Source organism: Coloeus monedula, assembly GCF_965178545.1.
Source record: "Coloeus monedula genome assembly, chromosome: 5".
Lineage (NCBI taxonomy): Eukaryota > Metazoa > Chordata > Aves > Passeriformes > Corvidae > Coloeus > Coloeus monedula.
This window is the reverse complement of record NC_138785.1, coordinates 56,956,852-57,028,940: the sequence shown is the minus strand read 5'-3', so window position 1 is coordinate 57,028,940 and position 72,089 is coordinate 56,956,852. Positions and strand designations below refer to the sequence as shown.

Below are 72,089 nucleotides of genomic sequence, written 5' to 3'. Positions count from 1 at the left end.
TTTAAAGACCTATATTTATACCAGACACACTGACCTTCCTCTCAGTGAAACAAGAGAACTTTCCTCGTTGCCCTCATGGATAGGAAAACTGACATTTTCCTTGATGACATTCAACTCATACACAACCTCGGCTATTCTAATTTTTAAATTTAATTTATTTCTTTACAAGGAAAGTAATACCATTCAGGGCCAGAGATTTTCTATGGTTTTAGTGAAATGCCATGGAGTCTTTAACTTCCACCTGAAGACCCACTAGAGACAAACAGAAAGGACCTTGGGTTTAATGTCTCATCTAAAGGATATTCTAATGTGTTTGCCTCATTATTCACAGCAGAAAAGGCCTTTGTCATGGTCAGATGGCTTTAATGTGTTTCGTATGCTACATAAATTCAGACTTGATGGCTCATTTATTTGTTGGATTGCAGCGTTATTCAACCTAAATGAAGCCTTGGTATTTACTAATAATTTGGGCTCTGGCTGCTGTTTACTTAAGCAAGCAGTGTCCACTGTCTCCTCTGTTGTCTGTATTAAGTTTGGACTCTACTAATCCAAAGAATATTATAGAGAGGGCCAAAAATTTGCAGAGGAAATAGCTTTTCATTTGTGGACAATTATTTATCTTAGCCTTGAAAGATTAGTATTCCAATACTGCAGTTTCTGACATCAATTTTCTCAGTGTCAGAAACAACTCAGACTTCATCTAAGCTTCAAAGCACCCCCATAAGGAAGTGACTCATCGTTATCAACATTTTGAAGAAGGGCAAATTAGAGGTAAGAGGAGGCTAGACTCCTTATTCCGTGTCAAGAGAAAGAGACTAAAATGCTTCCAGAACCCAAATCTGTCCTTTAATTTTAGGACCATATTTCCTTTTGTGATGTGACAATATTCTTTGATGAAGCTACATACAGCAATGATCAAACTTTGTAGTCACACCACGCCAGAAGCGTTCAGAACACAGAGATTCTCTTCTACTGTCTGAAAAATGAGACTACAGGGCTATAAGGAGGAACTGTGTAACTATGTGATTACATATAGTGTGCATGCTCTATTCTACCTTGTAGAGAGATTTACTTTTTGATGTGAAGTTTCTTAAAATCTAAATTTCATGGTGGAATTCTACTTGAACTCTCCCAAAGATGATTTTAAAATCCTCACCCAGCTGGATATTGTGAGCAATCTTGAAGTTAAAAATTACCCATTGAATCAAAAGAAAAACTAACTACTGTGCCATCTAAGATCCAGTCCAAAACATGAGTAAATATCCATAGTCAAGGCAAAAGATACTCATCCTTCCTGCAGAAACAGACAACTAATTTTAGTAAATTGAATAACCACACTCAGGTGAGGCCTCATAGCTGTTTAGGTTTAGGTTGGATATCAGGAAAAGGTTCTTCACCCTGAGGATGGTCAGGCACTGGAACAGGCTCCCCAGGGATGTGGTCACAGCACCAAGCCTGACAGGGTTCCAGAAGCGTTTGGACAATGCTCCCAGGCACCTGGTGTGACTCTTGGAGTGTCCTGTGCAGGGCCAGGACTTGGACTTCGATGATCCTTGTGGACCCCTTCCAACACAGGATATTCTATGATTCTATGAAAAACTCAAACTGATGATGGGATTCATGGTGGAACAGGATCTGTATGACTAATTTACATCTAGAAAATACGTAAATATAGTATAAACAGCAAATGTTCATTTATGCCAGTAATTACAATTTCAAATTATATACATGGACCTGAATTTTCCCTTTCCTTGTAGATCCAAGTGGGAAATAGCTTTAAAACTAGAAAAAATATTTTTTCTGGCACTGAACATGGCCAGTTCTCCCAGTTTCTACTGTGAAACAGCTGCTGCTTGCTGGATCTTCAGCCAGTTAATAATTTTCCACTCAACAAAATAACTTTTAGAGTGGTTTATTAAGTAATTAGGAGTCTGCTCATATAAATCAAGTGGACTTTATTATCCCAGCAGCAGTAACTCAGCCCTGTAGCAGAAGGAAAGGTGTACCTGGAAGTACAACACAAATTCCTTATTCAATACTCTTCACTTTTCTCTTGGAATTGCAAACCGCATTAGCTGTGACTCAAACCCGTTTTCTCTTTTCCCTCCCTGTACAGGGCTATGCCAGCATCCAGCCTTGCATGGGTATTGGGTCTGGCTGGGATGGAGCTAATTTTCCTCAAAGTAGCTCGTAGGGTGCTTTGGTTTGGATTTGTGGCCAAAACACTCTTGATAACAGAGATGTTTTAGTCACTGCTCAGCAGGGCTTACAACAGAGTTAGGATCTTTTCGGCCTCATACCACCCCACAAGCAAAAGCAGGCTGAGGATGCATGAGGAGCTGGGAGGGGACACAGCCAGCACAGCTGACCCCAACTGACCCAAGGGATGGATATTCTGTGGCATCGTGTTCAGCAATAAATGGAGGAACCGAAGCGTTTCCAAAGATGCTGTTGCAGGCAGTGCTGGGCGATGGTCTGCTGGTGACCAGTGACTGCTTTTCCATCACAGGCTGTCTTTGCCCCTATTTCCCACCTCTGCTTAAACTATCTTTATCTCATCCCACAGGTTTTCTTGCTTTTGCTCCTCCAAGTATCTCTGCCCTCCTGTTGGAGGGGAGCAAATGGCTGCATGTGTGTGAGCTTCCCACCAGGGTACAAGTTTGTATGCAAAAAGAGTTCATAGCTTCTGGAAATTTCATGACTCACCCTCCTCTTGAAAGAAGAGTAGAAGTTACCTCCTCAGTAGCTGGTGGATGACCTTAGTTAGGCAAGTTCATCACTGTGAGAAAATGCTGTTTCCAGGGTCAGATTAGTTATTTATTCTTCATCAACATTCTACTCTGATTTCTTGCTTTAAGCTCACTAGCTGGAGTTAGGCCCTCACTCACAAACACATGTGTATAGTGACATTTACAGAGTTAGTTACATGTCATCATAATCTCATGCTTTAGGAGCAACAAGTTTGCTTAAGATCTTGGTGTCATATACTAGGAATATTCAAGTTACAAAAAACTACAAAAAGCATTAGATATTTTCACTGTATTTGAAACTAACGTGGAAGCACACACCTTGTATATTGATTTTATTTTGTTGCCTGTAACACGTACCAGCAGTGCAAAAGGATTCTGAAGTCATTGGGATATTTGGGATTTTATGGTGAGATACCTCTGTCACGACCATTACACTTTTCCCAGTGAAACCAGTATGTATCATTTGCAATGATCCAGCTTTACACATCATGAACACAACTGTCCTTGGTGTGGTAAGACACCTGGACCTTGCCAGGGTGCAGCTCTGTATCTGCTTCAGGATCAGATGTTTCATAACAAGCACAACAGAGCTTCCAGTAGAATTACTCAGGCACACTCCTGTTAACAAAATTTGGTAATCCTCTAATAAAAACATCCAATCCGTATCTGGCTTCTACCACGTCCTACACAACCTTATAATCCTCAAATTTAATAACATCTGCAGGTTTTGGGAATAAAGTCTTGCAAGTGACAACACAGATGACAACTCATGCGAGCGAGACCTGGAGGCTGAAGATCGAAAGAAGGTTTGTAGCAAAATCAAGGGACAAAGAAAATGGATTTTTCTCCTTCCCCCCCCCCCCCCCCCCCCGCATCTATTAGAATTTCTGATGCATTCAAAGGATTGCCTTCCCTTCAAGAAGGTTACAGAAAAATATTTCTGTGTTTTTATTCTGTTTTTGCAGGCATGCTAATGCTGAGAGTAGGGACAACAACCAATCCAAGGATTTCTTCCTGTGCCCTGGAAAACAGCTGGTTATCCTATTTAACTGGAACTGAAAGACTCCACATTCATAAAACACCCCAGCAGGAGCCTTATTTTGTACAAATGCGTGCAAACTTCAGGGGGGAAATCTGCACCAGTGTACCTCATTATATCTAATGGGATACTATTAAGAACTCCATGCACTATGAGTTGAAAGCATTTCTGTAAGCAGGTGGCATTTTCAGTCTTGCCTATTAATGCAGACATCGGAGCTGATAAAAACAGAGGGCCTTCATGTGTTTGCCTCCTATCTATCTCAGCTTTTCTAGAGCCAAACCTCCAGTTTCAGAGATGCTCGAATCCTTTGGGCTGCTGGGCTGGGACTAGTGAGATTCACCTGGTTGGAAATCAGAACCCACAGAACCATGCTGCACTTCTGTGGAGATCCTTAAACCTGGCACCATTTGGGGAGATTTTGGTTCCACTGCACAGTTAAAGAAAAAGAAAAAGAAAAAGAAAAAGAAAAAGAAAAAGAAAAAGAAAAAGAAAAAGAAAAAGAAAAAGAAAGAAAGAAAGAAGAATGTAAATATAAACAATACTAAGAGCATCTTCAGCTAGAATTGACTATTCCTACATGCTTTTACTAAGAATGGTCCCTGACTTTAATTATTTATTTATTTTGGAATTAATCTTCCCAAGGGAGGAATTCAGGTGCAAATATTTACCTCGGATAGAACCTTCAGAGTTTTCAAAATATTTGTGTTAACATTCTCAAGGTGAGTAATTTAGCAATTCAAATCTTTTCATGCAATTCAAATCTTTTTATGTAATTTTCCTAAAAATGGCTCACTCATACTGTGGGCCATTTGAGGGTACAAGAAAACAATCTTAATGACTTCCACTAAAACGTCAAAACGATTTTAAACAAGGCACAAACTGGTTGTGCTCTTAATCCTGAACATCTGATCTCCAAAACCATTCACCATGGGAGAATTTAAACATGTGCACAGGCTTACAAAAGCTGCACAAAACTAAGAGGTGTTAAGGTCAGATGAGGACTGGAACCTCTGAAATTTCAGAGTGTAAGTAGGATTTAGGAGTCTGTGTTTTCACTGAGAGAACAAAATTGCATATAATGAACACACATTGTTAAACTTCATCAGTCTCTCAGGGTTTCAGTTATTCTTACAAAAGTCAGCCACTAGGATAAATACGACTAAAAAGGTGGGGAACCGCTTTACCATAAGAGCTATTTTTACTCTGAAAAACGTTGCATTTTTAAAATTTTATAATTTCTGCTGTTCTGAAAGATACAAATTCAAAGGTTTTACAACAAACTGCTTTGAAAAGTACTCAGAGGGTCAGGTCCTGAACTACACACAATTTTCAAAGGAGATGGGTATGCAACACAGATAAGCCATACCTTTTTTTCATTATTTCATTCTATGGTAGCATCTTCTGAGGTGAAATACCTGCTCTGATAATGCCTCCAGGAGTCCAAGGGCTCTCCTGCACCTTGCTGTGTTCAAGGATGAAGATCCTCCTGGATGCTGCTGAGTGTTGACTCCAGCAAGAGCCCAGGGCTGTCTCCATCCAGGGCTGCCTGTGAACAGCCCCTGCCTCCACACACAACACCCTTAGCTGGGCTGTCACCAGAGCAGGAGCTGCTCCTGATGTCAAAGCCAGGTGGGCTTTTGTCCTCCTGGAATATGATTGCCCTCAGCTTCTGCTGAGCTCTAGTGCAGAGCAGAGCCCTGCAGGTGCCACCAAGGATTTAAGCACTAAAAGGGCCTCTGATATGGGGCATGGGAGCATCAAGATCCTCATGAATCTATAAATAAACCATCAAGGTATTTCACTTTACTTAGAGACTTGAGAAGCACCTGTGATTCTACATTAAAATGCAAACTTAGGAATGGGTTTAACCTTCCTGGTTTTAGCAAAACTTTCCTAGTTTTGGCAAGGTGTGCCTTCAGTACTGGCAATTGTAATGAAGTGGTGGGGAGCATGGATTAACTGGGAGACTTTCACAAACAGCTGCTGCTTGCGAGAAATAAGAGGATCAGAAATGGGAACCTCTGGAAATTTATTTAGTCTACCTAGCATGAATTAACCTATTCCTTGCTTCCATAGCTGATGTAATATTAAAATCCAATGGGTTCCATTGGCTCTTTTGGCAGAAGGGAGAAAGCAATGTGGGGATGTGCACTTAAATGGTGGTTTTTTGTTAGTTTTTGTATGCTTAAGGTTTCAGACACCACTTAGCGCCAGGCAGCTCTTCAAAGACACTTTACTTCTCCCAGGGTAATAATAGTACTGTAAATACTTTGAGATAGGGCCAGTAAATTATTTTGGTTCCTATGATGTCTGAAAATTCTGTAATGACAGGTGTGGCTTAATCCAGGAGTCACAGCCACAGAAAAACCACTAAAAGAGGCAAACTTCTTGTATTCACCAGAAAGGGAATGGATAGAATGTCAGAAAGGGAAATGGATAAAAGACATCAGGAATTTTTTACTTCCTTTCTACAGCAGAATAATCAGTCTTGCATATAGAAAAGAAGTAGGTGGTTATCTGAACGAACTTTGCTAAATATCTTAACTACTATCTCACATGACATTCTTATGCAGAAGCATGGGAAAAAAAGGGTCTTGATCACACTCTTATAAAGCAGGTATGGGGATGGTGGGAAATCTGTTCCCAGTTTGGAAACCAGTTAGTTCCCAACAGGGAGAGCAACCTGCCTCAAGTGCAGAAGTTTGTCTATTCAGCTTTATTCAGCCCTCCTGTTAATGACGTGAATGATGGAACAAAAAGTAAACTGATTAAATTCACAGCTGACACCAATCTGGAAGGGCTGTAAATACACTGTGGGGAAGGATTAGAATTCAAAATGTTTGTGACAAGCTGGAGAAACAATAAGTGGTGGGAAAATAAAATGAAGGCAGTAACTCTATTAAGACAATGGTAAAATCCAATACATGGCAGAAATAGCAACTACTGTAATATAAAATGGAAATAATTGCATAGGCAGCAGTTCTGCAGGAAAGGATCAGGCAAAGATCACATTATGATGTAGAGAATAAGACAGTCTGCATGACAAGCATGATGGCAGTTCTTGCTGTTTGTCTGGCACACTGGGGTGTTTGTGACTTCTCTTCCAGGAAGAGGTGCACAGTCCATAGGAAAAGGTGGTCTACTCAACACAGGAGCCTACAAAATTTAGGAAGAAAGCTTAAAAGAATTGGAAATGTTTAGCTGAAAGATAGAATATCCATCGGTACAGAGTTAAACCTTCAGGTCTGAATGAGGCTGTTGCAAAGAGGAAAATAATCTGTCCCCCATGTTCAGAGTGGGTACAACCAACACAGTGGTTCCAATCTGCAGTGACAACCACGCTGCAGAGCTGGTAAACCCCTAAGAGAAAGGACAGTCAAGCCACAGTTGATGGCAGATTCTTCAGCAATGGTAAGTTTTAAAAACAGGATAGAGAAGCTTAAGTCTTGATTTACATTGGTAAGGTTTGGTCTGGTGTCCATAAATCCCTTTCAGACCATAGCAGAGACACAAACCAAAGGGGGATGACACGTGCAAGCAGAAGGCAGGGCATGGCCTGTTATCAATGGTTGTGTCTTTATAGTACACTAAGGATAGAAATATCTGAAAACCATGCTCAGTTCACCTGTGATGATCATTACAATATTGAGACAGCTGCTACTAAGTGTCATAAAAAGAGAAATTTATTTGTATCTGGTTATTTGTAGGTAACCACTGCTCATACCCCTGACCTAATGGTCCAGCGTTCCTACGGCTCCCAAGCTGCAACCTGAAGCTCCGCACAGAGCTGAAGTTGTGCAAATATGCACAATGTGTGCAATGTGCACTTCAAAATTGAAAAACCCCAAGATATTCCATTTGTGGCCATTGGGCACTGAGCTTGACAAAAGTCTCTTGTTTATTTCTTGTCTCCTTTCAAACAGCAAACCTCTCATCAGATTAATGCTACACAGAGGAAAGGATAAACTTTTTATAAAAGATCAGGGAATAAATACAAACACAAATAATAACCTAAATTATCTAATAGCTGGGCTCCATCCCTACTTTTTACATTACATATTTGTATTTTATATTCACATGTGAAGATTAAATTCTGTTAAATTAGGTTGACAGAATGAGTTTCTGAATGCAGCTTTTTCTAAAAGCTTACTTACAGATCATCTCTCCCTCACTCTCATGAAATGATTTCTTCACAAGCTATTAAAGAGGAAGAATTTCAAGAATTTTTCAAATTGGCTGATGCAGAGTAGTTTGACAGTTGCATGAGCTTCTATTTTCAAGAGAAATTATTCCCTAGAGAGAACAGTGCTGTTTCCCTTTTGTTTATTTATTTATTTAACTTGAGTTTTGTTATGGGTAATGCTCTGAAAAGTTGGAAATGCTTATAGCTCTTTTGCAAGAATATTATAAATGGATGCTTTTCTCAGGCAGTAAATATTTTTATTTCTTTAAATAGAAATACCAAGTCAAGGAACAGGATTAAACAGGAAGAATAAGTCATGACCAGCAACAGATTTTCCATTTGCTACAGCAAAATGTTTCATTTTATTTTCTTTTTTTTTCTCCATAGGAATTGCAAACCAGCTGCTCCATCATAATTCCTGTGGGATGTGGTGCTGCCCACAGCCCAGTGCCAGCCACATCTTCCCCATGCAGGTGAAAAGGCTAAAACAGCTCAGCCCAGGGCAGAGCTCCCCTCGTAAGCACCAGAGCTCCATGAGACGTTCACAGGCTGTGTTGGACAACACGACGGGCAGTGAATAGCCAAAGCCATTGCGCCTTCATGGACACCCTGACAGCACTGCTGCCTCTGTGTCCTGCCCTCCCTGACAGCACTGCTGCTTTCCGTCTCCTGCCCTCCCTGGCCACACTGCTTGTATCACTACAGCTGAAAGCCAATGCTACAGGCTTGAAATGGCAAGAAGTGCCCAAAACCAAAGGAGCACATCAGGTGGCCAAGGATCTTGACTGTTTCCCTCAGACTTCAAAGGTCCCCTTTCTTTCAGCTGCTCCAGCCTCCGCCATATGTGAAGAAAAGCAGTCAGTTCCATCACTCGCTCCCAAAGACATAAAAGTTTCTTCCCTGGGTGTTGTTTTTATGGAGAACCATTCTATCAAAAAACCACAGAGAGCAGATCAAAGTGCTGGAGACATGAAAAAGGCTACAGCTTGCTACAAATGATTCTCTCCCATGTAGTGTTTTCCTCATTGTATTTAACTCTGTGCTGGACAAATCAAACAACATTAAGTCAAACAGCAGGGTAATGCAATAGGAACGGTGTCATTGCAGAAGAAGCCCACCAAACAACCAACCCTGAAGGTTACGGCATGGATTGGGAGCTTGTGAGCAGAGTCTGGTATAAAGTTCACTGTAAAACAAAATTCTTCCTATGTGGTCTAGAGAGCATTGCAGAAATTGTTTTGACTAATCAGTCTTGTATAGCCCAGGAAACTTTAGGACATTGCTTGAAACTCAGGATACAAGAGATCTTGTAGAACTGGAACAAAAGCAGAGGTCTGTTTTTTTTAGAGCAGCGATTGTAACACAAGTGCATGGTCAGGTCACTGTAGGCTTTCTTCCCAGTAACTGCTGTCTGCTTTAAAGGCTGTCAAGCCCATTATTGGCACCTCTTTGTAACCAGAAAATTAAAACACAGGCAGTGGGTAACAACAGACTTTAATGACACACCTCGTTCGTACTTAGGACCATCTTTCAGACTCAAAATGAATGCCAAATCACCCTGGCAATTGTATTCCTTGTAGTTATCAGCCCTTCTCCTTTTTAAAATACATCTTCCTGACAGCAGCCCACAGCTACTATTTCCTTTTCATTCTCTGAAGTGCAGAGCACTACAAATACATCATTTCACTTTGCTGCAGTCCTTTATGTCCCTTTGATCATCTCCTTTACACCTTCTGCATTTCTGCTTCCCTCCCTCATGTGCAGAACATCAAAAAAGAGCAGCAAGTAGGTTTTTCCAAGGACAGAATCCCAGCTGGTATAGGCAGCACAAAAGCCACTGAAGTCAGAAACATTGCTGTACCTATGCTAGCTAAAATTCTGTTCAAAATACCTTATACTTCAATTAAAGCTTTACAATTCTCTTCTTGCGAGTACTGACTGCTGGCTCAGGAATTTCCTTGTAAAAGTGTTAAACTCAACTGCAGTTCACTACTTTGTGACTCAGAGAGTAAACAATGAATGATGCTCCTTTCTTCCTTCCATTTGTTGTGACCCCATAAAAAATGGCTTATGCTGCTAAGAAATAATTTTTCTAATAGTACCTAGACAGGATGTTTGCTTCCTGTATTTTACAAACTTGAACCAGTCCCCTTTGCCTTTGGCTAGTCTAAGCTCAACATTTTTTGTGTCTATTTATAAATCTTCCAAATGTTTTAAACCCAAGCAATCTCATAATACTACCACACTGCAAGTATGGCTTTTCCCAGCTTAGAGACTGCCAGTGAATGAAGTTGGGAAGACCTGCAAAGGCAGCAGCATTAGGCTGGGTGATGGGCAATCCTGGCGCTTGGCCTCTCTGAGAGTTCAGCTCCCCCTGAACGCTGCACGGCGCCCAGGACCTCAGTGATCCCAGAAATTTGTAAATACCCTGAAGAAATACCAGTTGTCCTGTTTCATAGATTAGGAACTGAAGCCCAGAGCTAAAGTAGCACATTCAATATCCCAATATTCAAAAATGAAGTTAGTTAATTCTGTATTTCCTGTTCCTGGCTAATGATCTGAGTAGCTGATATTCCTTTAGCTCTACTCTCCCTCATACATAAAGAACAAAAATTGTCTCTCTCACATAACTGAGTATCTTGGATCTGATGTAGTATATGACACTGGTAAGATTAACACACACAATTTTACCACTGCAGAAGCTGACAGTCCCATTCCTTACTCAGCTGGCAGAAGACTTGAACAGGGGAAAGGGATTTTCTTGCATTGAGAATTGTTCCAGAGTAATAAGAGCTACTCTTTTCTCTCTACAGAAATCTCACCCCGTTAAATTGATCTTGTGACACACAAATCCACATTTCAGCTACGACAGTGGGAAGTGCTGTAGGGAGGACAATGCCCCTGAGAGGAGAGCATTTCTTAGTTCATGGGATGATGAAACACATGTGAAGTCTCCATGTTCCAAACAGCTTTTGAACAATTCCTCTGCACCTCTGTCTGATGTTGTGCTGCCTCAGTACTGCTTACTGCTCCCTTAGGAAAGAAATCACTGCTAGTTTCAAAAAAAAAAAAAAAAAGAAAGAAAAAAAAAGAAAAAAGGAAAATAAAAGGAGCAGAAGGGCTGCAGATGAGCAGGTATCTTGGTGAGTAAAGCAGCAGATACTAACTAACCCTAAAACTTCAGAGCAGCATCATTGACACATACCTCAACATCTACAGTTTAAACTCAGTTTCTAAATCCACAAATCCACTTTTGTATGCATCCATGTAGAACAGTTTATGTTGCTCAAGGACCAGTTTCCATTTTGATTAATGCATAAAAATGCAAACCAGCTCCACACAACCAGCACACAAGCGAGCAAACTGCCCAACTGTGCCTTAATAAAGCTTCTTCTTCTCCCCTCCCTGCCTGCTGAAGTTCACTTGTTTTAGATGAGAACACGAAGTCATCAAAAGGCAGATTAATTTCAAAGCTTCACAGCCTTTTCCCTTTCCCCCCCCCCCTTTTTTGAAATGCTCGTAAGGACCGAGAGCCAGACTAACAAACTCACCAATAAAGGATAAAGCGTTCACCCTGCCCCAAACAAAAATGCCTGGAAGCTTTCCCCTCCCTTCCTTCTTCCCTCTGTCCCCGCCTCTCTCCCCTCCCACAGTTCTCCCGCCTCCCCTGAGCTAGCGTTACCTAATTTCTACACAAACACGCAGTTTCTATAAGCATCACCTTGAAGCAGCTCTGGCTTTCTGTCTGATCACATCTTGGTTTAGGGGAGCAGAGGTGAAGAGCTACTACTGAGGGGTTCTGCAAGGTAATCAACTTGTTGGATTTTTACTTTTTGTTTGTAATGCCTAACTAGTGGTTAAGTAGATGGACCAAGAAAAAACTCCTGGCAAGCTGTCTTGCTGGAATTTGTTGAAGTAGAAAAGCCTCAGTACAAACTCAGAAATAGATTTAAAAACATTTTGGCTTGCTTGCTTCCTGCGGGGAAACAGAGGCAGTTTTTAAGATCAAGATCTAATTTAAAATATATAATCACTAAAATTTTAGTCATGGGTGCCAGTTGTGTGTGTTTAAATACACACATGCATTCTGATTTAGTTTCAGTTCATACATTAGACAGGTTTAGCATGCAGCAGTCCACTGGGACCATGTCCCAGCTGTTTCACTCAGCTCCCCACCCGTTGTGTGTCTTTCTCTCCAGCCATACTGCTGTAAAATGCCCTGAATTCTTTGTACTTTCCTGTATCTTTTGCAGACTCTAAAATTGCCAAGATGCTTCTGATTCTTTCTCTGGTCACTGGGCTTGCCCTTTCTGCCTCTGGTGTCATGACAGACAAGGAAACTGATCCACGGCAGGAGTCATTGCATGAAATACAGAAACAAGTGAACGACCTCTGGCAGAATTTGCTCTACCCAGTAACACGTGGTAACGACACTGATGGGATGATTTATGCTACTTGTGAAATGAAGCCCAGCTCCAAAATAGATGCTGACAAGCCACAAGTGAGTGGACAAGTCTTATTCAAGCAGCATTACTCATACGGAAGATTGGAAGCCATTTTTTACTTGGATGGGTTTCCATTGGATAACAATCAATCTAGTAGAGCTATACACATCCACGAGCTTGGAGACCTCAGCAATGGCTGTGATTCTACAGGAGGACACTATAACCCTTTCAGAGTGAACCACCCCCGTCACCCAGGAGATTTTGGCAACTTTCTTCCTAAAGAAGGCAAAATCAGAAAATACAAAACAAACCTGTTTGCCACAATCTTTGGTCCATATTCCATCATGGGCAGATCTGTTGTGATCCATGAGCAGGAAGATGACATGGGCAAGGGCAATAATAAGGCCAGTTTGGAAAATGGAAATGCTGGGAAACGTCTGGCTTGCTGTGTGATTGGGATAAGCAACAAGAACTTGTGGGAAGAGAAACTGCCTGAGGTTATGGACAAGAAGAAGAGAGGGCTCAACAAAAGAACATACAGCCAGGCTTAGGTGAAGTCCAAAACACCAGCTACAGCCTGCACAGCCCAACGTAACTCAGGCTGTGTCGTTGCCCACTAAGATATATGGCCATTTGCTTGCTCCTGTATGAAATCCATATCACTTTTGTAGAGCTTTCTTTCTGTAAGCCCATCAATAAAACCAGCATCAACTCAACATTATGAGTGTTTTCTTGAAGAAAAAAGATTCCCTTTTATGCAGTTTGGGAGTTGAATGCATGTAAGAGTGTGGATGGATAGGGTACATGGGCTAAAGAATCTGTGTGCTGCAAGGGCCTCTTAAGGGATCGTTAGATACTAAAGGAAAAAAAGTAAGAATTTGCCTCTCATTAGACCCTATTCTGTAGTTAGGCACCAACTTGAAAAGCAGAAAGGTCTCTATGCTGTTAACAGTGTTGGGTGTGGTGTTGCAAGATCTTGGTAGTGGACTTCCCCTAGAAATAAGGGAAAGTACAGAAATTCCTGTGTTGAACTTCAGATCCATTATGTTATTCTACTTGTGTAAGTCTCCAGTTTGTGCTTGTCAGTAACAAAGTTATATACAACAGTTATAATGCTGCTTAGACAATGATGATAAAGTTAGCAGATCAGAGAGAAATATTTTCAAAGCAAAAAAATACTGGGTGTGTTATTTCATACAAAACTGTAGGAAGTAAATCAGTCAGCTTAGGCTGGGAAAAGTGACAGTGAAAAGATTTAAATAAGATTATTTTCAGACTTAAAATTCTCACTTAATAAGGCTTTACTTTTTAAATTTAACACATCTCAGTGGGAATATTAAAACACCACCCCATGGCTATCATTCATCTGATACTAAGAAGAGAAAAGGAAACAAGCAGGTAGAATAAGTATATCAGGAAATGTTTTTATTAAAGATGACAAAATTTATTAATATAGTTTAACCATGTTGTGCTGTTGTGCTGTTAATCCAGGCAGCAACAAAAAAGTGGTTTGCAAATAAATTAAACTGCATAATTTAGAAAGCAAACTACAAAACAGAAGCTGGTAAACAAAATGCTATCTTTTAGAAATGTAGCAGATTTTCAATTTAATCTCAGTTAAGATTTTGAAATACATTCCTGAGCTCATAGGGATTAAAGAACTTCCACTGTCTTTCCTACACAAATTCCCATATGCTTAAAAATAGTCTCACTTAGAAAAGAAGCAGCATTCTAAAAGATGCTTCTTAATCTGTCATTTTCACACACTTATTTTACAAATTCAGTGAACATCGTTTTTCCAATAACCACAACATCATACTTTCAAATGAAGTCCTTCTCACAGATAATGCATGACTTCACTTTTATGTAAGACAACCTCCTTAAAATCAGTTTGTGAAATGTAGCTTCTCCATACTCCTGCCACAAAATTCCCTTCCCAGTTTGCTTCCCTAAAGCCCAACACCAACATGGCTTACATGTCTGGTTGTGATTTCTGCACTGGTAAAGTAGTAGTAAAAGGGAACACAGGTCTTTAAAAAAAACAAAACAAAACACAAGACAAAAAACACCACCCCTCCAAATCTAAGTTTGTGTCGAATCCACAAAAATCCACTAGTTAAATTTACTGGGAAAAAAATAATCATTGCTATAATAGCTCAACAATTCCAATTAAAGCAATATCCGAGGAAGATACTAACAACAATATTTAATTACTTATTACCTAGTGCAGCAACAATGTCTTACTTTTACAAGTCTCCTTGCTTTGAAGTCTTGTGTTCCTGGGAGAAGGCTAAAAATGTAGCTAGGATACACATTTGCTAGAGCAGAAAGGAGAGGGACAGTATTGCAGCAGTGGCATCACGCTGGAAATGAGGTTTTCTGAGATCTGTGTATCTTACTGGACTTTAGCGATTGCAAAGATTTAAGAATGGCATCTAAGAGGGAGAATGGTGTGAGTACAATTACCAAGATGCCCTAATTGTTGGACTGTACATCAGTATGCTCTCACAGAAAAGATATACTGAACAATCAGCAAATGAGGCACTAAAAAGCTGTTGATCCAGCAATGCTTCAACCTTACACCATGCTCTTCATTAACTAATAGCATTAACTGGCTGTTAAGGGAGCATGAGAAAAATGCTCATTTGCACATCTCTGGGTCAGGAAAGACAGGGGACAGGGAAATAGTAAAAGACCCTCAACATTTCTGAGCTCAACTATATGAAATCTTGACCTTCTAACTTGCTTGCCTCAGTTCTGACTGCATTGATATTTAGCTCTGTGCAGGATCAGTCTGTGAAAGACGGAAAAAATACATCTCAAATAAAATGCTACTTCATGTGACATTTAGGCATTAGAGGGAAAAAGTCCTGTGCATTCTCCTGGAGATTTTAGTTCCTACAGCTATTTTTCTTCTGACTGTCACAAAAATGAGTCAGTAATGCAGTCAGTTGCAATTACTGGGAACAGCTTAACACTCTTTCAAACACTTAAACTCTTCTTGGTTTTTTTTCAGGTAATGAGGAATTTTAACAGTGATCAGGATAACAAAATAAAAACTTCACTGCTTCATGTCCCTAATATGCTTAAATATTTATAGAACTTTCATTCCTAAGGACTACTGCTTAACATTAGTGGAATGCTGCAATGTCCAATTACCCGTAAACACAAAGTAAACATATTTGAGGAGCACTGTAAGTATGGCTTTATATCCTGCAGACAGACATTAAAAGGGTTACACGAATGCACCTGCTAGGGAAAACACATGAGAACAGAGACAAGCCACACTTTTCACCTTCCAACTATCATTGCTTATATTTATATGTAATAATTTACATACAGCCTTTCTTCTGCTGAATACAAACCCTCCATGGACTCTAACACCTTGATTATGGCAGCACATGCTAGCTCATCTTACACATACAGAAGAGTTTGTCAGTACTGGTAATATAAACTCTCTTTATTCAGTAGCTGACAAGTGGGCTGTAAAAACTTGCAGCTGGCAGTTATTTGTCAAAGAAGTACTCAATCTGGGAGAGATTTTCCTTTTTATTAGTAGTATTTTATTAAATTTGCTTTAATTTTCTCTGATTGGTTTTAAGTTCTAGGAGTGAGAAGTGAACATTTACAATTAGGTCCCAAGCCAGCAGAAAAATTGCCTTGACGGCTGCTGGCCCATAGAAGCTTCACAGCTGCAGAGACTATTCCTTATGCTACAAACAGGAGAGGAAAGACCTGCCTCCTCTTCCCCAACAGCTGCTAACTTCAACATTAAGTATTCCCTCGTTGCTGCCTTCCTAGAAGCAGAGTGGCACAGCTCCAGCATCAGGACCAAGCTAGGGAATGACACAGAAGCTCCCTTTTCCCCAGTTATTATAGGAACATTTTTCTGTGATGAAACCTCTTCAAGCTAAGAAGTTTAACAAAGTGGCAACAATGCAAATAATCCCTCTATCATACCATAGACTGGTGAAATGAGGAGGAAAGGAGGAGTTACGCCTAATTCCAAACAATAAGAAAATAAAAAAGACACAGAATTCCTTTAGAAAGGAGAGCACAGATGGGGTAGGCTAAAATCTATCACCCATTAACTAAGCCCAAGGGCCCGTTTCAACTCCTGTAAGAACAGGAATTCAATTCCAGAAATTGACAGAGCCAAGTAGTTGGTGAGGACATCACTGGTTCTCCTCTTGCTGTTTTCCTTGATTTGGAACAGCATTGCTGTTTCTCACGGTAAGACTTCTGGCTTCTCTGATGGTGTTTCCTTCAGAGCTTCATTAAATTGGGCTCTCAGCATCTGGTGAAATAACTCCCTTCATGAGATGAGCTGGGAGAGGAAAGGAAAAATTTTGTCCAGTTGACAAAATATGAAGGTATAAATGTTTGTAATAAGAGAACTATATACACGCAGGGATGATTTTCAGAAACTTCCTGTAAGGGAATAGTGATCTTATTCTAAGGATATACTTACAGTCACTATATGTAAAGAGAAACAGAACACAGTCTGAGAAAGAAGAAAAAGCTTGCAGCCTTAAGATGCTTCTCAATCTATCACTCCAAATTTTTCACCCTTGAGAGACACTTATTACCAATACAATACAGTCTAGCACTAGGACCATACATGTTACAGGAGCCTAGTGATAACAAGATAAATCATTATCACTGGCCTCTTTACTACACTAATGTAAATTACATCAATCCATATAGAAACTTCAAATCATTACAAAAAACCAACATCACTAAACTGCATCACTAATTCTTTCCCCCAGGTAATTTACAATTTTGGTACACTACAGTCAGAACTAACAAAAACCCATCTTTTTTAAAGAATTATTAACACTTCAGTGTAAAATAATCAACCCTACAGCACACTGTTTCACTGATCATATCTGCAACAGCACAGACACTGCACAAGGATTACAGTGAGATGCTCAAGGGCCTGGATTTCATACCTCAAGCCAAACTGTTATCCAAATATTCACGGTTTTCAGCAGCATCAGATGGTTTCTTGTTTTCAGATTCAGAAAGCTCCTCAAAGCTGTTATTTGTGTCTGCAGTTGTAAGACTGAGTTCTCCGTGCCTTCCAGCGTCCTCAGTACGCACCACATCCATGGTGCTGTTATTTTGATCCCCTCTTTCATTTGGAGTTTCACAATCTCTCTCTGAGGTTTTGTCATTGTCTTTAAGGGCCTCAGTTTCACCTGTTCGTTCATTCTCAGAGTTTGAGGGATCTGTGGGGTCAGATGGATCAGGGCTGGAAAGTGGGAACTCTGCCTCTGATGAATCATTAAGCTCTGCTCCAACTCCCACATTCTGCTCCCTCACAGGAGCGCCTTCTCTTTTCCCTTCCAGTTCTGCAACTGCCAGTTTAATTATCTGACTTCCAAGCTTGTTTATGTCTTCTTCCTCAGAAGGTAGCTGGGGTAATGAAGGGTAAAAATGTTTATTTTGGTTTCTGTTATTTAAGTTTGTTCCCTCTGGAGCCAGGGACTCACTTGCAACAGCATAAGTTTCATCACATTCTCCCTTCTGTTCTGCTGAAAGAGAAATGGAACAGCAAGATACTCGAGTCAGTTGGAGGCATTTGTTAAATATCTGGTCTGAAGAATATTACTACCAGTGCTAGACCACAGAGATGTTTATTTCAGTAAGGAATTTTTAAGAGTGCTTCCCTATCCTTCCCAGGCCTATTTCTTAGACAATAAACAATCAACACTAAGTTTCTTGCTGGATCTGGCCCTGTTTTGGATCCTGTCTTTTCCTAATACCAATAACTTTAAGAGTCAGACAATACCGTACAGTTGCTTGTAGAACAGCAAGGTAGGCAAACTTTTTCAGAGGAATATCAACTCCAAGCAAGGTACTTAGCTATGGAAATTTTTGGCACGGTTTACCATTAATCCCCCCATCACTACCAGTTTCAGGGGTTAACACGAGCTCCACCTATTTGGAGCTTTTCACAGGCTTTCATCCAATAATGAAGTTTTGTTATTGGTCCTGCAACACTTCTCCAAAATAGAAGATTATTTGAATTGAAAATAAGCTTGCGAAGTGAAGTAAGAAAACTTAGGAAATGCCAAAAATAAGTCTGCCTTGAAAGCTTAAAATTACTCTTGTCGTGCAGATGTGTTACCTTTTAGTATATAAGAATTTACTCCATTCTCTCACAGGAATCCTGCCTCACACAAGGATGGGACTGCCTGGCTGCAGAGGACCAGCCTACTGTCTATCAGACCTGCGTAATTTAGAATTTGGAAGGTACTGAGTGAATGAGAGCAGGGTTGCCATGAAGGGAACAGGCACTTTTACTGCTATCAATGAAGCTAGGAATTCAACTCTGAAGAGCTGGAATTTAAGTCTGTGGAAAAGGCAGGGATAAATTAACTTTCAAAAGGTGATCACCCACTGGATCTAAGCCTCATTATCTAAGAAGTCAGCTGGAAAACTAGGAGCTTGATGTGCAGTACTGCTCTGCTTGTGCTGTACATCAAAGTGCTCCAAATGAGCCCAAATGTATGTACCTCAAACTAGCACTCGAAATTAGCAGGGACTCTGTTACTCTTTGCATGCCTCAGTTTCCTCCCTCTTAAAGTAGGATACCTCCAACCTTGCTGCAATGTTCTGAAGATAAATTGTCTCAAAGCACTATATCACCAGAGAAAAGTTCATAGAAGAACAGCACTGTTTTCTTCAGGGAATGCCTGAAACAGCTCCCAGGCAATACAGCAGGGACAAGGCATTCAACAATGGAGCAGAAAAATCCCGAATAGCTGTTCATTAGCAGCTGTGATGCTCAAGCACAATCCATCCCACGACACTATCCACCCTGTGCATCGGATAAAGTGAGATTTGGTGGCACAAGATAGGCTTTAATTCCTATGATTGTACTCTGTCATTATGCATGTTCACACAGGAACTGCGCAGCAGATCCTACAAACATCCACCATCCAGCTTAACTGAAACAATGATAACAAGTACAGATTAAAGGAGGCTTTGATGAGACCAAGGTAAGCAGATAGACTGGATAAAAAAAAGCCTGAAAAAGCCCTCTTACTATCTACAGATCTAGATAGAGCAACACTTGATGCATTATAAAAAGTTCTGATGAAGAATAAATGTTCATTTAAAAGCTAAAAAGATTTCTTGGGTCAAACAGGCACCAAATATCAGTACTACTCTTTAAAGGACCATAACTGACCAATGTGACATGAGGCCTAATATATAACAATAAGTAAGAATTTCATTTCTATTCTGATTATCAACTGTTTTCACTCAACTGATCATTCAATTAATAGGAAAATAAGAATGGTTTTGCTTTTATTTCAGTAATACTTTAAACCAAGAGCATACTTGTTTGATGAATGAAGGCAGATGAACACACTCCTATGTTCTTTCCAGTTGCCAAGGTCCCCCAGATTTTGGAGGTACATGGTGTATAGATGAAAAATTGCAGTATGCAGCAAGTTCCTAAAGCTCAACAGCAGTTATTCTCTGTGCAGAGCGGTACAAAAGGCACGAGTTTATCATTCTCATACAGATGCCGACTGCAGAGAAGTTGTATGACTTCAAGCACAGGGATATGCCCCACAGCTGAAAACACACTGCTTCCTTTCCAGGCTTTGAAGGCAAGATGGCAGCCTCAAAGATCCTTCAGAAAAAGCATCTGGAGCAGCAGAACAGGTTATTGTTGCTTCACCTACTGCTAGAACCTATGGTATCCCCTGCACAGCTCGTCATAAATATGTGCTCATCTCTATCACCAAAAAGTTGGCCCAGTTTAATTATCACAGAGGTAACTTTTGTCTCAGTTTTCACTGGAGGTTATCAGATATATTGAGACACAGACAAGGGAAAACCCAAGCTGTTTGTGCAGGCAGAACAGTAATTTCTTTGCCTACTCCAGTTTAACGACAGAATTTCTGTGATTAACCTTGGTTCTCATTATGGTCATGGGACAGAGGAGGAAAGGAGGAGATGACCTTCTGAGAGCTGATTCTTCCTATGACTGCCACAAATCTAATCCTTGTCTGTTTTTCCCTATCCAAGGCTGTTCTGCTCTTCTCTTCCCCTGCCTATCTTTCTGCTCCTGCTCTGTATCCCTTTATTTAACCAGTCCCTACACTCACTGTGCCCATTTCTCATCCACCTTTCAATACTTTTAATCACATCTTGCTTTCACTGCCAGCATTCCGATTCCTCACTCCTGTGCTCTGACCTCTGCTCAGCCACATGAAGGTCCCTTCCCACTCAGACTTCCATTGACTCTGTCAATCCCCATCTACTTTAGTGTTCCCACCACTTGAGAGTCCTGATCTTGGCCTTTCTTTCCTCTCTGCTCCACATTTTGTTCCTGCTAAGTTTACTTTATCTCAAAGGAATGGTGCATACAGAGTGCACACAGCACTGGTGGCTGTGAATCATTGGTTTGTTTTTAGTAGATAATTTGTAAGTGAATCACGTAGAATGAGGTGGAAACTCCATACTGTTTCCTCAGGCTGGAAACCTTTTCCCTAGATTTCAAATTCCTATAGAGTAAATGCTTGCATATTTGAAAAAAAACCCCAAAAAATTAAAACATAAAAAAGACAAAAAAAGTCTACCAAGAACCCCACGTGGTCATCAGTATTTAACACAAAAAAGAAGTTATTTGGCTGTCTTAAAAAAAAATTCAGCTGACATAGAAAACACAGCATGGAGAGCTAAGGTTTGGCAGTGTTACAAAGCAACAGCAACAGGGTCTGATGAGATGTGACAGGCAGATCAGAATGCCTGTCTGATGAGCCTGTAATCACAACTGTAATACCAGCCTCACCTAGGACAAATATGGAAACAAAAAAGCATAATGCCACCGAGTAAATACTTTCAGTAACTGCAGATTTAATTAAAAATCAACAATTAAGTAGGAAAAAGAATGAATATTTATGAGTTATTATTACTCACCAGAGAACTATTCATTACAGTTTCACTTATTATTTTTAGCAAAAATATCAGCTGATCAAGATTATAAAAAAGATCAGTCTGGCTGTCACATATTATCAGAAAATTACATGGACTATAAAGTCAAAATTAAGCCACAATCTATTTAGTTTCAGGACTAAAAAATAAATTGTTTATGATGCTTCATGGTTAGCTGAGAAAGATCTAGGCATATCATAATGTTATGCCCATTAAAACCTTATCCAAATGCCAATAAGCAAATATAATAATCCATCTCCCATCCATTATGAAAAACTAAGGAAAAAAACATCAAGGTTATCAGCAATTGTCAAATAAAGTTAAGCTTGACTTTGAAGAGATGTTAACACTTGCTATTGGAGAAGGATTTTTAACAAAACACATGTAAGACTATAAAAAAACCAGTCAATTTCTCTGGGAAAATGAGTTGGGTATTTCAATTTATCTTGTGCAATCAGGAAGCCATTCATCTAGACATCACCTATAATGCAGGAAAGTGCTAAACCAGTTCCACAGACTGCTTCCTACTGTGCATTTTAACTGAAGGGAAAAGTGCAGGAATCAGTTAACTGTAACACAGATGGCATGAATAACTTCTCAAGAGTATCAAGTTATCTGGCAGGAAAATTCTTTGAGGTGTAAGACCTAGCCCTGTGCAATCTATTCAATAGTAACTTTTCAGTTGTTTCTTTGCTATTTGTACCGGGACCATCTATCTGTTTTACTTGTGGATGATGTATTCAATCTCTGTGACCACTGAAACTTTGCTCTCTGCTATCCCAGCATGAAAATTTATTACATTTTATTTGGAAAGAAATGAATGCTCAGCTCTCATCATGTTCTTACATTCCAGGTGCTCACCTTGTACTTCAGTTCTCTGTGGCTTATCAGCAAACGCTAACAATGGTGACCTGGACCGCTGTATCACAGGCAGGGTTGGGTCACTGAATGTTATCGTATCCTTCCCACCTGGAACAATCACAGTGTTAGAGCTGCTAGTTCACCAGTTACAACCATTGTGCACCAATGATATTCAAACATACCCTACAAATTTTTAACAACAGAAGAACAGGAAAAGCATCATAAATGATCCTTTCAGAGCACAGAAAAAAATACTCTCTACTGGAGCCAGAATATGCAAGGCAAAGGCAGAAAAGGTGTATGTTTTTATCTGCAGTACTGAGTAAAGGCCAGATTTTGAAAGACCAGGTGCTGTATGAAGCAAATTGTATTAGCAATTAGTGTACAATTAAAAATATTAACAATCAGATCATACCAAAGTAATGGATCACTTGCATACTATTACCAGCAAGTGTTCAGCAGTAACTCTTTACTCTCTATTATTCTGTCTCATGTGATACAGGCAGGTTCATCATTATGTAGCTTTACACTTCAGACTTACATATTATCCTGCAATGCTTCCTTAAAAAAACCCTAAAAACTTAGCATACCTAAGAGCTGAGGGAGCAAACAAGTACACATTGCTGGGGAACAGGAGAGATTTTAATCTGAAAATTCCAAAAACATTTCTTAGCATTTTCATTTTAAACCAAATGGAAAAAGGCAATTTTCCAACTCTTTTGCAGACAAAATAGTACAAGAAACCCTTCATCTGAGGACTCTGCTGTAGATGCTTAGTCTTTACATATTTAAGCAATGCAGAAAGCAACACCTGCAGATCCTTTAGGAAGTCCTCCACTATTCAGGATGCTCATGTTTTTAGCGACTGACACTACCTTAAACCTAGAGGGGAAACGGCAGGAAATGTGCAAGATCAGCTAAGCATGGTGTTTGTGTGGCCTCCAGAACAAGTGCCAACTGATAAGTAATGGCTGGGGAGGCGGCAAGATACTGCTCTATTTATCTCCATGAGAACCGACATTTATGTAACAACTGCTTCGCCCCTCTAAATCTGTTTGTATGTTTCACCTTAAGGCAACATCCTAAATCCAATCACCCATCCAAGACAAAGACTTTCAAGAGAGCACCAGGTCAGAAGATACCCGAAATAAATCTGACTCTGAGAAAGTTCTGGTGCAAACTAAGGAATAATGAAAGTCAAGCTGTTCCCATGGAGTCTAACTGGACTACTCCAATCCCTAACTCCTTTTAAAGGCACTGGCTGCAAATATCTTGATCCTGAAGGTAGTAATGATGTATTTATACCCTTGCCATGTTGGGCAATACACTGCAGCAATATGAATGCAATTAATGCTTTTGAAGCATGGATCTTGTCAAACTTTGATCCCCCTGTCAAGTAAGCATCAGAATTCTGCCTTTGCCAGACCGGTAACAAAAACCAGTATTAACTAACAGCAGAGGACAACCCTACCACTATAAGACAAAATTAATTGAAAACATTAAAAAAGGCAAAACAACCAGTATTTCAAAATAAAAAAATCCAACCAGTATTTCAAAATGCAAAAGCTCCTAGATGAATGTACTTTCCTCTAACAGTGAAGGAATTTTGTGTTGGAAGAACCAAATCATACAGGGAACTTGTGGTATGAAAACATCCAACAGATGTTGTCAGAACACACAGTGAGAAGCAGCCACATATCCAAAAAGATTCAAAAGAATCCAACAGAGGAAGTAAAAAGATGATGAATAAAAAAATTGGGTAGAGGTTTTAATATGAAAGTAGAAAGCAGAGGCTTTTTTATTTATTTAATAAAAAAAGTAAAGCCTGAGCTGAAGTCCCTGAAGATTGCAAGACAAGCTTCAAAATAGATACTTCTTGACTTCCAGCCAGCATTTACACGGTAAACACATTTACTTTCACATTTTTCTCTGAAAACCAGCCTGGTTACAGAAAATAAAGCTAAGCTCAGTATCCACACATCTTAACAATAGATGTGGCCCAAAGAGTCTGATGCATATTTATTTATTACCAGTGATTCACATCCATTCATGAAGGAGGCACATAGGGGTACTGCTGCACTACATTATGTGAATCGTGATCTGAAGCTGGATTACACACAATGAACTTCAACTAGCTGCTAAGCTCAATTTCATAACTTACATAGCTTCATGTTCCTCTAATGAATTTTTCAAGGACTATAGTGAAAAGTATACAGATCTCAAAAAACATATAAATTTTCAGTAGTAAATTTTTCATTTTCTTCTCCAGGGTTGGGTATTCTCTTATAACCTCTGCTGCACCCTATGCCACTGTAACTGGCTACAGCCACAGCAGCTGCAGAGCCCATTAATTCTACCTTGCCTCTGCTCCATGCTGATTACTTCAGGGCAAGAGGCAGCACCGAAACTCTCTTATCATCCCACACAGAAAAAGGTTGAATCATGGTTGGCTCTTTCTTGGACTTTTTCAGTGGAAATCTGGAATTTTCAGGAAATGATAGATTTAAAAATAATACAGAATTACTTATCTGAATGTCTAGTGACATAAAATTGCAAAAAGAATAAGATGGCGTTTATTATGTACTATGATTGAATACATTTAACTTATGTGCATATTCCAACCACAATGTAGCCAAAACAAAGCAAAGAATTAAATACTTTTGTGAACATCACATTCCCTGCTTCCTTCTCAAGGGAAGTAGGATCATAAAAAGAAATTCAAAAGTCAAATCTATGCCCAAACTTGCTTTCTTTTCAGCAATGAAAATGAATCTCTCAAGAGATTCATTTAACTAAAGCCCATTTCCTAAGCAGGGCAATATAAAATCTGGTAGGCAGAACTTCCACAGAAAATGAACTATGTTACTGATTTCACCTTTTCAAAATCTAAATATGCACTTCCTCTTAATTAGTTCATTCCTGGCTTTCTCAAAAAGCAGATGACAAATATGTCACCTAGCAAAAAACCACAGGCATTCAAGATCTTTCTTCAATAGGATCAAGTATATTAACAGCATTTGGAAGATATTATTATCATGGTGACAGTGGATGTTATAAATGTTATATAAACAATGATGACTAAGTAGGAACATTAACTTCAGATTAAAACCCTGCAATTTATAATGTGCATTTCCTTCACTGCTAGAATGAACATCAGCTTTTATCTGCATTTTTTTTTCCAATGACAAAAAATTCCACTCACAACCAAATAATATATTTTCACTCTGGATTTAAGACTGACTAGATGAGATACTCTCCGTGTTCTGCTCCTCACCCAAGCCAACAATGCAGAATCCATTGTGGTATTCCCACACTGTTTGTTCCACACTGCTGTTTTATGGAGCGGAAGCTTTACACGCTCTGAAAAGAAAACTGGTGACCCACCAGGTGTTGCAATGCTCTTTCTGACCACCTCAGGATTAGAGTGCCCTTGGAAACAAAGTGCACTCTTGATTTAAAAGGCAAGGAAAAAAATCAACAAAACCTCAGGGCTCAACAGGACTCACAATCCAGTGTAAAATTCCTTTAGGAATATTAAAGATCATCCTCTCTTACTACTTCCCTTAATGCAAATGAACTTTCAAGTAGAGCAGCCTCTATTTCTCCTGTGATCATCTAACTCATTCGACTGAACATCTTATTCTGCTGGATATAAAAATGTTCAGATGACATTTTCATTTATTTACATGCAATGATAATATTTAACATACTGCTAAGATGAGTTACTAAAAATAAACATTAAGCAGAACCTACTCCCAAATCCCACTGAGACATTGTAGCTCAGGCCTTCAGGCAGCAAAAGAAAGGAAGGAAAGAGACAGTTGTTATTGTATAAACATTAATTCGATGTTTTACCTACACAGGTCAATACGGTGCAAGAAGTTCCCACTTCCATTTTTTAAAATACATTTTGCAAACATGAGAAATGCTGCATTTTAATGGAACACTAGTTTTGAAAAACAAAACAAAACAAACAAACCCCTACAGTACCTTGAACTGGTGAGTTTGAGAGACATGTTTGTAGTAATGTACTAAACTGGATTAGCAAGGTCTTAGACAAACATTTCACCTTCATCTCTTGGAGACCGTGGGCAGGGACAAATGCACTAAGTACACTACACATTAGGTGACTAACTGTGGAATAATCCATGGAAACAGATTTGGACCTCTGGTTCTGGAAAGAGTCAAGCAGGACTGACAATGCCCAAACAGGCGAGCTGAAGTGGAAACACACCACATCAGCCCAAACAGCTGAACAGCATAGCTTTGTTACAAGGGCTCTTCAGCTCTGTCAATTGTTTTCTTCTACACGTAAAGGTTAGGTGGAAAAAACAGAGCTGAAAAAGTAGAAGCCTAAACCACTCTCTCCCACTCTTACTAGCACTCATAGGAACCTGTAAACAACAAAGCCTAATGATGCAAACGCCACCAACAAAGTAGCATAATTTACAGTGGTTACAGAAGACACTATTAGGTGCAATGGGAAGAAAAAAAGCAAAAAATTAATGTAAATTAAATACTGCACATTTTCCTAACGACGACATCTATTAGGAAGCAGATTAATCTCCCATTACTTGAGTAATTCAAGACCAAATACAATACTTAAGACACTACAGGGAACAAGCCTGTTCTGGACAGATGGACTAAAAAATTTAGGACCCTTTACATTTCCAGTTTCTAGGAGTTTATGATTCTACCGAAAAGCATTTTAAAAACACTAAAAAAAAAAAAAAAAGGAAGTTACAAGAAGTACAAAATTAGTAAATAAAATTGGTTGAAAAACATAATGGCCAATAACCTGTGCATAATTTTATGCAATGTTTAAATAAAATAGTTCACTTTTTTTTTTGCCTGCTGTCTATGGAAATAATTTGATTACTTCAATATTTAAACATTTCTTTTTCAGCACTTATGTTATTTTCAACATATATTTGACTTAAGAGTTTACAAAGTCTAGTGACTTTTGCTTTCCACTTAACATTTATTAGATCTTTCTAATTTTGCAAATGTGCTGAATAGAACATTCACAAAATAACTGTCATTAAAAAAAATTACAGCCAAATTTCTCTTAAATGCAAACATACCCTTGGAAACAAAATAATGCAAGCTATTCTCTTGAATTTTTACTAACCTGGAAGACTCCATAAGCCAGCGATTTCCAAAGTTCTTAATTTCTTTTCTAGTTCGGCCACTCGATTACCTAGAATTCTTTGGAAAAAGAATAGTTGTTATACCAAGGTAACCAAAGCCCAATTGCTTATATGACTGCAGTTGAATTTTTTAATTGTTACTTAACTAGTGCAGTAAAGCTGTGTACAGTCATCTCTTTTCACTAACAGCAATGGACAACCTCCCCCAGAGTTAAAAGAAAATTAAATATATTTGTCTAATCTATCCCATGCTTTTAAAAAAGCAAAAGGCCTAGGATGTACTGGACATTCAACCTTTGCAGTAAAGACAAAGAAAAGCAACTCACAATATTTCTATCTTCTTGCCTGCAAATACCACTTTACTTTCTTCACAGCTAAAACCAGAAAGTAAAAGCTACAAAGACAAAATATGGAAAACTCAAGACAGCATTTAGATTGATTTTGAAGTTCCAAGACACAATTTTTGCTAGTCCTTTATTCAGGGAGTTTTCTCTATCACTAAAATTGCTTAAAATGGGAAAGAATATTTTTTCTACTACACCTTTTCTTTTTAAGTATTGAACTGCTTTCTACTTAACTAAAAAGCTTCAAGGTCTTTAGTGCCTTTATCACCCACTCTTAGTTTTCACTGCATTTCTTCGGTCATCTCTTCTTTTGTATCTGATTTCATACACAAATACTATTTGCAGTTAGCTCTCCTGCAGGATTTAACTTTTGGTCTTAATTCTCTCCCCGGATCAAATGAGAGATTTCTATCTTGCAAAGAAAGCTCTTTTCTCCAATGAATTTTTGTAAGTGTTTCACAGGCACAGCAAGTCTGCTAGAGTCAAAAGTCTTTAAATAAATCCCAAACAATACTCAGTAGAGTGGGAAACCTAGACAAGGCAGCAATTCTAAACATGACAGCAGAGATTATAGACAGCAAGTTTTACTCATCAAATTACAGCAACAGGGTAAGTCAGTTAAATTTGAACTGAATGCTGAGAAGCAGCATATTCCACCCCAGCAGGGCAATAGGATCTTCCCATGCACACCAGAGCTGTGTAATACTGCACTGCGAGCTCTCCAGCAAGGGCTTTATGTGCAGACATTTGAGCACACTGGGAATGTCATTACTGACAAGATGGCAGATTCTGGGAAGGACGTGAAGAATAGCATACCCAGCAAATATCAAAGGGGCTAGAAAAATTGATTAACAAGGACTAAGTATTTTTGAAATCTCTACTGTGAGGGCTTTGCTATGACACAATAAAAGCCTGTAAGTATTTTAAAGATTACAAAAATATCAAGATGAGAGACAGAATGTAAAACAGAAAGAGAAAGCTTATAATAAATATTAAAGAAAGCACTGAATGCTACAGGGGTGTGTGTCAACTAAAAAGAACAGTCCATCACATTCAAAAGCAGAGGAGAAAAGACATTCTAAAGCAGTTATGTTTATTTCCCCATTGAAACTCAGTAACCCAGTAGGTTGAAAAGGTTAAGATGGATCTACTACTGTCTTCTCCAATTAAAAGCAAAATTATTCAAGTCTAGATTTCACTTTCAGAATGTTTCCATCTGGTATGAGAAGCTCAGCCTTAATAACTCTATTTTCATAACCCTGACATCCAGCAATTGCACTCTGCAGTACAACACAACAGCTGACAGCAAAAGGCACAGAGCAGCTTTCAGGAAACTCCACCTTGCACACTGGGAGCCTATTCCCACCTTCCTGCCTAGGGCCTCACCAAGGGTCAGCTAAAGAACATGGAATTCCCCAGGCTTAGAGGGGCAGGGAAAAGAGAGACATGATGTAAGACTTCTTCCACATCATGTTGATTCTGGCAGGGAACTGACAAAACAATATTGATTTGGCTAATGTCACCACAAAGGAGTCAGAAGTTTAGCACTTCCAATCCTTATTTTTCTCGTAAGTAGTTCACCAGTAGTTCCAGGGCAGAAAACAGGGGAAGGATGCTGCCCTCCCTGCCAGCTAGCCATACCACAGAAGAAAACTCAACCCTTTGTATCAAGTTATTGCTACTGCTCCTTTTATTCAGGTAATAAAGCAAAGTCACTTTCCTCTTGCTTCTCTTAAATTTTATAATTTATTTATCAGCTGTCTCACACTATTTCTAAAGGTTTTGGAGGGAATATATCCAGATAATACCTACTGAATCCTCAGAAGAGGCACTGAGTTATTTTTTAACCTTTGTTGCAGGTTCTCATACAGAGGGATCATTTTGCATCTCGGAACAATGGTTGGCAATAGCAGAGAGCAATATTTAACCCCACTCCTTTAATTCAGGAAGAGAGCAAAATATATTCAGTGCTGAGTATGAGTCTAGTTTGCTTAAAAAAACCCATTATTTCAAGACAGGTATGGGAGAAATAAACCCTAAATAAAGCTGCAACTTCTATTAGAAATAATTTTTGCAAGATTAAATGCATAAGCTATTCTGAACACAACGTGGTTTATCACATTTCTTGCCTTCCCCTGAGACCTCCAGATAATTTGCCACCTCCACACGTTGTGGGAAGACTGAGCTGTGGTGGCCTGGGTAGGCCTACCCGGGTAGGTATTTTTAAAGGGGCTGCACATGTTGGTAGCATCCAGCTCCCTAATCTCTTTTTTTATCTCTAGACACAGTGGACCAGATCGTTCAACTAAAATAGAAGGATCATGTCACAGACATAGGTGCTGATAGTTATTCCATTGTTCTCTGGTCCTGTCTAATGCAACAAGGGAGCTAGTATAAACCTCCATCCAGGATAAGGTTTTACAGAAATCTGTTGTTCATGTAACAGCAGCAATGCTCCCACCTGACTTCAGAAGCTTCTTTCTGGCCCTCTCATGCTTTCCAACATACATGGCCATAATCTGAAGGGAGCTGTGGTGATTTACAGCACCTGAGCTCCCTTCGCCTTACTTTAATTTAGATATTGCTACAGAAGACATACACCCTCATACAGATACCATCACCTAAATGCCTGTAAATAGGTCTGTCACAGTCCCATATCTAGCTCTACATGTCACATGGAAATATGTGCTCAAGTTACAGACTGACACAATCATTTTTGTAATTTTGAACATGACTGAACTTGCCCAAGTTAGAAATGTTAAAATTAGTGCAACATGTCTAACCACCAGAGCAGCTTTTATGCTGATCCAACTTGCACAGGTGCTGGCAATTGCAGGAACAAACTGCACTAAAAAGAACACCTAATAAATGGTTTATTGGTGGTAGAATAAAAAAGGGGTGTTTATCCATTTGCTAAGAGAGTTAGGACCATTTGGTTTTGCATTTATGTAACTGTTTAATCTTGCAACACATTACAGCATACAGAATTAATTTGCAACTGCCTTTTCAAATTAAGCTAACAGGCTTGTAAGGAAAACCACAGGACATTACTTGAAGTTAGCATTACTAGCTACCAACCACCTTGGAAAATGATCTGTTTTCTTCCCTAACCGATTCTCTTTTTCTGAAAACTAGGGCTAAAAAAATAAAGGCTGGATTTACCCTACTTGTTCCTGGGCACATACTCCCACAGTTCCTTTTATCATGCCCATCTTTAGAAGAGTAGCAATAATAGTAGTGTGTCTTTTCCAAGAACAAGTGGCAATGGATGTTTTTAACAACAGTGTAACAACAGAAAGTCAACTTCAACAGAATATCCAAATTCTAATCTACATTAAAAAATCCATTGTCTTGTCATTGCTTCAGTTATTCAGAAAGCAAATCCACCATTCTGCTACTGTAAACTTATACACTCAACTCTCAATCTGCAAGCAACCAAAGAGGTCTAGACCTTAGAGTAGGTTAACTGTATGGAGGAAAGTAAGTTCATATGGTCTGAAAAAATCTCATTTACTGATAGTGAGAGAATCACTACTAGGTCATTCACCTATCAAATATCAAATGCAGAATTTCCTCCATGAAATGAAACAATCACCCCAAAATCTCATCTTTATTACCCAATAAATCTCACTTTCTTCAAACAACAATCTGAAAGGGTAAATGTGTCCTCCAAACATGCTCTTTGCACAGGGAAAGACTTCTACCTTGTGATTTATGTAAAACGTTTTGTCACTACAATTTTCTCTAGCCTCACATCCTTCTCAACTTCCTATTTTGAATGGAGAAATGTCTTCAACAAAAGAATGCATCATCTACTAGTAGCAGTTTATGAACCAGTCCATTTAACTTGTGCGCTGACCATACTCTCACATTTAACCATCTCCAACAGGTGGGCAGTTTCTTCCCCATTTTCACAAGTCAGCAGACCTTTTACATGGCAAATAAGTTCCCCTATTTATTTGCATCTCAAATAAAGGATGTTTTCCCTTGATGTCCTACCTGCATTTCCCTTTTTCACTTTAAATTTTTATGTCTTAGTGTTCTACTTGTAGTGGTTCCCATTCCTCCTAGCTCCTTAACAGCTTCTTTAATTCACCTAAAGCCAAAAGTGACAAAAAGAATGAGAATACTACATAGGAATGTTTTTGAGGCTCTTCACTCAACTTGATCAGGATTTATCTTTCTTTTCTTTTCCCCCTGAACCATCCTGAACTGTATACACCTCAGCGCCAACCTAACACAGTACTTGAGCTCGAGGCACGAGCTCTGGCGTGCCCCAGGTCAGAGCGAGTCCAGCTGCGTTACTTCTGTGCGTTGCTGAAGCGACTCCGGCATCAGGAAGGGAGCTGCCGGCTGGGCTGGCTCGCTGGCTTCACTGCAGAGGGAACACGGCAGGAGCCGATGGATCGGCTCACGTTAGCTCGGAGACAAAGGAAGAGAGTAGAAGTTTCGCAACCCAAACAAGCTCGGGAAGGGATGGAATGCGATGGGATGCTTCCCCGAGACTTGTCCTCAGTTTTATACGGAATTTGAAAACCGCGGTGAAAGGGGAAAACAACCAATGAGTTACAAGCCAGGGGGAGGATACAATTAGCAAGAACCACGGGGGGAAACGAGAAGTGGGAGTTACAACAAAGAACCAGTGAACAACCGAGTAACCCAGAATTTTCCCGAACAGGGGGAGGCGGCTTGTACCCGCCCAGGGGGTGCAGCTTAGGCTTCCGAGCCGCCCCTCGACCCACCCTCTGAGTCTACCTCTTCGGGAAACCCGATCCAGGGGATGGGCTGGGATTGATTGGCATCACGCTGACCCAGCCCCACAGTGGGCTGGGTCACAGCAACACACCTCTACAGTTCTGAGAACACTCCTGACCTTTGACTGGTATGGACTGTCATTTCCCTCTAAAACCTGATCTTCTGTTGGCCAAAGAATAGTAGTTTTTGCATATATTTAATCTCTACTCTGATGGCTGTATGTGACCAGTTGGGCATGCAGATGCCATCAGATAAGAATCGTATCTCCTCGTGTGGGTTATCTCAAGACAACCATACTCAGTAGTTGAAAGCAGAAAGTGTAGTATCAGAAAATGAAGCAATCATTGCAATGATATTTGAGAGCTGCAAGAGACTGCATATCACCAAAGAGAAATACAAAATTAAGAAAGAAATTTGCAAAAAAAGAAAGATTATGCAAAACAAAACACTGGGTAGTGATACAGCATCAGGATGTAAACAGCAAAGATTGGTTACACCTGGAACAACAAAAGTTTTTCTCTGGATGTTTTCCTTCTGATGTTACATTAGCAATAAGAAGGAAGTAAGCAGGTGTTAGCCCTTCCTTACCACTGCTCTGTGCAGCAACTCCTCTTGCACCATAGGACAAGAACTGACTGAGCTGCCGTCAGGTTAGATCTGGGCTACATTTTCACCACTTTATTCTCCCTTTAGCTGATTAGGCATTCGTTGTCTCAAGAGTATTAAGAGTGGCTATAAACTGCTCCTCCGCGTCTGTTGCTACATCACTAAGAATTATGCAATGGTGTCTGCCCAGTATCTCAGGTATCAATTTTCAAAATGAATCATCCATTCTAGTGTAATACGGTTTACTTCAGTACTACACCTTTTCAGGAAAGATGTCTGGCTGTTGCTGGCATCTGGTCCTGATGTGTTTTTGAGAAGCCTGAATAACCTCTGATTACCAGTAGTGACTCAGTGTTAAAAAAACCAAAAAAACAAAAAACCCACCAACAAAAAAAGAGAGGGGGTGAAACAGAGCACAAAATCAAGGAACACTTCCTAGCTCTGATTTTTATATACTGTATAAGGACAATAATATCAGAATGTCAGAAAATGTGTCAAAATTTTTTATATTCTGCCATGATAGGAACTGTACAAGCCACAAAGAATTCTACTGATAAGCAGAACAGCTAAGAGTAAACAAATTCGCCTTTAAAGTTCAGTTCAGATTTTATAAAAAAACTATACAGTAGCAATCCAACTGTGTTTATCTCCTTCAACTTTTACCAAAGTAACTACAAAAGCAACAGGTATCACCTGTATGACACAGGCCACTGAGTGTGTGTCAAATGTTACATTAACCCTTTCAGACTCTTTCCTAGGAGCAACACTAACCCCACAAGTGTTCATTAGAATATTCCTACACTGACACCCAATTCTCTCCAGTTCAAGGGTGTCCTTCCTCCCAGCAGCTTTTCTTTAGCTGTCCCTACATATTTCCTGCTAGAAGTCACTCTGTGTTATTAGAGTTTGTCTTAAACCTGAGCAGCAAACCAGTCCTTGCCTAGCAGAGGCAGACAGGTCTCTGTCAACCCCAGAATTGAAGATAAAAGTGTAATTTTTCTCAGATCACATATCTGGTCTTAAAAGCTAAAGAATCCACCACTTAACCATGACAATGAATTTTCTGTGAAAATGAATCTTCCTTTCCATTTTCCTTAAATTTTCTCCAAACTAGCTTTTCCATAGCTTGATATTTTACTTACAAGTCATGCCACCTACTTGTTGGTTTGCCTTTGGTGTTGTATGACCATGTTTTTTTCATGGATGGTTTCCAGTAATGCAGTGGCCAGTGATTTGAGATCTGAAATGGATTGTGGTGTGGCTGGTAGGCTACATCCATGATCCTCCGACAACAACTCTTGGACTATAATGTTAAAAACACAAATGAGTTCTGGCTTCTCATGCACAGAGATGCAACACAAACATTTACTTAGCATTAAGGAAATATTCCAGTTACTTAAATGAATACATATATTTTTTCTTCAATTAACAAACAAATCCAAAATACCAGAACTGTAATCTCTAGCTGGCATAAAGATGGAGGCTTTCCAAGCTGATTGTTATTCCACAGTAATAGCCAGAACAAGTCTAGGCAGATACATCTTATATTAACTTGATTCTTCTTTTGGAAAATTCTTTGTGCTCAGAAGGATACAAAATCATTCTTCTACAGGCCTAAAAATTGGTAAAAACTGGTCATTAAAACCAAAGCCTCCAAGGAATATTTTATATTGATTTTTAGAACCATTATATCCTTCAGGTTATTTAAGACTGATGTGAAAATACAGTCACCCATGAACTCTTCCTCTGCAACTTAGAGTCTGTACCTTTCAGCCAAATTAGGAAGTTCACTAGTATCATTAAAATTTGTAACTAGAACCTGGCTCTGCTTCTTTAAATATATATAGATAGATATGTACATGTATGCAAGTACATGGAGAAGAGGGTAAAAGAGAAATCAAAACCAGAAAAATTAATTTCAACTTACCATGACACTTACTACTGATCTCACGTGCGTGTATGAATATACCTACATTTAAACAGTAGGGTGGCAAGGTATACTGTTTGCTTCAAAGAATTTTCTCATTCCCTTTCTTTCCTAATCTTGATATTTTCTTTGAAATGGGGAAGAGAGATTATTCCATTTTGCTACCCATGAAGAAACATGGGACACAAAGATTTCTTGTAAAACATCTGAATGTAAAAGCTTCCAAGAACAGTAGCAGAAAACCTAGTGCCCCTCCTCCACCACCCAGTCTATTTTTCATTGGAATGTGAATTGTGACTGCCATTGTTAGCAGAGCAAAGAGATGAATAAAGAAGTGATTTGTCAGGGTCTAGAGAGTAAGGAAGTATTTGATAAAACTAATGGGGGAGAGAATGAATGGCAAAGGAATTAACAAAAGAAGAAGCAGTAATCCAGAGGCAACTTTTATATTGTCAAGTCAACTGAGAAGAAGACAGAATTAGTATATAATAATGAACAGGGAAAGAGAAGAGAGCTTTTGGTTTGGTTGGTAAGGAAAGGGTTACTGAAATTAAGATGTTAGATGAAAAGAATTAAATGAGATATGCAACACCATGCTGCATTTGTGCAATACCTTGCTTTGCAGAAAGGACTCCAGTCAGAGCACTGCTACTGGATCTACTATGAGTCTTTGAATTTTTTCGTCTCTCTAGTGCATTCTAGGGAAACAACAAATATCTTATTTAGAAAAACAGTAGCCAACAAATCCTGTCATTAGGAGGAAAGAATCTGGAACATTAGGAGAAAGAATCTGCAGAGCAACTCTGCAGGGCCTGGACCTTACACCCATAGTAAACTACAGGATGTAACTCTCCTAGATTATTATTCTCCAGCCTAAAGTCTTTGCAATGTTACAAAGACTCATCTGTCTCATCGCAATCACCTTACTCCCACCCACTACCCCAAAAGCATATTTAAGACTTGCCTATTTTTTAATAATCTTCTGACTGCCAGTAAAGATACTGCAGTATCCTGCAGACAACATCTGTTGGAAACAAACTTTTCCCAGCATTTCTTTGGATAGGTTTCAGAGGGAAAGTTCCAACTCCTCTATCAGAGTTTCTAGCAGCCCTTTTAGTAACAAATACTGACTTTCAGGAATTAGATGCAGAATGATCCTGCTACAGAAGTTCACCTCTTTCAATTACAGTTCTGTGAAACCCACCAGACCACCAAGATGCTCAGTTCTCACCACTAAACTAACTCACACTCCAAGAGACCCAAGCTGCAAGCAGGAACAGACACTGAAATGAAGTTGGTACTTTGACGAGCTTTGCTCATGCACAAAAAACAATCAGTGCTGTGACTACTTTATAGCGACCTAAATGAAGAAGTCCTATTGACAATCCTAAAATTACTCTCCTCATGGTCTGACAAGCAGCCCTCCCCTCCCACTTCCCAAAATCACTTGCAGAAAGAAATAAGAGTGCACCGTTTCTGGGGAGGGCAAATATCAGTCCTGAAGGTTTCATGTAAAACATAACTCAGGAATACCTTAACTCAGGAATGGAAGAACAATGAAAGCTTAGTGATCATTAAGCTACATGAAGAAATAGCACAGCCTCCAGAGAACAGGGAGACAAGATCTTTTTGTGACAGCAGCACAGCTGCAGTCATTCACCACTGCACGATCTGCTACTTTTCACCTAAAAGCTGTCTGGAAGGCTGATCACCTGCCCCCCATCAGGATGACGGTTCCCCCATAGAACTTAAGAAAGGTATTTCATTAATTTTTCAAAATACTCGTAACAGGTATCCCTCAGCTAAGAAGCCTAGGAAGAATGGGCATGCAATATGTAAACAATCTAATATTGTCAGAATGTCAATGGTGGATTTTTCTTGAAAGAAAAAATTTGTTCTTTAAACACATTTAACATGAAAATGAACAGTAACTTTCATGAACAAAGAAGCACAGTTTAGATGATACACTGAGAGGATCTTACCTTATATTTAGTAATACTAGACTTCAGAAGGTTGACTTCCTCTTGAAGTTGTTTTAATCTCTCTTGAAGATACCTGAAAAAGAAATGTAATCCTTTACTTCATGTTACCTTCAAGTACTGCCTCAAGCGGTCTTCTTTACTATTTGGCATGTCCTCTCTTTGAACTACTGAGAGTTCCTTTCCCTCTGCAGCTCTGTGAGGGATGAAACAACAAAATTTTAACTGCTCTTGACCCCATAAAACTTTAAGTAGGGAAACAAATTGCATCAGAACAGGAGGCTGCCCTCCTGTTAGATTTGTCAAGCATGCTGCACAACTATTTTGTATTGGTCGTCTGGTTTCTGGGGAAGAAAGCTAAAAGGATATATTTATGTCTAGAGGAAATAGGAAGCATTTACGCGTGTCCTCTGTACTTGAAGGTCTGTGAGATGGACACATGAAGATTTGTATATATGTCAACACAAGACTCAACTATGCAGAACTTTTGCATTGCAATATCCATCACTTACTTGGCACTTCTCATTAGCAATCACAAAGTAGAAAATTTAACAGTATAGTTGAAAAATGATATACAGTTAAATGAAACAGTACAGTTCTTCCTAATGGAGTTTATGCACTTGAATGAGGCAGTTATTTCCAAATAGGAAAATACCTTTTTTATGTATAAAGGGTTTATAAAATATCCTTTTTCATGTAGTACAACTGCAGCTGTATTAGGGTTTGTGACAATTTAATTATTTCACAGGAAAAATTCACATCATTGTCGGGGAGCAGGGGCTTAAACTGATACAGAACTCTAAAGGCCCACAAAACACAAAGAAACCCTGAAGTTGCTGGGAAGAAGTAATGCCTTTGGTATTACACTTTCTTGCCTGAAGCATAAGTTTTTGTAAATGGATAGTGTGTTTCAAGTTCTATTTCACTTGAAGGTAATTGTTGACATTAAGGGAGATACCTGCTATGGCCCTATCAGTGACTCCTCTCTGTCATCCTTAGTGGAGACCATAAAACACATTCTTTTTCCAAGAAACCAGCAAGAATATCCACATGGGTGATTTCACCAGCAACTTTAGTTGGCAAATCACGCCATGCTGACAACCTCTCCCTGTGGAGAAAATTATGTCTGAAACTGTTAACTCAGGGTACTCAAAGTCCCTGTTTCCAATTTGAGATTAGTCCAAGACAGCTCTCTGGGAGTTTCTGAATACACACATTTTTAATATTCCTGCTTCTGGTGCCATACAGTGATGGGAATAAAAAGGTCTTCACTTCTCTTCCTTCTCCTTGTTTATCTTGATTTGGGAACATCACTGACATCTCTGTAGCCAAATACAACACTGGTAATTTCCTGCACCCTAGCTTTCTCAATATTATTTAATGCTTAGTTACAGTATAAACAAAACGGACAAAACAAATTACCGAAATCTCTTAGCTTTTATTCTTGGATATATTTCCTTTAAAGTTTTGTTGTGACAGACTTCCTGATACTCCTATTACAACACCACACTGGTTTTTTTTAGGGAAACAGTAATGCACTCACCTGTTCTCCATACACAGAGCATCTATGTCGATGATACGGTTTTCATGCCCTCCTAAGACATGATTCAACTCTTGGTTTAGTCTGTCAGACTTATCTTGGTAAACAGAGCGTTCCTCTTTCACATCCTGTAACTCATCCAGTGCAGCCTGAAGATCATATCTCAGAGTCTCAATCTGAGAAGAAAGGAGAGTTGTATCAGTACAAGTTTAAACAAGAGCTACCATAGCACCCAGCCTGAAAACAGTAACAAGCACATGTTTGAACAGTATTGATTTTGGACAGTTAAAAGTCTTTTCAAAGCTCATAACCGCAGGTATTTTTACTCAATTTTGGTAATATTTCATTAATTTGGAGTTAAGTAACTTTACCAGTTAGATTTGTTTGACAAAATTTCTAGAAAACAACTAAAATGTAACAGCAAAAGAAACCTACTGTAATTCTGCTGCAAACATATTAAGGTGGTTTTATCATACAATTTCTAGGACTCCAAGAATTAAGTCAACTGAATAAGAACTTCTCAAAAAGCCTGTAAGTGGGAATTGATATTAATCATGGAACTTGAGTAATGAAGTTCCACAGAATAAGAACTGAAAAAGTGCAAAATAAGCCAACACAGAAGCAACAGGATGAGCTTTGCTATTAAGCAAAAGAGTGAAGAAGTCCAGTGTGAAAGATACTCAAGGACAAAGAGCTTCAAACTTCCAAGGAGATCAAACTGAGTTTGAGAAAAGTCTGCAGTGACAGACTCCACACACACCCCAGAAAACATGGATAAGGCAGGAAGGGCAACAGACCACCATTTAAAAGAGGCCAGGTGATGAACAGAAAGAACACAAGCTTGGGAACAGAGTTAGCAGAGAGGATCACACTGGAAGAACTCCAACAGCCTTTCTGGTAAAGTACAGTGGTGCTGCAATTGAAGGAAGACTTAAAAACCAGAAATACACACCTCTCATGTATCACAGAATGGTTCATTCAGGTTGGAACTGACACGGGTAGGAATCAGTGTGGGAAAAACTGAGAACACACACCCGCAAAACTGTCCAGAAATTTATGTATCAGTATTAGGGAGAAAGTCTGATGCTTCATGGTAAAGAGCACTTATAACAGACTTGAGGAAGGGGAAATAGGTCTGATGTGAGAATTTTTCAGAAGAGGAGAAGAAATAGCTTGGAGGCAGGAGGAAGAGGACACTAACAATGCTTCTACAGAAAATTTGATTCAGAGGGTATCTTTAGGAGGTACATCAGCCACTGTACACCATGTTGAATACTTGTAACAGCCTTCACTAAAGAGTACCTTTCATTGACATTCACTGATAATATTCAATTGTCACAAGTTGTTGCTGGACATTAAAAAGAAAAGGAGAATCAATAATCTAGAGGAGAAATTCCTGAGATTAGGAATTCATTCTAATCACTACTTCCAATGTCAATCAGCTACCAGCCCTTCAAACAGAACAGAAGTTACTTACTTACTACTACAATAGCTCTGTAAAACATGACACTATATGCCCATTTAATTATTACCTGTTCTCGAGCCTTCTCCAACTGTTGAACAAGGTCCTCCCGTTCATGTGCTGCAAAGTGGCGAGCCCCAACTTCATCATCTCCCAGTCTTTGCTTTGCTATGGTCATTCGAAGGAGCTGCCATGACAAAAACAGAATTCAATAAGCAAGAGAACACAGGCTGTAGCAGCAGAGTACATCTGTATTAGAAAGAGTAAAGCTGTCATAGATTTCAGCTCTTCCAGGCCAGACAGCTGGTATTATTTAAACCAGAGGGAGTCTTCTGAGCTGAGGGTTCAATCCTGTTCTAAGTGAAAAAAACCAGTTGAACAGTCAAAGCATCCACAGCAATTGAATCAGACCCTGCAGCAACAGTCACCAGAGCATACAAATGATGAAAGATCAAGACGACAGACATGGTCAATGTTTTTTAGGAGTGACAGGAACTAATTTCACTCAGACTAAAACTAGAGAATTATCAGAAAACCTTTTTGTCAATATGTAAATATTAAAATTCTCTGCAGCAGAGAACTCTTCCTAGTTAATAAAAAGGAATGAAGTGGCTTGTCCAGCTTAATTTTACTGACACTACTTAAAACCCCCCCATGCTACATCAGTGCAGAATTTGTATTAACAGCTGCTAATACATTTGCTTATGCATTATTTTTTCAGTCTACTCACAAAAGCTAATTCATGTCAAAACCAAAGAAATGGGCCAACAACAGAAATACTCAGCCAAAATGCTCAGGCAGCTAAAGAACTCCTGAGCTTGTGATTGCTGAAAACAGTCTGACTTGAATTAATACACATTTACATTCAATATCCAAAGCAAAAAGCAACAACCTTTCAAGGACCATGGAGTATTAAGTACCAATCTATAATGCATTCAGCATTTACAGTTGTTTATACTCAGTACAACTGGGCCTCATCTTTAGGAGCTCCAGAGACCAGGGAAACCCACCACAATAACCAGCCTGACTTTCCTGTATCTTTGACTGCACCAAGGAATTAATGTACATTATTATACTGCAGAGTTAGGAAAAAAAAAAAAATCAATCTTCTGAAGTAGAAGACTGTACATTAAAATCTATCTTTGGTATTTATGGGATGCCTGTCACCATAGCTACAATGTGCCAGTTAAAATCCTGCTGATGCAAGACAGACTACCAAAATCATCCTCCCCACTTATTTCAGCTCCAGTTCAGTGCAAGTCACTGAAGCTAGTACAATGTGTGCTGATAAGAAGTTCACTTGTTCAGGGGAAGCTGTGGCTGCAAAAGCAACTGGTTTTGGCAAACTACATTTCCCTATCCCCACAGGGAAAGTGCAAACCACTGCACAGTTAGTACGGCTGAGTGGAAACTAAGAGATATAACTCCTATTAATTTCTTTATCAAAACAAGTAAGTCAAAAAGGCAACTAGCAAATCCTAGAATGGCTTCATAGCTATTGGATTTTTTTAAAATGCTAAAGTGCTGATGAACAAAAGATGGTCATGTCATTTAACTCAGATTAATTTAATTTCTAGAATCTCTCTCTAGTGACAAAGACCAAACAAAACAAATGTAATAACATTTTGACGTTTCAATCTTGTTCAAAAAAAACTGGAAATGGAAAGAGGCATCACACTTTATTAATGCTTCCAATGCCTGCAGCAGAGCAAAACTTCTGCATAACGCTTGGCACAAGGCTGGGAACGGGACCAAAGCTGTCACCTGTGCACTATGACCAACTCTCCTCCAGCCCAGGAGGGGGTGAGGCATAAGATATAACTGCAAGCAATTATAACTTGCAAGGTCAAACAGTCTGTCAATAAAAGGAGAACTCTTTATTTACTACTAATTTTGAGGGAAAAAAAACCCCAAAACCCTGAAGAGTCTTATGAAAAGAATGCTTCAGAAATCCAAATTCATCCAGTAAAAGCAGCATTATTAACATACACAAAATACAGTAAAATACCAATCCATAAAACAACAGAGTGCTTCTTCCAGACAGTTGGCCAATCAGAGAGTTGACAGGGCAGAACAGGCCAAGTCGTTTAATTCTGCATTGTGAATGTCTCATGAGGCAGCACCACCTGCTATAAAATTCTTCCCCGAAAATGCTGTGACCCAAAGAGACATTGTTATGCCAGAGGTTTAACGGTTTATCTTACATATTAGTGCTTTGTTATAAACTTTATACACTTGCCCTCTAGATGCTGTATTTTTGTTTCTGTCATTCAGAAATCACTAAGGAAAAGACCACTCAAATTCATTTTGCATCTAGAGAATAGGTTAACACTACTCCTCAGAATTCTGTGGACAGCATTCACAGCTGAATGGATTTAAACTAATGGCACCTCACCAGAGAAAACTCCTGTTTGTCAAGAACCCATAAATTGTTAACCAAAACAATCCAGTGCTGCAAGCACTGTCTTTTTATTTTAATATCACAGCTTTTTCCTGTATCACTTTCAGCTAAGATAATTATTTACAAAGTAGCAACAGTGTATCAGCCCCACAATGCCTAAAAACAGCATCACTGGGATAGCTGCTGTGCAGGCTGGGAGTTCATAGACAATGCCTGCACCAAAGCTGGACACTCCTGATTATCAATAAAACACACAGAAGGAAAAGGGAAACAAGCACAACCAATTCTTCATGGAAGGCAGAAAACATCATATTCAGCCACAGTCACAGCAACTGCCTTCACATATTATCTACAAAATCTTAAAATGTGGACCAGAACTATGCAAATATGCTACCTGAAGTCCCAGCTCTGCCAAAACACACATGCCACATTTAACACTTCTCCCTGTTGCTGCATGAATGATTGTCTGCCTGGCAATAAGGAACCGACAGTAACACTGCAGCCATTGTTCCCCATGCACCTTCCTCTCGCTCAGCACTTCTCTTGGCAGCTTACAAAAGCAATTCTTTGCGTGGGTAGGGGTTCAGGTGAAGGCAACTGAGTCATCTTGTCTTGCAGAAGTCTCCAGTTTGTCTCAAGCTTTCCATTTTTACCCTTTTACATGAGAGAATTAGATTTCTTAACTATATCCTTCTATGTTTTAGTAATTGTTTCCAAGCATTGCTGCCAAAACATTAGGAAGGAAAAAGATTTACAAGTAACTACCATAAACATAGAAGAGTTTTCATGTATCAGAACTTGTGAGACTGTGATCAATCATAAAAATAAATAGCCTTAGATATCTGTTGCTGGAATGCTCCAGTCTAACTACTGCTGTATTTTTCAAACTGCAGCAACAAATCCTTCCAGAGACTGTATGAAGAAGTTTTATTATTTGTGCCAACAAAATTCTACTTGAAATGAGAGGAAAAAATTATTCCAGTTAAACCAAATGCAAGTAATTTGTTATTGCCTAACTGATGATATGTTTAACATGATTTCAACAAGTAAAACATCTCCAGTTCAAGGTCTTCTTGCTAATCCAAGTGACTTTATCCTACTTGTAGCAAACATTAAAATGGTGAAAAACAAGTCAAGCCATCAAAACACTTCTTTATCAATAGAGCTAATGTGTGATATTTAAAGAGATTTTTTTTTTCTTTTTTAGTCCTGCAAAGCTCTTGCCACTCAGTGACAAAGCCTGCATGAGTCACCCCTGCTCAGACACAGGCAGAATTGTTCATCCGTAAGCAGCTTCACTTGCTGCAAAAGCAGCTGTTTGTTCATCTCTTGCCAGAAGTAAGGCTGATGTAGACCAGCTGGGCAGGATGCCCTCCCTCACTTTGGAAAAAGCAGTGAGAAGAATGCAGGGAAAAAATGTAAGAACAAGCAAATTATTTCAGTTTTTTGTTTTGTATATATCATGCATTGTCTGGACTCCAGTGCCTGAGGTAGCCCAGCTGCCAGTACAGGAGAACTGATGAGCAGAAGAGAATGGCTTTGTGAACAAGCCTAGACTTTTATCACTGAAGCTTGTAGGGAGAGAAATCTGACACAGGAAGAGAGTGCTAAATCCCTCAGAGAGATGGCAATGCTTTTTTAGGCACTTTGAAAACCAGCAACCTGACTCTAAAATAAGCTCTATTTCTCATTTACTAGGAAAGTGAAGAATGTGTTCCAAAAATGAAAATCCTAGTCTAAATTAAACCATGTCTGATGCAGCTCTTTCCTCCCACTTTTTACTTAGTGATGCACTATTTTGCACCTTTCGGAGAGAGGCACACTGGGCAGAATAACTCCTTTTGTACTTTTCCGTTCATTTTGAGGAGCACATATTTAAATTCATGCTGAGGTGTCACGAAGATGACCAGTTAATACCAAGTTAACCCACAAAGGTGAACCTGAACAGTGCCAATTCAAGCACAAAGAAGTAGGCTCTGTGTTACCAAGATCATATATTATCATAAGCAACTAGAATAGGTACATGACCTTGATATTTAAATGTGTTGTGGTTTTACTACCCTTGTTTTCTGTTTGTACTTACAAATCCTTGCTATCTGTTCAGGACTGGCTTGGAAAAGGCTGTATGGCATAATATTGGTACTGGAGAACTGCAAGGCACTGACTTCTACACTGTAATATAGCTCAAACAGAAATGCAAATGAAAATGAACAGTGGGAAACCTGGTCTTTGAAGACTTGAGCAAGTTATGCTGAATGCTATGAATACTACAAATTCAGGTTTCACTTGACCCTTTCCCAGCTCTCTGAACACCTTCAAGGGAGGTCTTTGTGACGAACAGTGAAAAAACCTGCATTATCACAATATACTTATGTTTAAAAGAAAATAAATAAAATAAACTTAACTTGAAAGAAACAAACCCCATCCGAATAATTAAAAGCCATGTCATTTTTATTCACATTTTAAAATCCCATCATTTTAAAACTGCAGTTGAGGGAGGGAAGTTATCATTATTTGTTTCAATTTTTTACTTTGTTAACCACCTCGACTCTCCAATTCAACCTCTCACTAGTTTGATCTCTGAATGTACTTTTGCATAAAGCTCCAGCTGTGAATGTTACACACATTTGGCTTGAGTTTAAATATTTCAATTAATGGAGACAACAGGAGTTTGATTAATACCAAATGGCAGATTTTGAGCAATGTTCCATATAACTTGCTAAATTTAGCAATGAAATAAATTGGTTATGTAAGGGTAATGGGATGAGGGTTTAATACAAAGCTCACTATACACATTTCTGATCAACTACTCCATATTTTTTAAGGAAAAATTATGCTCCTCCAACATCTACTAAAGTTTTGCTTTTCAGTGCAAAACCCTAAAAATTATCACATGAAGAAGACATGCTTATCTGTACTTATTTATTTGTAAGAGGAAATACCACTAATAAAATATGGGTTTTTTTTAAAAAAGAAAGGAACATAGAAAGTCTGAGAGCATTAAAGCAAGGCTAAATACAAAATAGATAGTTAAGGACATCAGAGCAAAAGCAGCATACAAAAATATATAATAAGCTGCACTTACTGGTATCCTTTACAGCTTCTGTAGTTCTACTGTTCTATGCATTTATTGCAATTAAAGTATTCTAGAAGTTCTTTAAGCCATTATTTTAGTTGTTTTCTTAAGAAGTAATGCAAAACTCTAGCCCAGTTTACACATTCCATGCAATTTACTGGCAGTCTGTAATACCTTATTGTCCCCTTGTACTTCTCCCAGTCTCTGTTGGAGCTCTCCAATCTCTTCTCCAAGATGTTTATTTCGATCTTGAGCCTCACTCAGCAGTTGAGCAAGATTTGCCTAGAAAAGGAGTAAATATCAGCCAGAAGTCAGTGTCTGTGGAGAGAAATGTAAGTAGTGATTGAAAAGAAACCCTTGAATTACTCCTTATCTGCCAACGATCTTTACTTTTATTGTTGGTGGTACCCAGACTTCATGCTTCATTAGAGAGATAACAAGAAAAGTCACCTGAGTTCCTTTATCTTTCACAGTAGAAAATACATACAGCACGTGTGCATACAGACTCCTAGAAAAGCACACAAACCCCAAACAAGACAAAGTGAAAACATCTACACTAGTTCCAGTATCGTGGCTGGTGGGAAGAATTAAGTTCAGAATACTTTGACAATATTTATAGAAAGCTGCCAAAATAATAGTTTTAAACTTGCATATAACTAGCCAAAAGGCACAGCTGAGAAATAATTATGATACAATTAAAGTCCTTAATAGTGTTTAGAGCAGATTTCCAGCCAGTAAAGAGGTCGTCAGCCAAAGTCCATGTCCCCATATGGAGCTCTACCATGGATATCTACTAGCACAAAACTTCAAACATGACCTGATTTGTGTTGTTAGGTATCACCTAGATTCTGGAAAAATTGAGGTGAAAGCTTGAGTTTAAAACCAAACCACTCCATTCCCCACTCAATAATCCACATCAAAAGTAGTCATTCACATTAACCTGCTAAATTAGCAGGGCAAGTAGTCTGGTCTATAATCTTACAATTAAATTCCATCCGCTTGAACACTAACCAAAAAATAAATGCAATCTCCTCTTTTTCTATATATGCTATCTGAAAATGAGCAAATACTACAGGCAAATTTATTCCATTTTTACCTTAAAAATGTCCCATGAATACACAAACATTGACTCAACACAGGAAAAGCCTACCAGTGTCAGCTTTCCTAAGAGAGTTAGAATCACAGTGACTAAGGTGCAGCCTTTCAAGACATTGCCTGTGGACAGCTCGGTGTGTCATCCATTGTCATAAATCTCAAGAGTATGAAAAGAAATGAAAAAAGAATTTTTGGATCTTCTAAACATGACTTAGTAAAGCCTCATGAGTCAGTATCTCTGAGCCACGCTTACACATACTCCCTGGATTTGAGGCCAATGCATCAACTGACTGTAATTCATCAAGTCACTGTTCCTAGTTCTCTCTTGGTATTTTAGGTTTAGTTTCTCTACTTGCTGTGCTTCTTTTTCAACTCCCCCATTTCTCTATTCTGACATCTCTCTTTTTCAATCTCTTTTACCCAGTGATTCTACTACCACTTGAGTCTCATAGGATGTTTTCATTAATTTTATCTTTACAACTCATACACTATCAAACCAACACGGTATCTGATAGCCATTACTGCAATCTTGCTCCTTGTTCACTAACAACTGCCATTTCTACATGTCCTGCTTTGCATTTAAGAGAACTATTAAGAGAAATATATAAATGTGAATAGTAACATGAACATAGCTATGCATGCATACAACCATTTGCAGCATTAGACTATTAAGCAACCATCAACTAGAACTTTTGTACATTACTATTGAAGAAGGTAACTCCAAATTCCAATTGCTCTTAATTAGCAATAACTTTGAACTTTTAAACAGGAAAAATAACTCGAGAAACTGACAACATCCTACTTGATGAACACAAAGCCTAAGTCACTGCTACGCCTTCTGTATTTCTGATGCTTTGAGACCAAAATTTCAGAAGAAAGCAAGGTATATTTCACACAGTTTTGGAAGAGATTAAAGCATTTTTTAAACTACTGACAAACCTGAAGACTGCAAATAAATAATTTGGGGGAAGAGTGTAATAGCAAAAGAACCCTGTAAGTAGCCAATTACAGGACTAAAATTAAGCTGCTTCTAATTTTATTTTCAAGACAACAACCATTCAAGTAATGCAAAAGACTCCTCATCTATGCTTTGGTGGACTGATTTTTTTTTTCCCTACATCTTAAACAAATAGTGTAATAGTCATTCACATAATGAATGAACCAAGGAGCTTCAGAACACATTCAATCAATGGTTTTGAGAAGTACTTCTAAATGGCTGTTTAAAAGAAGGAAAACAAAGAATCCATGTTTGCAGGAAATTGTATTTAAACTGAAATATCTGTGGCTACTGTTTAGATGCAATTTTAAATTTTGTTTTACAGAAAGTTGACTTTCAATAAAGCCTGCGTTAGTTAAAAGGAACATGATTTGCACAAATCTCTCTGAAGCACCTCTATTTATAAAGTTCCTTTTTATGATGAATTGGAACAACTCCTAACACTGCAATAGCACATGTAATTTCAACACCTGGAAAGAACTCAATTTCACTAATCAGTGTTTACAACCATAACACCAGGATTTCAGCAGTCTGTAGTTAAAACCTGGCTCCCAGTAGTGGCAGGAAAGGCATTATTACCATGCCTATACTAAATCTTCCTGCTCAGATTTATTTCCTTTAAAACCATTTCTCTGGGATTGCAATTCTATGCTGAATTTTATTTGTCAGTCATATAAATGACTTAAAGTGACAAAAACCTTTATACTCATGACAGAGATATTGGAAGAAACTTGAAACAAAGAATTTTAGACACGAAAATAAACCAGCCTTGTTTGACCATGCCAAGAGCATTACAATGAGCTAAGTATAGATTCGCTCCTTACTGCAAGCCTTGTATTATACTTCTGTTAAACTAAAACAACCAAGCTATGTCACAGAAGTAATCTCCAGCAATTACTCATTTCCCTGGCTTAGCCACACAATGTATAATTTAGACTGTTACGAGTTTCAAAGGTCTTGGCAAGACCTTATTAAAGCTCATGGTTAAATGTGGACAGAAGGAGAAATATTTGAGTTTCAAAAGTGCTCTACTAGGCTTAAGGAGAGCCAGCCAAGAGGACACGTTGAATGACACCTGGACTTGCTACCATTTCTTTGGCATATAGAAGAAAACATACCATATGGTTGAAAGATGATAAAACTAACAATGGAGCACTGCCTTCGTGTACCTGCAAGCGTGTATTTTTCGAGGAAAGGGGAGAAATCTATGCAAGGGCAAAGGCAATTCATTTTTACATTTGGCAACTTCTTTTCAATATTCATAGAACAAACACAGAATTCACTCAGAAATCCAAGACAAGTTACTTCAACAGACAATAAAGCTCATATCATTTACCTGTGCAACAGAGAACAATGTGTGTAAATTAGCCAAATTCAGCTTCTCTAGATTCCACTTCTTCGACAGTTTCTTTTGATTTTAGGTGAAGCCTTAAGAAGACTTCTGAAACTGTGAAAGACTTTACTTCTTTCACTCACATTATACAGAACTAACTTTAAAGTACTAATGAAGACAGGTTTCTGAGCCATGAATAAAGAAGGGAGAGACGTAGAGGTCTATACCTTTCTGCTGCCTCATCTTGTCTTCCCTCCACAACAACCTACAGTAGTGGAAACTGTTTCTCCTACCCTCTCTCAATGCAACTGTTTCTAACACTAAATTACAAGTATTGCTTCAGCCCCATCTCTGTAACTGGCCATTATCAGAGAAGCTTCCAGAGCTCTATCCACATTCCGTTTCTGGCGGGTTCTCTGGAGCCTCTGCAGCATGACAAGCTATTTGTTTTATATGCATCTGTTATGGGAAGCCTGCATGTATCATAGACTCACAGAATAGCTGGAAGGGACTCATAAAGATCATCAAGTCCAACTCCGTCCACCTCACAGGACTACCCCAAAACAAAGCCATAGGACTAAGAGTGTTGTCCAGATATTGCCTGAACTCTGGCAGGCTGGGTGCTGCGGCCACTTCCCTGGAAAAGCCTGTTCAAGTGCCCAACCACCTTCTCAGTGGAGCATCATCTGAGCACAGTCTAAACCCCACTGAAGCCAGACATATGACACTGTCCCCATACTCCTTTTTCCTCTGACCAAATGCAAGTGCAACCACAGCCAACAATCCCATCAGAAGCTAAGACGAAAGGAGAAAAAGACAGACCTGAGAGTGCTGAGTGGGAAGTGCCTACCATTATTACATAAAGGAAAAAAAGCATGATCGATCAGAAGAGACCAGAGAGTGAAAGATTCAATGGGATGGGATCACAGTCCTCCTCCTTTTCCACTTAGGCCTTGTTAAAATTTGCAAGAACATTTTTTGGGACAGAAGGTGGAAAAGAACTTCACTTTTAGCTACAGATGAGTGTCAAAAAATACTGACAAAAATATCTATAAATACTTATTAATATAAGCCAGTAAATACCTGGCAGGCAGCAACAGATCTTTGCTCACTAGTGACCAATGGCCTGATGAGTAAAAAAAAAGTAATGTAACTCCAAATAGTCATCCCTGGCATCATGCACTACTCTTGAGTTTGGCTCCTCTAACAATTTTGCAAATGTAGCTACACATACACACTGTGTTATTTTTCTTCACAGCACTTTAAAAATGATGGATAGTAACAGCCTTTAATATAGCTCTCAATTCTCTTGCACATAAATCTTATCCGACACTTAAAAAAAAAAAAGAACTTTTTGCCCTTAGGGTACTACCTGAAAAAGTAATTTGGGAAGGGGGAAGAGAGGGAGACTTCCAACATACTTTTACAGTTTAAAAGTATTTTTAAATACAAACATTCCTATATTGCAATTTACAGTCTTTTATGTTTGTTCCAGCCACACCTTCAAACAGAGAAGAACACTGAATTATAGGGCTGACAGAAAAAAGTTTGATGAAACACTAAGCACACTTGATGGGTGTGACTGATCACAAATTTAAGTGCAGTTTCTCCTTCAACGCATTCACATGATTGCAATGGCTGAATTAATACAGAAAAACCTGTTTTACTTACCAACTACCACTGCTCATTCCCAAGATAGAAGAACTGATGATCTCCCTTAATACTAGCTGCTTTGCAATAAAATTCCAAAATTATTGTATTTTTCTCTTTAAGTTGAAAAAACAGAGAAGACTTTCAAAATTAGAGATCCTGGGTATGCAAAACAAAATACACTTAATATGGGTTGTATTTTCATGCAGAAAAACAACAGCAAAAATCAAAGCTTTGCCAAGCAGTCACTTGACATAAAACAGGAGAAGAAAATCCTCTCCTAAATATTCTGAGCTCCTAAAGACATCTTAAACTTTGAGATAATGCACAAAAAAATCAAAATTCCTTAAACATTTTGAGTATTGTAATTAATTGAAGGACTATTTATCGAGAGTACTCAGGTGCAGAGGTGTGCACAAGTGTCTCTCTATTCCATAAGGTAAGACACAGCAACCGGAGAAGAAGTTGTTGTACACAGCAGGCCTGAGGGACTATCACATCTATTATGATGAGCGTTTCTTCTTTCCTAGACTTCAGTGGTGGACTTGGCAGCATTAGGTTAATGGTTGGACTCGATGGTCTTACAGATCTCTTGCAATCTAAATGACTCTATGATTCTTTGTTAGAGCAAAACCTATTTGTTGAAGAAACAACTGTGTCACTTCACAAAGTATGACTCCTAGTGTGGCTAAAAAGTTCTAGGTTTTACATACTACCACCTGCTCTGAGCAATGGAATAGAAGATTTCAGTGTTCAGAAACAAAAATCTGTCTACTGGCTCTGTTCTTGGAGCAGGCACACTTTGAAATCCATGGGAGTATTGCTTTCTATGTGTTGCAAGGGCAAACAACGTCACTGTTTCCCAACTGCTACCTCAGGCTATGGAAGTCAAACACATGCACCTACAAACCAAAGCAAAGTGCACCGGTCTATGTTTGGCACATGCATAATGTTTTTCATCCTCAAACCCTTTGAAGAGAGGAAGAAATCACATTAATCTTCACAGCACCACTGTGAGATAATACAAAATTATTGCTTACCCTGTAGTGTATTTTATCTGCAGATTTTATTTCACAGGACTCTGAATGCAGCTTTTGCACCTTAGCACAAGGCTAGCAAAACTTCCTGAATTCACTCACTAACAAATAATAACCACATTAGTTATTATTTATGATGATGTCAAGAACAGTCATAAGGTAATCCCTGAAATTTGTTTCAGAAGTGAATTGTGATAGCTGAGTACATTGAGCTGGAAGCTGGAAGTGGAAAGGATCAAAATGGGTCCATTTGTGGTATGTCACAGCATAATTCTGTCTGGAACCTCTGGTCCTTCTGATGTTTTGCCTGCTCCAAAAAGTCATGCTCATGGACATATTCATTAGCAGGAGACAAGCTGTCTGTCCAACATCTCAGTGAGTGGGTATCATGCTGCTGCGATACCAATGACCCTCGAAGCAGTCAGAATCTTGGTTTGAATGAATCACCTTGGGATACGTATGGATAACTGTAACAGCATCAAGGGCCGTGACCTTCAGGTTCTCTGGGGGGACTTTTTGGCTGGTAGGAAGGATTAACCATCAAGCTGTTTCTGTACTAGGACTATGCCATCATTACATTATGGGACTCAGTATTGGACGCCTCAAAGATGGTTCTATGATCATGGGATCCTCTCTAAGGCTCAACAGCTGCTTGGAAGACACAAGATCCACTTGACTACATGAGGCAAAAGTATCTTTGCCAGTAGACTGGAGAACTTCAAAAGGAGAGCTTTACTCTTGAAATTATGTGGGAGGGAATGAGGAAGCTTAGGATAGGGTAGGCAAGCCAAGAGGCTGGGATGATGGGAAGAGACAGGACATAGCAATTCACAAAGCAACTGAGCTAAAGAGTAATTCCTTTGACCATAGGCAGGTAGAGAAGGAGGTTCCAATAGAACAGTCTTGAAGGAAAGCTCTCAAGCCTGTATCACAGAACCAGCACACTCGGAATCCACTCCGAGGTCTCTAACGCATGCAGCAGGGGGAATAAACAGGAGGAGTTTGAAGACTGTGCGCAGTTACAGGGTTACAATCTCTTTGGGATCATGGAGAATCAGTGGGATAGCTCACACAACTGGAGCGCTATGATGAAGGGATACTGGCTCCTTAGAAAGGACAGCAAGAAGGTGAGGAAGGGTCTTGCCCCCTCATCCTTTTTTGTGTGAGAGCACTCAAACACTGGAACAGGCTGCCCAGAGAGGCTGCAGACTTGCAGACAATCAACACCATGCTGAAAATTGTCCTGGGCAACCTGCTCTAGGTGGTCATGTTTGAGCAAGAAGACTGGACTAGTTGACCTCAAGAGCTGTGTTCCTACCTCAACTATTCTGTGGTCTTGTGATGTTCAGTTCCATTTAATTTGATTCCTTATACATTTAAGACACAAATCTAAGGCCTCACCAGTGACATATGCATTGCAGCTTTATTCTTGACATACAGCCCCAGTGCAAACCCATTATCTCCAACTGAGTGGTCTCACTGAGATCAAATTAAGCAAAGCATATTTAGGACTGTGGCTCAATACAGTCATTTTCCTAACCATGCATTTTACTTCATCTTTGTTTATTCAAAGGATCTCATTTGAATTAAAAGAACTTCCATTTCATATAGAAGGTCGAAGGATTCACTGATTTGTTATTCTAATAGCAAAGCTTCTCCCAAACTGAAGGTATACTGAAAATTTAAACAGTGTAGATGAAAATAACAGGCAACATATATCAAGTTAGAAATCCCATCTATGTTTTTTTCTTTAAGTTTCCCAGTGCAGCAACACTGGACAACAGATACCTAGTAAGCTTCCATTAAAATGTCCTGTATCACAGTTAATGCATATAAATATATATCATTGCAGAACTGTAGAACGGTAGAATTTCTATTTATATAGGATGCTCAACAGAGGCTATGTAGTCAGAGAAATATTTTAACATGTCTTTCAAAATGGGGAGTGTCTGTTGTTTACCATTGTGCTGGTTTCAGCTAAGGTAGAGTTAATAATATAATATAGCGATGTTTTTGTTATTGCTGAGCAGGGCTCACACAGAGCCAAGGCCTTTTCTGCTTTTTGTACTGCCGTGCTGGCAAGGAACATGGGAAGCTGGGAGGAGACAAAGTCAGGACAGGCGACCCAAACTGACCAAAGGGATATTCCAGACCATGCAACACCATGGTCAGTGTGTAAAGTGGGGGAAGAAGGAGGAAGGGTGGGGCATTTGGAGTGATGGTATTTGTCTTCCCAAGTCACCGTTATGCGTGCTGGGGCCCTGCTCTCCCAGGGGTGGCTGAACACCTGCCTGCCCATGGGAAGCATTGAATCTCTTGCTTTGTTTTGCTTGTGTGAGTCACTTTCGCTTTTCCTATAAAACTGACTTTATCTCAACCCAAAAGTTCCCTAGCTTTTATCCTTCCAATTCACTCTCTGATTGCCCTGGTGAGGCAGTTGAGTGAGTGGCTGCATGGGCCTTGGCTGCTGGCTGGGATTAAACCACTACAACCATGTCTGAATGAATTTTAACATAAAACACACTCTTCCTAATTCCTATTGTCCTGAAACATTTCACTACTCCATTACTTATCCAAAAATTACTCTACACCTGACAGCATAAGACATTATAAAACTACCTTCAATCACACCATTTGAGAGCGTTAGGCATGATGGGCCAGGAAAGCACTGACAGCTCACAAGCTATGATAACAACAGTAGTGGTGAAACACCTACAGTAGAAAAAGAGATTTCAGTAGCACAGTTTCTTATTTCCTGCTTCTGCTGATTGGCAGAAGGCGATACACACAGAACAATCTTTGGATAGAATCATCATAGTATCACAGAATTATAGTTTCGTTTGGAAAAAATCCAAGATGCAAACACAGCTTTGAGAGGGAAAACACTACCACTGCATGTTAAGATACCTTTAAGTACCAGTTTTACAAAAACGGATTTTGAGTTAGCTGACTGCTGACAGAAAATGCCTGGTTACATGACATTTCCATAAAAACCATGAAAATTCTGTGCTACAAAATAGCATGAGAAGGCATGGTGGAAAGCAAGACATTTTAAGCAGTCACAAAACATAATTGATAATAAAGGGGGAAAATGAAGACAAGAAGAAGACAGCAATTCCAACCAACCTATTACATTTAAGGTTCTACATTGAAATTTCAATAATAAGCAATAATTAATCAGTTGTGGCAAACCAATGCAACAGATAGCAAATTGTTGAGCATATCATGTTTTCATCTCATTTCTGACCATGAAAACAGTATGCACTTTTGTGTCATGCAGAATTCATTGGAGGATTGGGGTCTCTTTTTATAAAGTGACTGAGGTCACAAACTTCTCCCAGCAGGCATCTGGGGTTCCAGGAAAAAAGCGAATAGAAGAAGCACAAAAGGGAAAGAGAACTTCACTTTTTCTTAGATGAGAAAATGCTAAAAAATGTATGTAAGGTAATAATGGAAAAATATTCATAACTTTCTTTTATTATTCTCTGATGCATTTTTCAAAGCAAAACTATACTCTTCTTCAGAAAGGTTGCACTAACTGCTGTAGGTTATCCACCTTGTATGTTACAGACACATTTCTCAGGAAAATGAAAACTCAAGAAAGTACACTAACAGTCTATTACTGTACAACGTAAGGTATATATTGTTCTTGGGGGGAACCCATCAACGACCCCATTTGAAGACAAGATTTTCTTTCTTTCACTGCTATCTAGCATGAATACATAGCTTCCTCAGGAAAAAAAAAAAAAGACTCCTAGGTAGATTATTAAAGGTTTTCCAGGCACTTGCCCTGGTAATACAAATTGCCAAACTTAATATCATCACAGCTTCTGAATTTAGACTGAATTTGGCTAGTATTTTAGAAACAAGTGTCAGTTTTATTTGTTTTGAAAGATGAAAGATGAATTAGAATAGCTATGGGATGGGAAATCTCCCTTCCTACTTATCTCTGTAATGATCCATATACTGCCTTGTTTTTTTTTTTCAACTGGATATTCCTCAGCAACACTCAGAATGCACAAACTTGTATCTGGTCATAAACTTCTATTAGAATTCTGTTGAAATAACAGAATTGCAGATAAATTATGCTAAATAACAAGGAAGTTAAATGATTCTACACTGAGACACTGACTTCTTGGCAGCTATTTGTTTAAGTGCCTGAAGGAGTAATTATATTGCCCCTGGAAGTTTAGTTTAAAGCAACCAAAACCCTAAGCCATAAAATTTTAAGCAAATAGCAAGAACTACATGCTAACTCTCAGGGAAAGGGTGATGAGTAAAACTTCTGATCCATTAAGAGAATGTTAATAACCATGTTTTAAACATAGTTAAAAGACTTCCAAAACTAGCAATTACAGCAACGATTTTTGTTCTTTTAGGTTGTCCTCATCTCCCTGCTCCACATATTGTGTTTTGAGTACCATTTTTTCTAAAAATTAAGGTAATTTTAGGATGTGACAACCAACATTCCACAACAGGGACACACTATGTAGATATCTAGGAACAAAAATGCATGCAAGCAGGCAAAAAGTTTTTCAGGGGAACCATAAAATGCAATTATCATTGTTTTACCATTTATAACTCATAGAGTCCAAGTGGCCTGGGAGAATACTTAATGGAAAACAGCACTCACAACAATAAATTAACAATTATGGAATGCAGACAATGCATTCCCAGTTTACTTCTAAGTATGAGAAGTCCTGTCACAAATCCATTTTAAGACTCAATACAGAAGAATAAACAACAAGGAGAACAATCTCAAGTCTCTGTACACTGACCAATTTCAGTCTCAGGTGAACAGGAAAGCAACAGCCATATATTCTAAATAATGATAGTTCAGGTATTTCAGACTGAAATGTGTAGACCAAAGCAGAAGTCACAGTTTAAAGACTGAGCTCTTTAATATTCCGAAATGCTTGCTTTTTTATCAGATTTCTTAATTAATATTTTTATTCTTTTGCAAAGTACTCTTGTAGCAGATAAATAACATAGAATGAAAAATAAATCCTACCTGTTTCCTCTTTTCAGGTGGAAGCGATGGATCCCCATCCTACAAATAAACAGATATACTTTATTGGCAGCTTATTTCTGAAACCAAAAACTGTATTAACTTCTGTGAATCTAATTGTAGAACATGTATTTTAACTGATATAAAATTATTTTTTTAAATAGTAATGATTAATATCAGTAATACTAACTTCAACCTAAAAAAAATTTTGAAGTTGAGGATTTGTTTACATTTCTAGAACAGCAGGTCATTACAAATTTGTGTTGCATTAATTTTCATACTGGTACATTAAGTTGCTGAGGAAAAATAATACCACAGTCAGATTTTAAATGGAATTATCACTGAAACTAATTTCCTCAGAGCATGCACTGTCTTTCTGTGTCCTATATAACAGGCACTGCCTCATCAATGCAGAACAAATGAGTAATAATATGATCAGGGCTGTACAACTGCAGACTCCTGCAAACAAGTACCTAGACATTTTTACAGCAGCCATTATGGACTTCCTTCTAATTTTTTTTTGAGGTTCACCTTTGTCCCCCAGTTAAACAGTCTTCATAAAGAACAACCTACAATCAGCTCCCGATACTTCTTTTTCAGAGACTGGTGTCGTTCCCGCAGCTGGTTGGCCATAAGTTTGTACTGGTCTCTTTCTTGTTGACAAGTGTCCAGCTCTTTGGAAAGGATTAGCAATGCCTCCTTTTTACTTTCGAGCTTCCTTTTGCACACCAGATACTGCAGAAAAGAAAAAACCCATACATGTAACAAGCCATTTCTACCCAAGCCAGTACTGGATACAAGAGTCTCAAGTTCTTCTCTGAAAAGTTGAAGGAAGACTGCACAAGATCAAAGTCTGCCACAAGTCATCTTAGCTTATTAATAACAATCACAGGGAAGACATCTCATATAGAAAGCTTGAAATCCATCCATATGGCCACATGTTCACCTGACCACTGTGACTTAGAAAAATTAGCAATTTGAGTTTCTCATTCTTTTCCGCATATACAATAGCATGAGGAACCTTGCAATTTGCCCAGCACCCCTGGGAAGGCTGCTAGAAGGAAGAAGCATTTGCAAACTCCCTTTTCTACATGTGTTCAAAATATCCAGCTTCCAGGTAGCAACCAATCATTCCTGCTTCGCTTCCCACTGCCATCCTTCTACCAGCAATGTCCTCTGGGCTCAGCCTCCCAACTGGACACTGAAATGGGACCATGCTACAGCAGAAGGCATAGCATGAATGATAACCAAAATTTACCTTGACTCTGAAACAATTAGTGCGATGCCCTTACAGCAGAAGTAAAAGAAACTTAAATTACTCTGTGATACTACAGGCACATTGTAGATACAAAAATGCTGCTAGCAAGGATTTTCTTGCTATTTTCTAAACCCATGAGAGACTTTTCTCTCTCACAGAAGAGGCAGCAGAGTTATGTAAACAACCAAACACCTGCAGCCTTGAAGAGTCTTGTTTATAGTACAGTAGAAAAATATTTTGACAATGGATGTTTTAGGATTTTAGCCAATCACCCCAAGGGGTGGCTGATCCTTTGTCCAATTAGACTATGAAGAAAAAAGTCTATAAAAGAGTTTATAAAATAATTAAATAAATCAATCTTGCTGCACAATTCCTGCCTGCTGGATCTTCTCTCCTCCTCCCTACGGCTGCAGGACACGGTGATAGGGCCTAGGACTGCGGTAATAGCACATGCTCGTTTGAGGCAAAAGAATGGGAAATAATGCAGGAATGCTGTGAACACCTAAAAGGAGAGGGAAGGCAGAGATGAGCCTTCCCCTGCAGCCACCACCTCTCATGTGAAGGGCTCATGCACTAAGCAAAGCAGAACTTGCAAATCTTAGCTGTTCTGCATTGGTCTGATCTGCTTCATTGCCTTTCCCCATTGACAGGAAGAGTAACGTGTATGTCATCCTCAATGTTACCTATCAGAACTTTCAGGTAACTTTTTTCACTTAACATGATATTCAATCAGCAGATTCTTATTACCCATCACTTGACACTGCTCATGCTAAAGTATATATTTCTATTTCTGATGTTACTGGCATAAGACATGGCTCTAAATACTTTCTGAATATGCTCTACAAGAGACCAAATACCACAGCAGTCATGAAAACAATTTATAGTTTCATTATATCCTCTGACAAGAATACTTTGTCATTATGGGCTCTTGCACAAAGCAAGAACATCAGCACTTCCATACTGTTCAAGTCAGTGCTGTTCTTCGGGACAAAAATCATTCTTTGTATGTACTACTTGCTTGGAATTAACTTTGTTAACCTCAATTTCAAGTCAATGAGAAAGGGAAAAATGAGTTCGGTATATTAGTACAGCCAACCTTCTCCAAAAATGGTAAATGCTTAGTTGCAAAAAAGTGGGAAGGGAATGAGAAAAGCAGTTCCAAGAAGGATTTGAACTCTCAAAAAGGACACTTCCACCTTGGATTAATTTTATTTCTGGCAATACTAAAGTTGAAATCCTGCCATAAATTTTCTGGATTATGATGCCTTGGCATCAACAAAGGCAAGTGTACCTATGTACTTATGTCCTTACTGATACCTTACACAAATGTCAAATCCCTTGATAAAGGACTGAAAGGTATGAGAAGCTAAACTTTAATATTGTCAGCAAGTGATTATAATGACATGGTAAACTTCTTCAAACTTGATAAAGTAATTCCTTCCCTTACAGTGAAATGTTTGTCAATCTCTCTTCTTTTTTTCCCTGTTTCATCCCCTAAGTAATTCTAAAATATGCCTTCGCTAAATTGTTTTTAAATATTAACAATCTGATAGAGTAATTGCAAACAAAAATGAGTAAAAGCAAACCTCACAATCACTTAAAAAAAACCTCAACAGCCTAAAGCCCTGAACCAAGTAGCCTGTCCTGTTTCTTTAACAGGAAGAATCCCAGGAAGCATGAAGCTGGCCCATCCAGCCAACACCCGTGTGGAGCAGCGCAGCCTATACCATGCACACAGTGGGAATGGAAAAAAGCCAAACATCTTGCCTTATACACCCACAGCACCTGCAGGTGCCTGCAAGCCTTGCCTCGAGTGCTGCTGGATGGAACAGTGTATGAGAGGCAGAAGTGAACCGGAGCATGTGGATTAGACTGTAAAACCCAGTACTTACCCAGGAGGAAATACAGACCTAGCACCAAACAAACCTTGCGTCTGCTGTGAGTCACAGCCCTCTACAAAGGACACACTCAGCACACGAGCAGGCTTCACCTTTTACAGCAGCACTGGCAGGGGCTGGGGAATTCTCAGCTACCTATTAGCCTGAGGGTAACGAACCATAAACAGATTGTGGGGACGGTAATGTTCAGGGTCTAAATGAAAAGGAATAATGATGGCCTCCTTGTTTAAAATCTGTTTGAACTAGATGAACTATATTCTGATGATGTTGGCATCTCTCCCCAGTGCACTGTTTGGATTTTACTATAAAAATGACCACATAAAAGACTTTTTGGAGTAATTTTTTACACACACTGACTTTCCCAAATAAATGGAATAAACCCAGTAATAACATCATAATTTGTTTCCATGGGCTTATGGTACAAGAAACAATGAAGCCAGAGCATTTCTGTGGAATCTGATTATTCAACAGAGCTCTGTTTGCAGTTCCCATTACCATTACTGAAGGAAAACCAAATTTCACGAAGACAGACCTCAAAGAGGTTATTCAATATATATGTTTCTGAATGTTAAAAGCCAATGTAGCAATAATAGCCATAAACTGACCCAACAACTGTACACCAGAAATGGGTTCTACACAGGGAAATAACTGAGTCCCATCAGTGATTTCCCTTACATGGACAAATAAGTGCAATAAAATTGGTATGCTGTCAAAAAGAACATAGGAGTGTGACAAGTCTTTTTGGAACAATGAAAGCAATAAGGCAAATTTTCTCAAACAGTCTGAAAAAAAGTATTCAATAGATGCTTCTGGCATTCACTCATATAGAGATTTCTTCCCCTGCAACTCAAGGAAAGCCTACATCTCAGGTACTCTCTATCAGTGAGACAAACAAGTGAATTCTATTATGCACTATAGTTACTATGAAATATTCTTGTTGTCTTTTGTTTTTAATTATTGGTACAAAATAATCTATTAATTTAAAAAACAAAGTTAAACGAGAACCAGCTGCTATACATTCAATCTAAAAGCTACAACGTACAACTTTTCATATCCATCTAGTGACTTTTATCTACCAATGTGCTGTTATCTGCAATAAAGCAAATTATAATTGCTACAAGGAAGATCGTAGTAATTAAAGGAATATGACATCCTATATTTCTGCCTGAACTGCTTTACAGCCAGATGACTACTTTAGTGAAATTGAGTAAAAAGAGACTGACATTACAGTAGAGTGTAACTGCTCCAAGGTGACCCTCTACATCAAACACTTACTATTTGTCCATTGCTATTTTTAGTGACAAATCTGGGTAGATCTCATTAATGACGCTGTAGACATGGTCTAATAATCTGATGAAGCTGGGACATGGTCAAGGTCTCAGACTTTCTTTTTTTAAACCAACAAACACACTGAATTCCTATCAGATTTTTTTTTTTTTTAATTTGTACAAATTACTGGCCTGTATTTTGGTATTTAATGGCAATTAATGTCAAGGAAAACATCTAATTTCCTGAGAGTAGAAGCAGAGATACTATCTCCAATCTATGCTTTGGAAACACTGTGGATCATATTCTGTCTCCTCTTGACACTCCAGGGCCTTGTGTCCTCAAATGCTGAAGGGCTACTACATTACATTGGGCCTTGACACCTATCATCTACCATGCTCTCTGAAAAACCATGGACTCTACTCACCATCTTTTAATAAGAGATCCAACCGCTACCGAACTGCCTTTATCAAATTTCTCCCAACTGTACTCTTGGAGACAATTTTGTTGTCGAAACTGAAGGGTCCCAAAATGCATTGCAATCTCACTGTTTGGAATATTTGTTGACTGTGTTTCTATAACGTTGCTCCCCTCGACTTCAGATTAAACTGTTAACTTATCTGAAAGAGTCAAGCACTCAGATCCAGAGAAATACACAATTACTGGCCATTTGCTTGCCATCTCCCTTCCTGATGTGATTTTTCTCTGATAAAACCGGAAACAATGCACCTTGGTTTTGATAAAATCAATGACCTTGGTTTTATTCCACCATATCAACCCTGCTTTTCCTGCTGCCCAGTTCTTGCTTCACTGGCTGCTTCTTGGCTGCTGAAACACAAAGCAGGCTGGTATCATTCAGTGATGACAGAAGTGATAAAAGCAGCTCCTCAGAACATCATGTCTTGTCTTGATGACCATACTACACCACATCCTCTTCATTGGCCATTTAGGAATACCACAATTTAGTAGTTAACACTTCTGTGCAATGTGGCCCAGCCCTTAAAAGTTTTGTATGCTGTGCCTCCAATTACATTATTAATTTCTCTCTGTTTCACAACATCCCTGTGGGTCTCTTAGTCCAACCTGAAACAAGGAAACATGAAAAGCAACACTTGTTTTGTTGCCCAGAAGTCCAGCATGCAGGCCTTCATAGCACTCTCCCACAGCTCCTGAGAATTTTGGAGCACAGTAAATCACAGTGCCAGCTCTTTTAGCATTCTCATTTCATTTTCCAAATGTCAAAGTTGTTACAATGCCAACCCAACCAACCAGGGACCTCAGAGTATCTGCTCCATTTTGTTCTTCCCTACAGCCACTGCATTTGTCCACATTAAGAAAAGCTGTGAAACTAGTGGCTCCAAAGCCTGTTGGCCCCTCATAGAGTTTTGGTGAATTACATTTCACGCTTTGTCTGAAAAGAAAACATGACAGAATGTAATAGAGATATTATGAACATGAAAATCTCACCAGTTTTCCTTTCTCTTCTCTCTTGTCCACATAAAAAATTGTGCAACCAATGGGAAAGGCACGCTCTGCCAATTACAAGCACGCTAGGTATCTCACTCTTCAGAACTCATGTCTTGAAATCATGTTGAAATCTAGCTATTTCAACTAGATTACTCGGCAAGGGAGCTCAAGAGACAAGCATATCACCTCCTTCTTTGCCGCTGAAGACCATACACAGTCCATAACCAAGAAATAGCCTCTTGTGAATGACAATTAAACAGAAACTACATTTCTTCAAACTAACTTTAGGAGGCAGTGCCACATGTGAGTTGCTGCAAATAGCATACACTAAATACTCTAACGTGTGGGAGGTGCAAGCGAAAGAGAAGCATTTTGACATTGGATTTAATTCTACAAGTTGGCAAATCTGAGGGACCTTGAAGATCATCTAGTTCTAACCCTGCTGCCATGGGCAGGGACACCTTCAACTAGACCAAGTTGCTCAGACTCCCATCCAAACTGGCCTTGAACAACTCCAGGGATGCAGAAGAGGAATGGAATGTACTCTTGGGACAGTATTTTAAGATTTATGAAGATCACTGTTTTATGGAGGACTTGGGCCACCAGCAAGAAAGTTCTTGCTACAGCTCAGTCTCTTGTGTCAAATAAGCAGTTATTGATCAGGTCTTCACCTTACAAGTTTACACTGACTTTTAAATACTCTAAACATGGGTCATTGAGTGACATAATCATTAGATAAAAACCAAGAGTCCAGGCAGAAAAATTACATGGTAACCCAAGAGAGTAATTAATCTTATATATATATATATGCATCCATCACCAATACATGAACTTAGCTAGAGAACAGGTAAAATTTGTGTGGATTCTTGCTCCTGAAGTGAGTTCTTCTGCATCCAGTTTGTGAGATTATCAATGGAAATAATGACTCTTTTACACTCCTTCAGTATTTGCTAAGTTGGCTGTGTCCCAGTATTCCTACCTACGTCATCCTATTCATTTAGTTTAAAGAATGCTCAAGGTACAGGTGGTGCAAAGATTGTTCAGAGTACCAGGTGCACACTAGGCCTGAAATGTGTGTGGCTGTAAAATAAGTGGAAATATACATAAACAGGGAGGCAAAAGAACAAGCAAGAAGTTAGTGGTGAGCATAATAAAAGCAGAGAAAGATATGTGAAAGGGTACAGAGCAAACGGCACCAAAATGGAACAAATGTCAAAAGGAAAAGAAGAATATAGAAAAAGACTGAAACTGACAAAAGAATTTCTTCTTCTCTACAGAAAAATGAAAAGACAACCTACAAAAATACACTGTGTGTACAAGTGTTTGTGCATAAGGACCAAATGCGCATCCTACTACTTCACTTAACACCTGTAGTACCACAGTTTTAAAAACTACAGTTGCTTTGACAAGTATTTCAATTACTCCTACCTTTCAAACTTGGAGGATTGGGCTTATGCAAATGAGAAAGTATGTCACCACAGATCTGAACCCACCAGCTTCTGGTCTTTTACACCAAGATTTTTAACCCCATCTTATGTTTTAACTGTCTACCATCAGCAATGGGACAGTGTTTGTTTAGAGCTACCATGTCTTTTCTTGCTTTTGTTACCTTGTATTTTGAAAGCATTTCAAGATGTTTATGAAATGGACAGGGGAAAAAAATTACCTAGCAGACACCGAAGCTAGAAGGCCTTGAGAAAATCTGTACCACTGAGGGATATGATAAATTCAAAAATCTTATTACAAGTTACTTCAGAAGTCTGAGCCACTTTCTCACATACCAATTAGGATGTTGGAGTTAATGAGTAAATCACATGGAGTGAATTACAACAGCCAAAGGAAGAAGAAGGCAAAAGAGGAAAACCTGTATCTTGACAGCACATACTACAGACTTCACCCAGAAAAACAGGCTGTAAGCCTGCTGTAGAAACAGAGAGAAAGGAAGGAAAGGGGAAATATAAGTCACTATGCCTCTAATTTTTCCTGAAAAAAAGAAATTATATGTATATTTAAGTATCTACAAAAATGTAGCTTAGCACAGTCACAAAACTTCAATACAATCAAGAAGCCCCTAAACTGAAGTCAGTGTTCAATTTCAGGACCAAGATTTTAGGTTAAACTATATAAAAAGTAAAAAAGTTACATAGTAATTCTAAATTACTTTTTAAAGCACAGTATAGCAACATTTCCTCTGAACACACCTCATGACTTGTCTCTCATCTCTAACCCTTCCCTTCCATCTGAAACCATCCCCACCCCAAATAAAACTCCAATTGAGAAATGAGATGTCAGATTTAACACTGCATAAACAGGATACTACTGAAAGTGCACTGTTCACTTTCTCCTGGATCATTTTGTGTCATTGCAAACACTGCGTGCATAGATAAGCCCCAATTCTGGATGTACTGTACTAGCAAAGATCTGGGGCTATACAAACTCCCACTGAAATCAACAGGAGCAGTGACAGGTTCAACATCCTAAACTCAAATATCTATTTGACAGGTCAGGGCCTTAGGCCTTACACTCAGTTAACATAATGGAGGCAAAGCCCTCCTGAAAACAGGGGAATTCACCTGTGTGCATCATAGTGGAGGACAGTAGACTCAGCCAGGTTTATCCAGGCCCATGCTGTTTGCAAATAAGTTTTATCTGCTAGCTGTAAGCATAAAAATACCATTTTTTATAGTAATGCAATGTAAAAATCAGCATGCCAGCTTACTTCATGAGTTTGGCTAATAAACAGATTTTACTTCAATAACACTCCTTTAAGTTATACTGACCTCAAGTTGGTGTGAGTTTGGTAACTTACCCTATGTGAAAACGTGTACCTGTAAACACTGGATCTTTTAATGGGGATGCAGTGGACAATTAAGTTTCTATTCATGTAATTGGAAAACCCCCACCTGTTGAGGCTCATGTGCATGGTACTATTACATACTTTTCTCCCATAGTATAAATGTCACCATGGGTCTCAAAGCCCTTTCATGTGTGATTCAAGGGAAGTAAGTACACAAGGCATCCGGCACAGGGGCAGCCCGGTCACCCAGGCCGGTGCCGCAGCTGCGCTGCGCTGCTCCGCTCCCCCGGGCCCGAGGCCTCGGCCATACTCGCGGGTTAGGGAATCCTCGGCGGTTTCAAACCAGCCGCAGCAGCGCCTACAACCCGCTCTCTGCAGCCCCAGGGCGGATAACCCACGGAGAGCTTCGCAGGCCGTTGTCGCCGGTGCTCCGCAGCCGCGCGGCGCTGGGGCGGCAGCCCGAGCAGGGGAGGGCCATCGGCAGACGTGACTGCAAAGCTCAGCCGTGACCGGCACAGCTCGGCGCCCCCCGCCCGCTGCTGCCGCCCGCTCGGCCGCGGGCCGGGTTCCTGCCGGCGGCTGTGCCCCTCTCCCCGGCATTTCCTCGGGGCGCGGGGAGCAGCCGGGCCCGCCCGCCGCTCTGCCTCGGTGCCCGGCGCCCCGGCCCGCGGCCACCCCGCCGCCTCACCTCGCTCAGCAACCCCTGCCAGTCGGTCTCGCTGCGGTGGGAGCTCATGGCTCCGGCGGGCCGCAGCGCGGGTGAGCGGCTCCTCCCGGCCCGGCCTTCGCCGAGCAGCCCGCGGGAGAGGCGGGGACTGCGGCCACCGCTGCCGGCCCGCCCTGCTCCCCGAGCGCCTTCGGGACCGGCCGCACGGGCGAGCTGCCGGCAGGGCTGGGCCGCGGTGCCGGGGCAGGAGGGCCGGGCCGCAGGGCAGAGCGCTGGGGCCCGAGCGGCGCCTGCCGAGGGCTGTGCGGGAGTGTCTGGGGTGCGTGTCCCAGAGAAGGGTCCTCCTCTCCGTACGTGCGCCTCCTGCATAACAGCTTGGCACTGCTGCCATCCCAGGCTCTGGGGAGCAGTATCAGGGAGACTTTGGTATTGTATATATGTGTAACAAAATTATGTACACGCTTGTGTTGTGTGTGTAATGTAAGACGCAGCGGGAGGACAAAGCAACCATTTTCTCTGAACACGGTAGTGGAATACTGCCCACTTTGGGCATTGATCTCCGCTGTTACCCTATTCACGGAGGTGTAAATAACCTAATGACCCAGGACTTGGTCTAGCTTCATTTCCCCCTTGGCACAGACGCTCCTCCATCAGCACTGAAACCCAAGCACGGCACCCACAGAGCGCTGTTCACCTTTCCTTGACACCTCTGCTCCAGCCATACCCTCCGCGGCTCCCATGGGCACACGTCTCCATAGACCAGGTCTATCATGAGGCACATCATGTGCGATCTTTGTTGTACTCCTAACACGGCGAGTGTCCCCAGGACTTACATTTTCCAGGCCGAGTCCAAGCGTAACTACGTGGAGTATTTAAGCATTTTAACCCACAGGTACTCTTTGTTTTAAATAACACCACAAACAGTACAAGACAACATGATAAAATATGCATGCCTCATTCCTTACCACAATTTACCCATTGTTAAGATTTGTTTGTGGTTTGGCATCTAGGCACAATGTCCTTCTGTTCTCTAAAATGGTTAGAGAGCCCCGTTTGACAACTTCACCTCCCTCTGAGCAGGTGATGCCTTGGCCTTGCCACTGACAACATTTCTGTTCCAGGTGCTTAATTAATGGCTTATATGGAAAGAAACATAGGCCATATCTAAACTCAGCAGGAACTCTCTTTGAATGGAAGATTATAAATTTTAATAAAAGCCTGTGGTTATCTCCATGTTAAAAAAAAAAAAAAAAAAAAGTCCAGTAGAGCAGCTAGCTTTAGTGTGGAACTTTAGTTGGATAGTTACAAAGTTCACACATTCCACCTGCAAACTATAAAGCAAACTTAGACATTTTCTCCAATTTTTAATCCATTTTCTCCTATATTAGCTGTTTCTCATCTCTAGGCATTCTGCAACTTTAATGCTGTAGAGGGTACGTTTGTCTTTATTCATATTTTTCTGTGGTTTACATTGTCGTGTACATCCTCCATCTCCTTGCAGGCTTCTCAGCAAACTGTTTCTGAAAACAACCTTATTTGCACAGGCAAATAGCAAATAATGAAAATTAAATTAACAAGAACTATAATTTAAACCACTGCTTAAAAGAATTGTTAATTATATTAGAAACTCAATCATTTTCTTGTGTTGTTAATAGTTAAAGTTATACAACTGCTAGTCCCGATGAACCAAACAGAATCTTTTTCCCAGTTCTGCTTCTCATTTACAGAATTTCTCTCCTTTGTTTTCTTGTGTAGCATGCTGGACTCAGAATATTCTTGCAGAAAGAGCTCTGCTTTAAAAAAGATAACCCTTCAAAAGCCCTCAGTTTTGAAGGATGTCGCTCATTTTAATCCCAAATGTACTCGCACTCCTCACAAACATAAGGTTTTAATTTTTATTGATGATAAGTATTCAAATGAGAAGTAAATATTCATGAAAGAGAGGTTATTAAAACAAAAGGAACTCTCAATGTTTTCAGCTCCCATGATTTTATCAAAAGGCTGATGAGAACTGGTGTTTTTCAGAAAGCCCAAGCTCTTGTATGCGAATAACCACTTTCTTTTGAAGTAAAAGTAAGATTCAAAGGAATAAATAAAAAATAAGCTGAAATTTGCCTTGAGTGCATTTGATAGGATCAGGAAGAAAATAAAAGAACCCAAATATGTATTTTTAAGTAATCACTCTTAGTTCCTCATATCAAGGCTTTTGTCAGTTTCTTTGGCTTTCCTGTTCTTCTCTGCCTTACTTACCCATGGTTACTGCAAAACCCCTATGTAGCTGTCCCAGTCGGAACCAGGCTGCTTTGCCAGCATCTAGGCAGGAAAAGATTGAGATACAGCTCCTGTCATAACTCAGACAACCAAGTAAAGAAGAAGATGGCAGAAGAGAAACACTATCACCCTAGTTTATAAATAGGAAACTGAAGAGAGTAGTGACTACCTTGCCCAAGAAAACTGAAGTTTCAAACATAACCGGGAAGAAAACTGCAGATTTTGTGTTGGCTGTTTTAATTGCAAAACTAACAGGGTGTCTTGGTTCTTTTCCTACCTGCTGCAGTAACTGATTTTGTACCATCGCCTTGCCAGTATCAGAAGAATACAGTGAATGCCTGAGACAAAAAATCATCTCTCAACCTTCCTCTTCAGCTACCATCCTGATGTTTTTGTCTCTAGATCTGTTATCTTCTCTGCTTTCTTCCTCTATACATTCACTAGATAAACTTATCTGCTTCTAGTGTTTCATCTTCTTTCTCTGCAATTCTGCTTTGTGATCAATCTTTCCCTTAGTATCTTGATTTCATCTGTCTTTTTACCAGATTACCCTCCACTTCTCTAAGCATTTTCTACATTTCATTAAGAAAGCTCCAAACTTTCTAAAAAACTTTTCTTTGGGCTGGAAAATTTACACATTCAGAATCAGATCTAAGCTACTGTGGCTCATTGATACAAGTACTCAGGTAAACATGTAGGAGATTTAAACAACAGTTTTCATTTGTAGGAGATTCCATTTAATCAGGGTTTAAATACCTCTGAATGAGGATATAACCTATCAAAGATAAAAACATTCATTTTAGTACTCTTGGTATTCTATACTGGTGTTATTCTATTTCATGTTCTTGCTAATCTGATGATAACCACGTGCTCAAAACCTCATGCACACATTTTGGAGGAAGTATACTGTGTTTGTTGGGGTTACCGTTACCTCTAGCTTTTGTCTGTTCCCATAATTGGTTTTTTTCCTTTACTTTTGCCTTTCCTTTTTTAAAGGCTACTTTTTGTCCATTTATATTCCAGCTGCACCTTCTCGATTTTCTCAGGTTCATTGCTGGTTTCACTATTCTGTATCAGCTCTTCTACTTCACATGCATGATCTGTCAGTAGGACAATATGACCTGCAGATCAGAAGCAGTTTAGCAGTTATTAATTTGTGTTGAATCCTTTCGTGGCCAGTCAAGTCCGTGAAGGACACATCTTAGGCAAACAACAAAGATTGCTAGGTGATGGTGTTTCTCTTTTCCTTTTCAATGGTTTCAGACCTTCAATATGTTGTTTTCCTTTGTGTATTAGATGCTTCCTGTAACATTAAAATTGGAGGCAGTCTTTATTTTCTTCTTATTTTTTGCTTTTTTTGAGCTATCTTATGACTTAGTTGGTGCAACTGAATACTGGAGTTCAGAACAGAGAATCTCTCTCTTCTACAGAGAGTGGAAAAAAGAGAATTTTGGGGAAGAGACAGGAACAGACTACGATCTGCACAAACCAACTCTAGGATGAAGCTTGGTGGTGAGGTCTGGCCAAGAAGGGGGGAAAACCAAGTCAAAGCAGCAGTTAAGAGCAGGGACTGCAGGCAGTGGGTGGGACACTCATGGAAAGAATGGAGGGGAAAGCTGTAAGATGGTGGGGCAGAGGAGAGACTGCAAGCTTGAAAACAAAATGATTTTGGAAATGAACGAACACATATAACCAAGAGAACTGTCCTAACTCTGAGATTTTCTGAGTGAATGAAAATCCAAAGTCAAGAGTGTTCTGTTGTATAGATTTTCTAGGAGTAATATATTATGCATAAGTTCATGTGCAAGTGCTTTAAATAATTTTGTTTTAAAGCCTGGTTTCTCCAAAGCCCGATGATGTTGCAGCATCTAACTCTTAGGCACACTTCTGTCTAGAGAAACCTTTGGCCTCCAAATACCAAAGTCTTCACTGGAAATCAGATGATTGGCTTCTTTCCAGTTTGCTTAGGGCTGAAATGCTCAAAAAATGCATTGGATGGTAGGCACAGGTGGTAGAGCAGGTAACCAGCCCCTAGATATCGCTAGCAAACACCCATTATACAGAACTGTTCCGTTCAAGCACTCTCTTTTGTGGACATACTTAGCTTGGCACCAAGTATGGTCTTCAGTGAAGTCCCCCAGGAACACCAGGCTGTGGATGAGGCTCTGCAAGATGCTGGTGGCAGTTCAAACTCAACTTGGACAAGAAGGGTCTAAGTTCTCTAAAAGCATCTGTAAAATTAATAGGTTTGATCTAGGCTGTATTGGAAAAGTTTGGCACTCTTGTCTTAAATAACCATGTAGGGATTAATAACAAGTTATGTTCACCAGCAGAATTTGTGGCTCTTCCCACAGCCTAAGAATAAGGAAAACTCAGTAGGAACTAAAAAGATAGCAGTAAAAAAACCAAGCACAACATCTCAGAGCCTGTTTTACGGCTTGTCATTACAGTTGAATAGAGTTAGTGTAAATGAATTCTGTTTTCCCAGAGGCATCAAATTCCTCCTGTCAAGACAGTCTCTCGAGAGACGTGAAGGTCTCTCACTGCCCTCCTGCATTATTATTATTTTCCTTAAAATTTTCTTGTTATTGATGTAACTAAAACTCAAGTATAAGATCAGAGAAACTATTTTGTCAAGTGACTCAGACAGGCACAACTGATGGATACTAAGGAAACATGTACTGCATTTTATGTTCCTCTGAGTGCACTAGAAAAATATAAAAAATAGTTCATTTTACTAAAAATCCAGCTGGGAAATTCACACTACTTTCTGCTACTATGAAATTGAAGAGTGACCCAGTACTGCCATCAAATTTGACATATGAGTGATTTTTCAGACTTGTAGGTTCAATTTTCAACGGGTAGGGTATGTCAAATCCCTGAAAACTGGCAGACCATTGCAGAGATGTTTATTGCTGTGACCATACCAGACTCTTCAGCACGAAGACCATCACTTTACATCTGTGGTCAATACTCAGCAGACTGTAAGCAAAGAACAAGATGGGATACATAAAGTACAGCTGGCTTGATCCTGTTCTTTCTAGTCAATTTAGAGAGAATAAAGAAAGAAAACCCACTGTCAAAGAGAAAAAAAATGGGATTGACACAAAACTTATTGAGAATATCATAGCAAAATAATTTTTCATTTGAAAATGTCTGTCTGGCAAAACCCAAAATCTCTCAGCATTGGTGTGCAGTTTCTCTGGGTTCTTGAGGAAATTTCTCATCAAACCCTGACTGCATGCTTTAGAATGGCAATGGCACTGAGCTGAGTTTGCCTGTTTTATGTTCAAATTACACAGACTTTTGAGACTTCAGCCTCAGTCTTTTTTAAGTGAAGTTTGGCGAGCATTCTCTTGTCTCCCTAGAAATTTGTCCAGTTAGTAAAAGCAGTTGAATCAAAGAGCTGAAGCTTTATTTCTCATCCTAGATAAGACTGTAATAGAAAGAGTATAACTTCTCTCTCTTCACATAAATACTTAGTTATAAAAGTACAACAGGTTTAACAGAAGTAATTAAGGGGTCTGTTTATATGCTCCAGGTTTGAATCAAATGGAAAGAAACAGAACCTTCTAATTATCACAAGAGCCATTGGAGTAGATGTTGTTCTAGAGTGACTGTCTCTTTTCTTTGCCACTGCTGCTTTCTTGTATGGGGGACACCACCTGCTTCTTTTCCTGTGTGAATTCTAATTGTTCAGTGTCAGATAATTGCTCTTATACCTAGTACTACCAGGTTGCTTAGGAGCATTTTGCAAGTGTATGCTTCTCCTTTAACTGCTCTGGACAAGATGTAGCTTTTATTTAAAAATTGTAAGGTTACTCCAGAATTTCACTTAGTTTATCCATTTAACTGGTTAGATTATGATC

General features: G+C 39.3%; 2 protein-coding genes across 3 annotated transcripts; one reads left to right on the top strand and one right to left on the bottom strand.

The window, feature by feature from the left end:
- The first annotated feature begins 11,641 nt into the window (after positions 1 to 11,641).
- On the top strand, positions 11,642 to 13,044 carry SOD3 (superoxide dismutase 3). Its single transcript, XM_082281263.1, has 2 exons — positions 11,642 to 11,781; positions 12,229 to 13,044. The coding sequence occupies exon 2, from the start codon at positions 12,246 to 12,248 to the stop codon at positions 12,969 to 12,971; it is 726 nt and encodes a 241-aa protein (XP_082137389.1). The 5' UTR covers positions 11,642 to 11,781; positions 12,229 to 12,245; the 3' UTR covers positions 12,972 to 13,044.
- An 872-nt stretch (positions 13,045 to 13,916) lies between these two features.
- Positions 13,917 to 66,076, bottom strand: CCDC149 (coiled-coil domain containing 149). 2 transcript variants are annotated; one of them, XM_082281414.1, is made up of 13 exons: positions 65,971 to 66,076; positions 57,170 to 57,331; positions 56,600 to 56,638; positions 45,651 to 45,758; positions 40,070 to 40,186; positions 38,541 to 38,713; positions 37,001 to 37,073; positions 35,632 to 35,716; positions 34,250 to 34,394; positions 27,368 to 27,444; positions 22,237 to 22,344; positions 17,373 to 17,957; positions 13,917 to 16,747 (listed from the first exon to the last, which is right to left on the bottom strand). In XM_082281414.1, the coding sequence occupies exons 1-12, from the start codon at positions 66,016 to 66,018 to the stop codon at positions 17,374 to 17,376; spliced, it is 1,719 nt and encodes a 572-aa protein (XP_082137540.1). In that variant the 5' UTR covers positions 66,019 to 66,076; the 3' UTR covers positions 13,917 to 16,747; position 17,373. The 2 variants fall into 2 exon arrangements, with proteins under 2 accessions (XP_082137540.1, XP_082137541.1); XM_082281415.1 differs by having other exon boundaries at positions 17,373 to 17,954.
- Positions 66,077 to 72,089: the final 6,013 nt, after the last annotated feature.

Excerpts from the sequence above, each read along its gene's own strand:
- CCDC149 (XM_082281414.1), bottom strand. The coding sequence starts at position 66,018 with ATGAGCTCCCACCGCAGCGAGACCGACTGGCAGGGGTTGCTGAGCGAG. Across the intron at positions 38,714-40,069 it reads TGGAGAAGGCTCGAGAACAG|ATTGAGACTCTGAGATATGA; the intron begins GTAATAATTAAA and ends CTTTCTTCTCAG. Across the intron at positions 22,345-27,367 it reads TGGCTTATGGAGTCTTCCAG|GTGGGAAGGATACGATAACA; the intron begins GTTAGTAAAAAT and ends TGATTGTTCCAG.
- SOD3 (XM_082281263.1), top strand. The coding sequence starts at position 12,246 with ATGCTTCTGATTCTTTCTCTGGTCACTGGGCTTGCCCTTTCTGCCTCT.